This window comes from Fringilla coelebs (genome assembly GCF_963513975.1).
Source record: "Fringilla coelebs genome assembly, chromosome: 1".
NCBI lineage: Eukaryota > Metazoa > Chordata > Aves > Passeriformes > Fringillidae > Fringilla > Fringilla coelebs.
This window is the reverse complement of record NC_140028.1, coordinates 89,997,264-90,069,352: the sequence shown is the minus strand read 5'-3', so window position 1 is coordinate 90,069,352 and position 72,089 is coordinate 89,997,264. Positions and strand designations below refer to the sequence as shown.

General features: G+C 43.5%; 1 protein-coding gene across 1 annotated transcript; it reads left to right on the top strand.

Moving 5' to 3' along the window:
- Window positions 1-30,100: 30,100 nt before the first annotated feature.
- On the top strand, window positions 30,101-71,154 carry GMPR (guanosine monophosphate reductase). The gene is made up of 9 exons (XM_084220737.1): window positions 30,101-30,448; window positions 34,337-34,456; window positions 35,085-35,168; window positions 36,784-36,957; window positions 44,693-44,774; window positions 47,085-47,191; window positions 52,730-52,772; window positions 58,892-59,051; window positions 66,798-71,154. Exons 1-9 carry the CDS (start codon window positions 30,362-30,364, stop codon window positions 66,976-66,978), a joined length of 1,038 nt encoding a protein of 345 aa, XP_084076863.1. The 5' UTR covers window positions 30,101-30,361; the 3' UTR covers window positions 66,979-71,154.
- Window positions 71,155-72,089: the final 935 nt, after the last annotated feature.

Below are 72,089 nucleotides of genomic sequence, written 5' to 3'. Positions count from 1 at the left end.
CCTCCCTCTGTGACAAAGAAGTAAATGACAACAGTTGTTCTGTTCCCTGGGTGAAAAATGCCTCTGCTACAAAAGGAGGTAAAAGGCTTTCTGTTTAGGAAAGAGAGAGAGGGAGAGAAAAAAGATAAGTTTCTGTTTTTAAGAATAATGGACAGCCTCTTCTTGGAGAAGACTGGTAGGAATAAAAGGTGTGGAAAAACTTCTGAAAGGAAAAAAGAGACAGAAATGTGCTGCCACAATGGATGCTGTTAACCAAAAGACCATGATGTTGGGTAGGTTCTCAACTGTGCAAGTTCTGATATTTCCCCCTCAAATCCTGTTCCTACCTGAAGAGTTCCCCTCAAAATTAACTGCCATATTCTGCAAGCCAAGGTCACAGAATCCTATAATCATGTAATTGTTGGGTTGCAAGGGACCTTAAAAACCATCTAGTTCTGATCCCATCTGCCATGAGCAGGGATACCTTCCACTTGACCAGATTACTCAGAGCCCCATCCCACCTGGCCTTGAACATTTCCAGAGATGGGGCATCCACAGCTTCTCTGGGCACCCTGTTCCTGTGCCTCACCATCCTCACAGTAAGGAATTTCTTCAAAATATCTAATCCAAACCTGCCCTCTTTCCATTTATAGCCATTTCCCCTTGTCTTAACATCGAATTCCTTTCTTAAAAGTCCCTCTCCAGCTCTCTTGTAGGCTCCCTTTAGGCACTGTAAGGTGCTCCAAGGTGTCCCTGGAGCCTTCCCTTCTCCCATCCCAGCTCTCTCAGCCTGGGGGGCTGCATGGGAGAGGGGCTCCAACCCTCTCAGCATCTTTGTGCCCCCTTCATGGTCATTATTTCATGGACATGGATTGCAAACAATAGTTCCTGTCTCTGGCAGGGAGCTCTGGAGTGATGGAGAGGCAGAGTAACACCAGAAACCGAGCACAGTCTAGTGACTGTAAAATCAGCAGCACAGCTCTTGCTGAAAATCATGTCCTTGAGTGGGAGGGGAACATGTGACTGTGGGAAAAGAAACTAACAAGGCTAAGGAGCAAGTGACAAGAAGAAAAAGGGAAACTCCCCCAAAACTGAATACCTTGCAGTGGTTTCTAATAATAAATTGCACCATATTGTGTTTCTTTTCTCACTCTTGGCTATGCAAATGTTAAATTAACAATCCCAAGCTGCTAAACCCTTCTTTATGTAATAGCAGTCACGTAGAAACAATGTTGTTTTGGTGTAGATACAACCCTCATGGGTAATCCTCAACTGAGTGCTGTCTCCCTGGATTGCTTCTAAAAACTTGAGTCCTTTAGGATTGCACTGGGGCATGTTTGTCCTTGGAGCCTTTCCTTGCAAAGCCTGTTTGTGAAAAGGATACAGCATTGTTGTATGAAATATTCTGCAGCCTCACCACCACCTTACTGGATACCTACCAGTAAATATCATCCATGTGCAAGGTGATATTTCAGTCTCATAGGACTATTGCTGATTGCCCCACATGGTTGAAAACTCCCTTTTCTACATCCAGTGCATCCCTCTAAAAATACATTTATCTGAAGCTTAATTTCCATGGTGGTGGATATCTTTATGAAAGGATATTTTAATGAAAAATGTCTTAAAATGTAATGTTCTGGCTTCAGTCTGGTGTTCTTCCCTCCACAGCTATCAGCTCCTTTACTTGTAATCTTCTTGCTCTCCCTTCCTCCACAAAACACTTCCCTGCTTATCACTCCTGGCTCAGTCTTAGGTGTCTGAGTGTCCTTTCCTGCACTCTGTGTTTCTTGGATCCAAATTCCAGAAGCATGGCAGCTTCCTCAGCTCTGTATCACCTTCTGCCTGCATGCTGCTGTATTCTTTGCTACATAGCAGTTATTTCCCTCACTCTTAATTCAAGCCAAATCCCCAAATCCCTACAGTCACCTACTGCATTTTGGTTCTTCCTACAAATTGCCTGTCTCCTCTGATCTTTTGCCTTTTTTATAAAGGCCATCGATGCATTTTTTAAAACATGAGATGGCACAGTGTGGATACTTGGATCTCTGATGAACTGAATATCACAGAAGAAAAAGACAGCTGGCCTTCCAGATGTGTAGTCCAAAACTGGTGATGCAACTAATATCTTTCTGAAGAAAAAGCCAAACAGGTACCTAAAGTACCTAAAGTACCTGTAATCAGTTACTCTGGGATTTTCCCAGTGATGTTCTTGAATCTACAAAGGCTTTGAGAGGAAACCTCTAGCTAACTCATCCAAGATGAGAAAGAATTTACAGCAATGTTTCCTAAACAGTCTCCAATAAATCAGAGCTGCTAATTGTTTATTCCTCCTAAACCTTTGTTTCTTTCTGCTGTCAATGACTTAGCCTGCAGCAGACTCCAGTCTAGACTGTATTTTTCAGTTCTTATCCATCTGCCTAACAGTTTTTTGTGATATCTGTATTTCCTCTTAGTGATCTTCCTATAAGGTCTGAGAGTTTGGCCTAAATATAGGCCCAAGGCCAGTGTTTGAGCTCTCTAGACTTTGTTCAGGGTGTTTATCTGAAAGAGACATTGAAGTAAAACCAGATAAACTTACAGCTTGGGAGCTCAAAGTTGAGACTGTCACCTAGATCAGGATCTCAGCTGTGCAGAGACAAGAGCATGTTTCTTATTTTCACTAAATAGAGAGACATGTTTTTTTCCCCATGGCACTCATTCTTTCCCTCTGGTTTTTAATTTGAAGAATTAGGTAATTTCTAGCTTGGAATTTCTATCCTCTGGAAAAGGCTGTGCCCTCCTACAAAAGATAGGCCTTTCTGTTAAAAGAGAATGCTCATGGTGGGCGGGTTAACTGTGCTTCTTCCCTTGTGATCATTTCTCTGACAAGTGAACGTTTTCTCCAGAGCTGCTTAGGGCTAAGGGAGGTGAGTCATATATCTCATTTTACTGTAGGAGCCTTTACATGGACATTAATTAGCAGGAGATATCAGTTATTCTAGGAGCTTTGTTTCCCTTATCCCACCAAACCATACATTCCCATCAATGCTGCTATGACCAACAGGATTCCCGGTTCCTCCAAACTGATGCCAACCCAACTGGACTGTGTAAAGGGGCACATCTGAGGCCCTATTTCATGGTGACAGTGACATGAGAGGATCTTCATCTCAAACATTAAGGATTGATCCAGTTATATCTTTGTTTGGACATGGCCCCAGCTGGCATTTTCCTTGGCACAAACGCAGTGTAAGGCCAAACTGCCACAGGGAGTAGCGGACAGGGATGGAATGTGGCAGCCTCTGCTGCTCCACCTGGACTGTCAGGCTTCTTCAGCTGTGCAATGGGGTCAGAGAAATAAAAGGCTGGGGTATGTTTATAGAAACTAACCTCTCTGGTTGCTCATGGGCTCCATCTCTGGTTGCTAATGTAGCTGCTTGTTGGGTAAAGCTTCGGTGAGGATCATCATGTCCTGAAGAAAAAGTCCTCCTTTACCCCCTGGCAGGCTTGTGGTGGGAAAGGAGCACTGGGAAACGGCAGGGAAAGGATGTGAAGCCCTTTAGCCAGAGAAAGGCAAAAGCCCACAAGATATGAGTGCTCCAGGTCAGTGTGGGGAATGTGTTGTGGGAGATGTACTCGAAATCATGGTCCCAAAGCTCAGAAGAATGTTCCAGATGAAGAACACAGGGTCACCTTGCTGTCCCTTTGTTGATGGACTGATGAAAGTTGGGTTGAGGTGACTAGAGAGGCTGCATATGCACAGGTGCATGCATGTATCTCTGCTGATGTTGATGCTACGCCTTTGGTTTTATAACACTGTACACCTGCTCTGACAATAACACTGGAGTGATTCCATCAGGTCTCTTTCCTCTTAAAAGAAAACTATTTAAAAATCATAAAGTGTATTTGACATCCTTGATTGCATCCCAAATCACCAGTCTAGTGAACTAAAAGTCTGAACAGCAGCTCAAGGAAACCAAAGGAAATTCTGTATTACTTGAAGACAACTGCCCTGAAAATGGAACAGGCACCAAGGAATAAGTGAAATGGAAAGAATCTGATCCTCTTCATTAAACTGCTCACTCTTCAACAACAGATGGTGTGTTTGCAAGTGTTTGCTGTTAAGGAAGTCAGGGCCCTGGACCAAAGAGAAAATATAAGCCACATTTAAGTACTTGCATATGTTGACTTTTGGAATCATTTCCAGCCAGATATAATGTCAGACATCTATACACTGACCCCTCAGTTTTGTCTGCCTGTGCTTTCATTTGTCTGTCATTATGTTTGTCCTGTGACCCCACATGGCAGCAAAATGTTCAGTATTGTTTCACCATAAATAGCAAACAAGCTCAGACAACTACTTAGAGAAAGGAGAACTGCAGCCCATGGAAGGCTTTGTATAGCAGAAATGTTTTAATATAGGCAGGCGGCAACAATTATTATGTCTGCCTATAACACTATTCAAATAACTGTGCCAATTTGCATCACTTAGAATTGATTTTACTGTGTTGCCTGTCTGTTTCAGGCTGATGGGGTTTTTTTTTAAATCTCAACCAAAATTTTCTAAGAATGACACGAAGGAAAAATATGTTGTTTTGCAATCCTAAAAGATCTTGTTTACGCAAAACCCTTGTGTGTGTGCGATCCAAATCATATAGATGCATGTACTCACATATATCTTTGCATCTCTGCATATATATAAATATATATATATATATATATATATATATATAGCTGTATTTTATTCTGTTGTGGTTGTTTTTCTTTCTACCATGCCCCCCTCAAATGGCTCTGACTTGGAGAACATGCTAGCATCAGGGAGGGAGGAGAAAACTGGCTTGATGCTTAAAGCAGCAAGTCTCAGGGCTGGAAAGCTGGATTTGAATTCTGCTTTTTCATGGAGCTCCTACACCATGCCAGCTATATGATGTAGGATATTTTCCCCTGGTTGTTAAAACACATTTACAATGCAGATGGTTGTCCTGAACCTGCAGGGCAGCTTCTGTACTCTCCCATGAATACCTGCAGCAGGAGAGCCCTGTGCTGCCTGGCACTTCCATCTCACAGCACCCCTACAACTTCTTCTGACGCCAGACCCTACAGTGCAGACAGGCAGTGCCAAGGGGGAGAGAAATTGCCTTTTGTAACTGGATTTTCAACCAGAGCTGACCAAAGTCAGATTTCATCTGAAGCAGTGCTGTAAGCATTGGGCTGTTTGATTTAAGCATTTATGTCAAAATTAATTCCACACACACCCCTCCCGCCCCACATCCTCTCAGTACATTTTCTCTTATCTTTGCATTAGGCATTTCTTCCATATATTTTCTGCTGAGCACATCAGATTTTTCTGTCTATGCCACAATAGATTGAAATTAGTCTCGGATGCAAGGAAACATATTCCCCCTTCCACTCCATGCACATCTCATACACAAGCCCTCCCAAGAAATGAAGACAACGTGCACTATGCTTGTCCCTCTGATTCCCTCAGGTTCTGCCATGACCACAACAGCAGAGCCTGTAGCTCCTCTTCCAAGGTGAGCAGCGCAGCAGGTCAAAAGGTGTTGCTTCCCCAGAAGGATTTGGAGCTTTGCTTCATTGAGCTGAGCTCCCTCTGCAAAAGGCAGCCTGAAACCCACCACTGGTGTTAGAGGGGCTAATGGGCAAAATTGTCACTCCTGGTTACTTTAGCAAGGCTGTATTAGTACAATTTACTCCAGAGATTGGATAATATACCACCTGCTAGCCTCATCAAAACACTTTTTTTTTTCATTTCTTTTTTTTTTTTTTAATACTAGGTGAATCCCAAAGGCAATCCTGAAAGAATAAAAAAAATAAAAATCAGCCATGTACTGTCCTTACTGGAAGCAGTAAATTCATTTACATTAAAATACAGTATTAAATCTCATTCTTCTATTCCACTGTGAAGCAATGGGAGACTTATAAGCAGGATTTTTCTAAGATTTTTTGAAACAGCTTCACAGCCCTGTCACTGATACTGTCAAATTGGCATACTGTATACCTTGAAATGCTGTGCATTGCACAGTCATAAATCCCACATGGATTTATCCAGCAGGCTTAGTGTCATTAGCCCCTGTTACAGACAGGCTGCGGTGCTGAATGAGCGCATAACTTGACAGAGGTCATCCAAGGTAGCAAAGACCTCACAAGAGAGCACAGATTTCATAACAGCCTCTCATTTTCTGAGCGTTGCTGGGAAGGCAGCCTGGATGCGATGCACTCTCACGTATCATTTCCTTTTGCCTTCAACTGTTTCCATTGAGAATGCATCTGTGCATCATAAAAAAAAAAACCAAAAAAAACCCCCAAACATTTATCAGGCATTTTGTTGTCTGTTTTCTGACCCCAAAAAAGCTACCTGTCATTTTCCAGAGTCATTGCCAAATCTCAACATGGCTTTTATTTTAATATTCGTTGTAATTGTGTTAACATGTTTGCTGAGTGAGCACTCCTAGCCCGTGCTGACCGCTTGGAATTCAAAATTAGCACAGTAATTATATTTCACAGGCTACTGGTCCATGGGAAATTTCACCTCACTTGTGAATTTGCATGTTCTGAAATAGGTCAGAGAAGCAGATGGCTTTGAAAGAAGAAGCAAAATAAAAGGGACTGGGAGTCAAGACTCCTGTTTTGCTTATTAGATTAAGCCCTTTAAGACAGGGTGAGTGCTCACATCCAGTTAGGTGGTTCACTAGTGCTGAGTGAATCATCAAAAGTGTCTCTGGAATTTTCCTGGAGGGTATTTTCTGGGTAGCTTCCAGGAGTATTTATGCACAGTGCATCCGGAAGCACGGGCTTGTTATTCACTGCAGTTCCATCAGGGAGTTAGAAAAGAGCAGCAGTTGGATGAGCCTGACATCTAAGAGTCTAAGGGCAGAGGATAAACAGTTTTCCATTACCATGATTTTGAAGTTGTAATTAAATATAGGCATTGCCAACTTCAAGATCTGTTAGATAACTGAGCAAACATATCTCTGGGGAAGCAACCTTGGCCTGAGGTATTTTTCTCACTTCTGTGGACACAAGAAATATCAACATCCCTATTCAAGCCCTTCTTTGATTATAATTTCCATCCCAGTAATTAAAGGCAGTCTCAATAAACTCAAGTCCCTCAAGGAGTAGGAACAGAAGCCCACTCCGTCCCTCCAGTGTATCAGCACATTATGATATTTTCCCACATATCATGGCAGGGTGAAAAATAAATAAAAACACTGCAGAGACACACAACCTAATTCTGCAAGTGCTTTCATGCCATGTGTTGTCTGGGTTTGCCTCTTTCTGGGTTTCTGTTTTTTCTTTTATGTGCCTTCCTTCCTACTTGCCCACAAACACTTGATTTATTTCTCAGTTTAATAACATCAACAAAAAAGAACTGAATCATGTTAATGACCAGCTTTATTTTTGGAAGAAGCCAACAGTCATGTATAGCCAACATGCATATGGAGTCTCTTGCTCAGCAAAGAGGCAGCACCATCTGGAAACCTGTCATGCTGCCTCTGCACATTTCATCTCCACCATGAAATGTATCTGCAGAACCATCCCATGGCCACAGTTTATCTGCAGATACAACTGCACCACCAGTCATGGGTGCCTGAGGAGAACCACTGGGCTCCTGATGTGAAGATGCAAGTCCTTTCCACTTATGCTGAAGGAGAATTTCTGCTGGCTTCTGGCTGAACCCAGGCCATACTTATTAGGTGGCTGATCATGGATAGTACAGCATATCAAAATTAAGGATTTTAGTTTCTTATGTGATAAATTTACCTGGATATGCCAATATTGTAATATTCTCTTTTTTTTTTTTTTTCCTCAGAGTCTGCAGATTAAAAACAATACTCAAACTTTTCCTGATTGCTGTGCTCCTGCCTGGATGTGACACACAGAGCTCACATGAACCATGTGAGTTTAAAGACGTTCCTATGAAAAGCCTAACCCGAAAACTGAGTTTTGTTTATCAGTCAGAAAGCAATTAGTAATAACACCATTTTCTTCTCTTAGGAAATGAGACCCACTGTTTAAGTCAGCTACCTGAAACTGGTCTGAATGCAACACTTACAGATCTCTGCCCACCAGCAGCACCTCAGACAAACCTAAGCTCAGGCTAAAGGGCTCAGCCAAAAGGACTCAGTCAGCTTTCCATTACTTGGAGGAAGCTTATAAAGGAGAGGCAGAGCGATATTTACATGGACAAGGAGTGTTAGAATAAAGGGAAATGGTTTTAAATTTAAAGAGGAGAGATTTAGATTAGATGTTCGTAAGAAATTCTTTACTGTGAGGGTGGTGAGGCACTGGCACAGGTTGCCCAGAGAAGCTGTGGGTGCCCCAGCCCTGGAAGTGTTCAAGGCCAGGTTGGATGGGGCTCTGAGCAACCTGAGCTAGTGGGAGATGTCCCTGCCCATAACAGAGAGTTGGAACAAGATGGTTTTTAAGGTCCCTTCCAACCCAAGCCATTCTAGAATTCCATGATTCTGTGAAAAACCAGAGGCTTTTGTGTGGGCTGGTTTCTCTGCTCTAATTTTATGCTTAGCATTGCAAAAATCAAGAACTGATTATTTATTTATGACATTCAAATCAAGTGCACATTGAGATGGAAATGGAGGATTATTTTAATAAATATATCAATAATCCTTGTTAGTAGAAGCCTTGTGGCTTGCTTTGCCTGACAACGTGCTCACATTGTCTGTTTTCTTATTTTGTTATTTTGATTCCCATTTGATTTATATATAGAAAAAATAGTGTATAAATGTGCAAAGAGTGTATCCATGTCAAATAACTTAATCATGAGGTTGATATGAACTGCAGAACAATGGGATGCCTTGAGTAATTCATCTTATCATCAGCTTTGAAATATGGCTAAAAAAATCTTACAAAAATCAGAACAAAAATTATCTAGGAAAAATGTGACTTATTGCTGTCAGCAAAACCATGTAAAGGAAATTTAAAAGGACAGGAAAAAAGGAAGAAAAAAGTCAAAGATGTTTTATGTTGCATCTCAGGTTCTCCTGCCATTGTAATTGTTTTCAGTGGACTGTGACTACACTCTTCTTAAATATTTCACATTTTTTCATATAGCAGAAAGGCAAATAAGACCATAATAATTATTCATGCTGGATAATCATTTCACTATATTTAAGTATTGTAGCTAAATCAGATTGGAAAAAAATATAGCCATGTTTTTTGTCCTTTTCTTGGAGTCTCTTTTCAATGGACAGTATTTCAGCCCAGTGATCTTACCTACAGAACCAGCTTGCAGCAGAAAATCCATCACAGCCCCAGCATCCCAAGCCCTGATGGAGGGTTGTCATCTCATGAGAACGGAACAAGACCTGAGTGTCTGAAGTCATACTCACTTTCTTCTGGGAACAAAGAGAAGAGGCTTAAAATCAGACTACCCTGAAAGATACCTGGATGCTTTGACTGTATTAAAAAGTGAGCCCTTTTAAGACATTTCCTTAAGAAACCAACAACAAATGGAAGAAGAAAGACAATTTACAGAAATTTGCTATTTTAAGGATTTACACAATCTGGGCTGTTCTAAACCCATGGCAGGGCCTGCTGGTGTTGTCACCCAGACTTTTGCTACAGGTCCAGAGATCTGGCTCAAAATTCATGCCATCCCATATGGACTGGCTACAATCAGTTTCTTTAGGTGGTAAATCAGAAGCAGCTCGACATGATGCATCCTACCTCTAGCTGTCAGCTGCAGAAACCAGCTCACTGTGACCACTTGGCCTGATGTGTCACCAGTGTGCACAATGTGCCTTCTCAGTGTTGTCTGTGCCCAGAATAATGACAGGAAGACAGAATGAGGAGAAGCTGTGATGCATGAAGCATAGAGAAATCATACAGCATATAAAAGCTAAGATAGCAAATAAATCACCCAGTCTCCTACTGCAGAGTTAGAGAAACACTGAGGATCTGTAGCATACCCAGTACACTGAGGAGTGCTCCGGCCCCATAAAGTATTTAAGGAATGCAACATGGGCGACACAAACCAATAAATGCTTTTCCAAGAGAAACCCAATGCTTAACACAGGCAAAGTAAGAACAAATAGGATCTGCTTGCACTCAGCCTGTTCCTCAAAGTTGGAGCTACCCTTACCAAACAGTTTAGACTGCAAAGCAGGTAGGAGAAGAAGTGGCAAAATCATGGTTTATTGACAGATAAGAAGGCAGGGACACAGTCAGGCACCTTTGCTCCTGATAAGCATCAGAGTTCAAGTCACACTGACCTCTTAATTCCCCAGAATTCTGCACAAGCAAAGTTGGCATCGGTGCTCTGTGAAGGCAAGGCTGTGGCTGACCAGGTCTCTCTCTTCAGCAGCCTAATTTCCAGGGCCTCTAGCCCAGATTTTACAGGCCTCCCTGCATAGCACTAACAGTGCTAACTGCTAATTTATTTATAACCAATCCCTAATTTATTTTTGGCTCTCAAATGCCACAGAGAAAGAGGGAATCAGTCAGTCAGCAAGACTGACACACAGCAAGCATCTCCAGGGAAGAGAGTGATCTGTACCATTTCTATTGACTTCACTTGGCAGTCTAGGCTGCTTTTTCCCCTTCTGTCTTTTGCACAAGTTGCATCTAGAGCTTGAATTCATCTGGTTTAATGCAGGGTGCCATCTGATTACCCTCAGGCAAGTGGTTTGAAGCTCTCTGATGGACGGGTCGTAGGTCCAGAGCCTCACTGAGAGCTGGGGCATGTGTGATGCCAATCTGGAGCACAGCTTTTGGTGCAGTTTCTTTCAGAGCCTAGATCTATGTGCCAAGCAATTTTGTGGACCAGAAATGAGAATGAGCAGAGGGTTCATTTTGACACTATGTTACTCTACTAAATCAAAGTGCAACTGTAGATGCAGCCACAGATAAGGAATTTCACGGTACCTACTAACCATGAATATGACCACATTGTTCAACCTATTTGAAACAAGAGGAAATATAACACAAAAAAGGACTCTGATGAAGGCCTGTGCTCTTTGGAGGTGTCTTTATGTTCCCTAGATACAATCTGTGACATGGGTGATTTGGAAATATTGGGGAGAAGCCTGAAGGAATCAAATCTAGAAAAAATATGGCAATTACCCTAGTAGTAAAGCATTCAAGAATCTCTCCAGAGCCCTTTGTACTTAATGACTATTAATGGATTTTGTGAATTTCATAGTGTTTTAGTCTGCAGCCTGTTAGTGAGAAGCGCTTGCTCTAGAGGGACTTAGGGCTAGAATTAGAGACAAGTGAGCAGAATATTCCCTTCCTTTGCAAAACCCACCACAGCATCTTACAGTTACCTGTTCCCAAACAACGGAGGTATTTTCTCAGATAAGATGTGGACCAAAGAGGCACATCCACCCCCACCTTCTTAAAATAAAGCTATAGTCTGCTTCTCACATTAGTCCAGAAGAACAAGCAACTCACATACTTTCTTCTGTTTGGGAGGGTCCAGAATCCACAGGAGCTGAGGGGCTAAAAAAATGAAAAAGAGGTATTTTCTGTGATCACAGAATTTATACACTGAGGCTCTAAACTGATTCAAGAGACACTGTGCTCTCCAGTGGGCTGTCATTTCAAACAAGTTTTATTTAGCAGGTCTAGGTTATTATGAGTCATTTCACTCACTTCTTATTCCCTGAACCAAGTCTGAAAAGAAATATTTCTTCAGCTCTCCACTTCAAGATAAAACCCAGGAGTGCCTCAGAACTTTCCATCAATTTCTATCTGTATTTCTGAGCAGAGGTTTTTATGGAGAGGAGCAGGTCTATTGTCTTCTCCTGTTTACTTTTTTCTTTGTTCTCACTACAGCTGGTCATACTCTGAAATGGGTTGGGTTCAGCAGAAATCTTCCCAAAAATTCCAATCCTAAACACTTCCATGCATATTTAACCCAAAAATCCTCAAACCCCTGTTGAAAAGATGAAGAAGACAGAAACAAAAGAGTAGAAAAAAATTTTAGCTTTAGTAGGTGAACACAAAGTTTTCACTTGACAAATCATTTGGCCTTGAGATTGTTTACAACCTCTGTTGATAAAATTGAGAAAATCTATCAATAATCAGCTGCTTTCTCCAAACGGACCCTGCTGGTGTTTTAAAAATATTTGTTGGTTTAACAAGAAACTCTCTTTTAAATGACTGTTTTGTCTGAGTCTTTCATCACATTTTTACTTGTATTCCATTCCAGAATAGCAGTTGGGTGAGAAGGATATTTTGATTTTTTTCTTAGGTAGGCTTTTATTTATTTTATTCCCCATGGGAATTCAGAAATTTTTGAACATAAAAAGTTTGTGTTTCTGGAAACACCATTTGTCAAAACCAGTGTTTCTTCAGCTGGCTCTCTAAGTGTCCATGTGGTCGATCCCTCACCTGGCTGTTTCCCCATGCAGCCCTTTTTGAAAGAGGGGAAAGTGCCTATCTGGGAAACAGAGGAAGAGGGCAGGTAATGCACAAAGAGCTCTGAGATTCTGTTCAAGAATAAGAGAAAGCAGATAAAGTCTCAAAATCTCCATCTTTCTCACCACAGAGAAAATCTTGTTCCCTTCTGAGTTATTTATTAGAGATTCTCTGTACAAAGGCCCCCTAATGGCTAACTGACCTCTGCAAAAAAGCAATTTATCTTGCAGAAGGGTTTTATCTGTGTTGCTGTGTCAGCTTGGGGCTTCAGTCCTGCTAAGCCCAAGATCCCCGCTGCCCATGCTGCTTCACCTGCTGGCTTATTGCCTGCACCGAGACATGAGTGAGCCTGTGGCCTCTACAGGCAGGAGCACAGGTATCAAACACTCCTGCTCCTATATTACTGCAGAACACTATTATAATTAAAGTGTTTCCTCTGGATCTAAAAGCCAACAATACTGATCAGGAACTATTTGGGGTGAGAGGTCTGAATGAAGCAGGGGAGGCTACACTGGCACTCTGTGGGAGCTCTGCTGTGCTATGGCTGCTCATTGAAACAGATGAGAACACTCAAAGCTCACTCACTGCCTTTGATCTTTCATTGCAGGTAATTTATATGAGTGTTTCTGGCCTTTGTGTGCTCCTGAGCATGACACTGATGGGCAAAGGAGCTCAGAATTTAGGTTGTCTGTTTATGCCACTGAAGAATAGAAGCTCAGAAAAAGGCTCCAGGTAAAACCATGTATGTTCCAGCATGTGGAAATCAGGCAAGGATGAATGGCTGAACTCAATGACCTTTATAACTAATTTCCAGAGCTCAGCAGTTTCTGCTGAGTTTTGTTTAAAATAAACAGCGACAGGAAGGAGTTTGGGCAGGAGTGAGCCCTGGGTCAAGGCTGTAGTGAACGCCACACAAATCTTGTATCCTTGCACCAACCCTAGCCAGATCAGGTCCGGGTACTCATAGCTGGGTCCTGACTCTGTACCCTGAATTTCATCTCCATCCTTCCACAACAAATAAATATACTTTTGTAACATTCCAGAGCCCAAAATGCCCATTTTAAAGCCAAATTCCTGAGTGCTTACGTCCTTTTTCTTCAGAGGGCCTAACATTGCCTTCCCTTATGAAGGCAATTATGCTTAGCAAAATGAATATATAAAGCTGGTCCTGCTGTGGTTTATATCCACTGAGCAACTCTGCAGAGTTTTTACAGGCATGATGCTGAACTTGACAGTTCTGGCTTTGCCCTAATCTGTCCTTTTATTTCATGGCAATTCCTCCCCTCATCTTGCTTTTTTATTTCTTCAATTCTTTACTAGTTTCACCCCATGTGGACTAACAAGCTTTGAGGCAAATGCTGTCTCTTATTATATGTTTGTAAAATCAACCCCTCAGCTCAACTGCCATCTTTACAAACTATTACAGTACCAATAGTGAAAATGAGAGTAAAATTAGAAAATTAGAGTAAAAATTAGAACATTTGCACATCATGGAAACACCAGTGGTAAATCCACTTAATGAACTTTATTGCCTCCTGAAACCTACAGTTCTGTGTGCTTTGGTTGCATGGAGCTACCTTCACAAAGAGAGTTTTAATGTACCCATCCTAGCACAAACAGTTTTCTTCCAAACACAGCAGCCACCATCTCTTTTCCTGTCAGGATACACCCTACTGGTATCCAGCAACATCTCCTGAGTTGCACGTGACATCAGCTGCCGGGAACTAGCAAAATTGCATCGCCCTAATCCTCAAAGCTTGCTTGAACAGATTTGCTGGCACCATGCCTGTGCTAGAGGACAGGAACACTTAAAATCACAGAATTTTTTTGGCTCATTGAAGTCATTCTGTTGCCCTGTTTTTCCATTGCCATTCAGCCTGATTTGCAAGCAATTTTTCTCAATGGAGTACTTCACAGAGGTTGGGAGGATGCTGTGCTCAATACTGCATTCTAGCCATAAACCACATTGGTGTTGGTTTATTTTCTGGCACTGCCATCTTGTGAGTAGCGCTTACCTTCCCAGGTTTTGGCACAAAACTCTTCCTACTTAGTCATCAAATTCCCACTGAAACTTAACTTCATTCAGACAGATTCTTTTCTTCTTCTTTTTTTTTTTTTTTTTTTGTAGCTCACTTTCAGAATTTGTTTCTGCTTGTTAATGCAAGCCTCCGAGCATGCTGCTGCTGTGCATTTTTAAACACTTACCCAAATGTCATCTCTATTATTTCCAAACTCTCAGACTCTTTGGGGATAGCTTAGATGCAAATGAGCTGTCAAAGAAAGATTACTTGAACCAACATTCAGAATGACAAAAGGCTTACAGACTGCATGCACAGCACACGGCTTCCAGCTTCCCAGTCAGCCATTATTTGCCAAAATCAGGGGTTTATACACAGTCCAAAAAACCATTCAGCTTTGTTACAACAGGGCACAGTTATTTTCCATTGAAAAATTTAAACCTCTTAGATCTAGGAAAACTCTGATTTCCATAGCTTCTCAGATGTTACTCAGCTACTCACTCAACCCACACATTTTTTGTACCTAAAAATTCACTTTAGAGCCTGTCTGTCCTCCAATAGGTAGAGCTATTTCTCCCTGTCACACGCTTTTTTGGGGATGCTGCAGAGGTGGATAAAAAAAACCCAAAACCCACACTCATTTTACCCTGCACAGCAGCCTGAGAACCAGTCAGTGTTGCTCTGACAGAACAAACCAGGACCTCTCTTCCAAAATCAAGGCCCCCATCCATGGCTGCACATGTTGTGATTCTTGGGACTGTCCTGTGCAAGGCCAGGACTTTGGTAGTCTTTGTGGATCCCTTCCAACTCAGAACATTCAGTGATTCTGTGATCCAAGAGGCTTCATGAGGAGATGCAATGCTGTCACTGCGAGCAAAGGCATCATTTTGTGAAGCCCAGCTTTCTAACTGCAGATGGCACCCCTGATTCTGCTGAGGTGACACACATTTTGCTGAAGAGCTGATTTCTTCAGCAAGAAATAAGACAGCCCCAGAGACTGAGGGATTTAAACCAAATCCTGACCTGTTTTAACACTGTCTCAGTGTTACACACAGGAGATACACACACTCGTGCACTCATTAAAATGGGACAGCAAGCCAAATTCGCCTCTCATACAACTACTGACATCAACAGAAGGCCCAGTGTTTGAACAGCAGCTGTCACAATTTGTTCTCTGAATAATATTTAGCCAAGATTAAACCTAGATAGAGATAGCAGGTATTTTGCAGATATTCTGGTCTTACAATGAACATTGAGCAAGTCCTGGAAGTGCAGGGTTTGAGGGGTAAACAAGATATGCTTCATTCTGATTTCCTGTGTCCGCGGAGAACTCTTCCCTCCCACACTGGCAGTGGTTCAAATTATGCCTTTTTCAGTAAGATAGTAAAATACAGTTTTAAAAGGAAATACATACATTGCACTTTTCATCTCAAGAGCCTGGAAAGTGCAGCTGGGTGTTAATTAATCAGCACAACATCTCTGCAAGTTAAAGGGATATTTTTATCCCCTGTGTGGAAACTGAGGCACCAGGAAGCAGAGTATCCTACAAAGGGTCAAAAAGAAGTTCATCACTAGAGACAAGAATTTGCCTAATTGCTGATAACTCTGGGCTAAGAAATACTCTGTGTAATTGAAGTAGATGAGTTCTATGTTTTTCATGGTTTATTCCTGCTGAGATGCTCATTGCCCACAAACTGCTGAACCAAGACCGAATGCTATTCAGTATGTCATGCTCTGTTCGTCCTCAGCCCAAATCACTGCAGTCTGTAACCCTTGCCAGCACATTTTTTACCCTTATGGCATGAGAGTTTCATGTTGAAAGTAGCCAAGACCGTGGCCTACAGTATCTGCAGAGATAACACTGAAGAAAGGGTGTCAAATTTACATGCCACACACTGTTGTCTTGCTGGTAAGTATCCCCCTGGATAAAAGAGAATCATGTGTCAACCACTGATGCTGCTGCTCACAGCACATGAAAGAGTATTGTTTTCATATATATGTCACTATCTTTGAATGTGTGTAATGGGTGAACACTTACTATTTCCAAGACTATGGATTCCTTCACATGTTCACAATATAGAGCTAGACTAGAGTGTGTACCAGAATTGCCCCTCTGCCTGGCACGTTGCTCTGGAATCTGCCTCTCATTCTGAGCAGTGTCTTCCTACTGGTTCCTTGTGCCTTGACATCTACACGTCCTGAGTCAGACTGAAATTGCTTTATTCTCTTATTTCATTCTGCATTTGTTCAGTGGTATGCCAAGGATGGGATCCTTGGAACCAGAACCGTTGTTAGCCTTGGGACTGCATTTCCCTGACTACAACATGTGCTACAAAAGCCTCTCCTGGGTCAGAACCAGCTGGGGAAGGGGGAGCACAGAGTAGTTACAGTCCTCTCAACTTGCCTGGTTAAATTTTCTCCCTTAAGAATGATTCACGCTGACCTAGAAAATGTAACAGAAATGGATATGTCGGTTACCAGGTTACGGCTGTGCCTTGCAAAATCATGGCAAACTCTTTCCTAAGGGATGAACTTTCACTCTGTCCCCAAGTGATACTGTCCTCTGAAGCACTGGGGTAACTGCAGTTTAAGTGGATTTAGTCACAGCACAGTTGACACTGCCTATAGGGTAGAAAAGGTGTCTGTGGAAATAACAAGACCCTTCTGTATACAATGCAAGAAAGATTTCTGCAGGAGCTTAAGCTGCATATCTTCAGCTGAGCATTGGAGGAAAGTCACAGTGGGCTCACAGCACCCCCAGAAACTTCTCCAGCCACATCGCTAAATCTACAAATAAAATTTTTGCGTGTTGTGTTGAACAGAATAGCAGAATTTTATCTTTAAAGACAGAGGAAATGTAGTGGGCTCCACAGCAGTGACTATTACCAATTCTAGTATCTGCTTGTAACCAGTTTAGAAGGCTCTGCCTGTATTCCCAGACAACTCAAAAGAACAACTAGCAGGATTGTGAAGACTGCCCATTTGTTTATGAAGTAGTGACAAGACTGAGAATCAAAAGGGACATTACAAATCTATGCACTGCTGCTTTGTCCATTGCCAGGACACCTAACCTTTTGTCCTATATCTGTCTTTTTCTAAGGGTCTGTGTTATTCTGGTTCAAAAGCACTGCAGCATGGCAGAAATAGAATATTTGAAAACTAGCAAAATAAAGAGAGGGAAAAAATTTTGATCTCAAATAAATAGCACTAGAGCTGCAACACTGGATGTATTCTTCTTTCCATACTTGTATCAACTCTAAAGAGGGATTTTCTAACTAATCTGCATTTGTTACAGAACTTGGAGGATTTCTACCATTGTGCTACAGACCTAGGAAATCACGTGGCATAATTTAGCCTTCTCTCCCTACAGAGTATACCAGTTCTTTGTTATGATGGAGATAGGAAAGAAGGACAAAAAAGGCTGAACACCGGCCAGGAAGGGCTATATACCTTGGTGTTCCAAAGAATCATTTGTGGAATAGGTTTTTTTGCTTTTATTCAGTTAAATTTTGTTAGCAAAAAAATTGCTAGGTCTGCATGAGGTGGAGAAGCATCCAATTAAGTGACTCTAACCACATTATTAGTTGGACAAAGCAAACACTTTTCACCTGATATGGCATGTATCTCTCCAGAGTCTGGAGAGGTTAGGGGTCTGAGCTTTAAGGCTGTAACACTTCTGCTTTCAGGGCTGCTGAGTAGGAAAATGATAGAAATCATCTGTGTGTGGGAAACGTGGCAGCAAGACATTGTACATGTGAGCTCAAAATCTGGTTTTGCTTTTTGTTTTGTTTTGTTTCAGTCTGGGTTTTTTAGGGGGGAGGGGGTTTTGTGTGTTGTTTTGGTTTCTTTCTCAGATACGTCTAAAAATTTCATTTCACATCCTTAGATCCTATCTGAGGCATAAAGCACTGAAAACAATGCATAGATATAAAACCAAAATGTACTTCTCAAAACTGCTGGATATTTTTTCTCAGCACCGTTGTTTTGGTTATGACTCAGAAGTTCGACTTGTAAGGCAACTTGGCATTTTGTTCAGCAGAACACTTCTTATGCTTTGGACAATGCCTGTACAATTATTTGGGAGCTGATTCAGGTGGAGTGAGTACACTGAGTCCTGCAAACAGCGCTGCTGGCAGTGCCCCAGGTGTGTTCAAAGCACTCACACCATGGTTAAGAAGAGTTGAAACTGGAGTATTTGCAGGTGAACTGGCCTGTGGCATGCCTGGCCTTGCACATCCCAACCTGTGCACAGGTTACTCACAAGAACTTGGCCCTGCATGTATGACCACGCTGCTTCCTGGCAGACTGCATGCTTGCATGCAAACAGTAGAGATGAGTAGTGAATCCAGGCAAGGCCACAGCGTCACACTCACATTTCCCAGCAGAGCCTGCATTTTATGACTTGAAATGTTGTCCTTCACCAAGGAAAAAGGGGGTACTCATGCGCTGAGAGACATCTGAGGTAATTCTAGCACACCAACTCTGGGCTTTGCAGATGCTCAGCACATCTCAAAATCAGGCACTTTATTTTGACGCTTGTATACAACTGCCTTAGGGGTCTCATTTGAGAAATGCCATTTGCAAATTCAGTTCTAAATATTTTATCATGTCTATTTCCCTCAGAAGGAGCTGCAGAGATTAAACACAAAACGCTTGTAGAGTCCTCAGATAAGATGCACTACTGACACAGAACGTATTGTTAATCATGATTAATTATTATTATTCAGCTGCCTGACAGGCATCTGACTGACGGATACTCTCTAATCCCTATTCTCTCCCCAGATTTTGTTCCTAATTAGTGTCCTCTAGAACCTTGTAATCACATGCCACGCAAATGAACTGCATGTTATTCAGCCAAACAGATGACAGTGGATTGGGTGACTTCCTCTGTCGCCAGCAGGCTGGAAGAAAAGAAGCTCCGAGACGCCACACGGTGTAAATGTTTATTTTCCCCGTCGGGAAAAGGGAACGGCGGCCGCGGGCACAGGGCGGGGGTGCAGCGCCCTCTTCAGGCCGCGCCGGCACCGCCACCAGCCCGGGCACCGCATCCAGCCCGGGCACCGCATCCACCGCGCCGAACGGCGGGGCTCGGGGCTCCGGGAATACATCGCTTCCCTCTGTGCTGCTAACATTCTGTATTAATCGGGAAAACCCCCCAACAAACACCTCAAAAAACAAACCACACCCAAACATAATATGGAAGATGCGGCATCACCATTGTCCAGCTGGAATCCCTCGGAAATGGCCTTGAGTTGCGCCAGGGGAAGTTTAGGTAGGGTATTACCTAAAAGAAATTTCTTTGTGGAAAGGGTTGTCAAGAAACAGGCTGCCCAGTGAAATGGGTGAGACATCATCCCTGGAAGTATTTCAAGGACGTGTAGACGTGGCATCTGGGGACACGGCTTTGTGACAGGCTTAATGGTTGGTCTGAATGATCTTAAAGATCTTTTCCAATGTAAATGATGCCACGATTCTATGAAATACATTCAAGCACTGGCCACAAGGCAACGCCAACCACAAAGGCCAGCTCTCAGCTTTGCCCTGTAAAGGTGTCTGTCTGGTTTGGTGCTCCATGAGCCACAGGAGTCATCTGCCCCTGAGTAGGGGTCTGTGCACCCCTACCTCCCAAACTCTCTCAGCACATGCTAAACAAAGTTCCAGACCTACAGCCAGCCAGGCTGAAGGGCTCGCAGTGATTGCCAGCATGGCCAGCATGGTGCACAGACAGAGAGTATATACTGTGGATACCCAGAAAGGCTGGGTTTAATAATTTGGTCTAGCTGCAGAAATTAGCAAGAATTGAAGAGACGTTTGCAAGTAAGAGGAGACAAAATTCTAGACAAGCTATAATTGGCAAAACTAAATGAGAACAAGAAGTGAGCTAAGATCTCCTTCACCTGATTAAATGATGCCTGGAAATGTTTCAACGACACAGTAGGAATTTTTAAGTACCAGCCATATATACTTGTCAAGATTGCTTCATGACAAAAAACAATGCCAAGATTTCTGATCTGCCTGCCACTGAAATAAAATTTGACTCATTCAAAGGCACTCAATAAATTATAAATATAAGGTCTCTATCCTTCAGAAGAGCTACACCAGCTGAGGTTTAGCCTGTATTTCTCAGGAGTTCCAATCTATCCTTTGAATATCTATCAGCTCCTAAAAATTTCCTCAGTCTGTAGGCTTGGTGTTTGTGATGTAGAGCTTTCTAAAATATGTACTCTGTGTACGTCCTTCTCTTTCTTTAAATGTACACCCACGTTACATTCCAGCATCAGAGGCATAGATGCAATGCTCTACCAGAAGCATAGCCAAGCTAGACAAAGCTTTGCACATATTTTCCCTCCAGACAAGCCCACCACTACAAATCCTGTTACAGGCCACTGCTGGGCAGAGAAGACAGTGGCAAGCCCCCTCCTGGAAGGGGCTGTTGTATGGGATTGCTCACTGGAAGCCAGGGGCAGCTGAGTGTGATCTGGCCTTTTTCCTGCCTTCCACTGCACTCCTCATGGCAGCAAGGGCACAGTGTCCTTCTCCAGCATGGTAGGCAGTCTCTGTCACCCCTTCAAAAATCCAGGTACGAATCCCACCGTCCCTCCAGTACCCTTCTCTTCTGCCATTCAACTCCCACATTTATCTGATCAATTGGTTTGATGCATTTATTTTCTTTAAACCACACATGAGCCACAACATTTAAACCTAGGGTTGGCTATTTTTCATAGTCTAGAATGGCATGGGAGACGAACTTGCTGTGGCCTTTATAGCGCTGTCTTTCAAGAGGGAATTAACGTTGTACCCTGCTTCCTTCTTCCACCTCACAGCTGCGGTAGCTCCGCCCAGCCAAGATTCAGAAACAGACTTATTACATAAGAAAACTTTAAACTTATTAAATAAGAAAATGATCAACATTTTATCACCTTTTCTCCAGACTTCCTGCTAGTAGGCAACAAAAAAGACTCAGTGCTTTGGAGGTGAGTGGAGATCTTAACATTGCATGAGCAGAAATTTGCTTTCATAAAGACACTTGATGGCCCAATAATTGATACAGTCTCTTAATACATACACTCACTTCATGGCAATTATATCTGTAGTCTAAGCATTTCTGGACTTTTTGCCAGGAAAGAATTGGGAAATTAATGAAGGCAAATTAATTATTTGTCCCTGTGGTTTCTGATGTAAGAATACAGCTGTTCTTTATCAGCATAATTCATTTTTAATGTCTCCCAAAGCTCAGCTCAGCTATATGCCTATGTTCTTCATATGCCAAGCTTCTGCTCTGATTAAATATCAAATGGTTTTTAAATATCAAAATGGTTCTGTATTTCCAAGCTCCGTTATGAACTGTGGGGAAAGAAAAACAAGGATTTCTTTGATCATACACACATGAGTTTTATATGATGACACCACCACTGGCTCCTATGGATGTAGTCCCAATTTACACTTAGGGAAGTGAGGGAAGCTAGATTGTGTGCCATGATATATACCAGCCTGCTACACTGCAGCCCAAATGGTGGTTTGGGAAAGTAATAAGAAGTAAAGAGAGATGTCTTTCTACTAAATTGGACACAGTGATTCAAGTGAATAATTTTCAAAGATCAGAAATCTGAACATTTATAGACATTTATTCATTCCTATATTTTCCCTCACATGACAGCATAGCCCCACATACCTTAACAAACTCCACAAGACTTGTTTGCCTGACCTGAAAGGGACACTGCAGGTCATCAATTTTCTTGACAAGCTCTTGCTCTGGTGAGCAATACATTACCTACTGCCTGACAGCAGGGTGTCAGCAGGAAAAGTAGCCTGCAGTAGCCTGCAGATGAATGCAAGGGGGTTCAGGAACATGAGAGTAAATTAATTGAGCTAAAATAATGAGGAATGAAAAGGAGGGAGTGTGAGGAAGTGCCCTTCCATGTTCTGCTTTCACCACCAGAGCTCTCAAGGGCCAATTGTGCAGCCTTGGGTGGTGTCAGGGCAGCGCCAGAGAAGGAGCAGGGAGTGGCAATGTGGGCACAGCTGGGAGCGGCCGCCGGCTCAGCTCTATTTACCCAGGGACTGCTGCAGCTCTAAAACACCGGGGTGAAGCGAGGGGAGGGCAGGGAAGGCAAGGGGCTGCTGGCCCTGTAGTTTAACAAGGCTAATTATTCCCTTTCCCACAGAGCTGGGCAGAAGGGCTCGGAAAAGCAGCAGTGTTCTGTTTCTCTCTGAGAAGAGAATGAGGTGCTGCTTAGGTAGCTTGGAGGGGTTGATTATTGCTTTCCTCACAGTGATCTGCCTAAAGAGGATAGAGCCTTTGCCATCTAAATACAGGGGATGGGTGGATGGGAAAGAAGGGAGGGAGTCCAAAGAACTATCCCTGTCTTGGTCCTATTTTTCATGATACAGGATCAGCACAGACTTAGCAATCTACTGGAGGTGAACTGACATGGGAATGAGATCTGGAGGATTAGACCAAAGCAAGGAAGCTCTAGAGGAATTGTAAGAGAAGCTACCGAGGACGATAAGAAGAGGTATTTGGTAGTAGGAGAGTCAACTGTGTGCCTGGAGAATAGCCATCCTTTTGTAAGGATGGAGCTAACAGAAGTGATTATGACTGTGCCTGAAGCAAATGTTCATGGTATTACTGAGATGCTTGACAATTTAGTCAGGGGAGCTCAAGATGAAAGGAAAAGTTATTAGTACTGTGTGCGCTGCAGAAAAAAAGGGAATGAACAGTATCTGATATTTGTATCACACCTTTCATCCTGAAGGACCTTGAAGCACTCCACAAACCACACATGGAAGTGACTTCTGCCTCTGCTGAATATGGACGATGGGGTAAAACATGTCAACTCCTTTAACATCAGAAACCAGTACTGCTACACAGCAGCTTAGGAAAAAAGAGAGAGGTAGGCACAAATCAAAATGCAAAATAATAATTTTCTAGGTAAAGATGTGGAAGAACAGGCTAAAAGCAAGCAGTATTTTCAAAAGTCTTCATTATACAAATGAATAATGAGTCTAATTGGGATCCATGCATACTGCCTCTGGGTGTTGCATATCCAGCACCAAATAATGTTCTTGCTCCACAGATTTCCCAGCAGAGGCACTACATATGAGACTAAAATCCAAGCAGGTAAGGGATCTTCAGTTTAGCCCCTTGTTCTACTGCCGAAACAAAATCACTTCAATTCCTTCCAATTTTATTGATAGGATGCATATATCTATTTACCGCTACTAAGGTTATTTCATTTGGATAATAATTTTTTAAACACATGTATTTCCAGGAAGGTGAAAACAACTAAAAAAGGTCTGCTTTCTTCCTAAAATGAGGAGGGCAGTTCATGAGATTTGATTGATCAGTACCACATCATATTTTTCCTATTTGATTACTTAAAGAACATGGGTATCCAAACCATGTTCGATTTAAGCTAACAGCAGCTACAGATGTGCAGCTACTGTTGCCTCATATGCTAATAATATTCATTTTTTAAACAGCCTTGCAAAACTAGAGCATATTTTACAAGCTCAGGCATTAAATTTTCCCCTCCCGTTTTATCATAATGATATATGAGAATATTTAGCAGGGTTTTATTTGCTGTGGGAAAGGGAAGCAGCATTTTCTAGGTCATTTTAAGAATATCTTTAACTCTAGCCAGTGAGGAATCATGGGTAAAAAAGGCATAGTGGTGACAACCGAGTTGATGTTAATCATAATCCATATGTAGGTGTCTTTATGAAAAAAATGTGTGACAGCTGATAAATGCAACAGCTTTTATCTACATCCTATTAAATGCCTAAACTGCAAAAAAGGACCAAGCCAATCTTGTTTTCTACATCCCCATGATAAGATCCAAATTAACACAAGGTTTGCAGAGGCAAAGCTCCCCAGCCCAGGAGTACAAGGTATTTAGAGTTGTGTGACATGTCATTTTACACACAAAAGGCATAAAACTCTCATACTAACTAAGATGAAAAAAGAAAAATTACAGGTTTATGTATTAATTGCAATGATTAAAGGAAGTGCTAGAAACAGTTAAAACATTTTGTATCATGAGCGTGTTTTTTTCCTGCCTGTAGATGGTGCAGTAGGGCAGCAAAGTTGTTTAGTTTTTCCAAAGATTAAATTGGATTTGAAAGCTATTCATTACCAGATGTTCACAGTTCAGAAGCATTTCTCCAGCTTAAAATTTGTAGCAACATTTCCACCCAACATAAAAATGTCAAGGAAAGCCCTGAAGAGGAAGAAAATCCTGTTTGGTTATATAATGGGTGGGGGCTTTTAAAATTAATGTTGTGCTTTTAATTTATTTCATACAGCAATGACAGTGTGGTTATTCAAACAGACTTTGGGCACCAAGCCAAAAAACCACACAACTGCCAGGATCAGAACAGACAATGTCCCGACCCTTCTCCATAAGCAGGAAATGGACTTTTTGAAACTTAGTCTGATTTATGCTCAAGAGACTGAGCAAATCAATGGTGTTAAGTGCAAAGGAAGTAGATATTATTTTCTTTTCTGTGTTAAGCACCCTGGTCCTGAGTAACACAAACTTGGGGATAAGCCTACAACAGCACTAATTCCATGTGCAACAGATTTCTATGAAGAAAGCAGCACATTGATAGAGGTATTACATTAAAAATAAAGAGGCAAACAGCAATATTAGTATTTGCACTGCCTCAGCGGTGCTGTGACTGCTCTGCTGCATACTGTAAAATCAGCTGCTGGTGAGAGAAACATTTATGCAAAATTTCCTCTTCTTGAATTCGGTAGTTTCCTCTATTTACATGAGCAGGTAGAATTGACAATGGATTCTTGGGAGTTTCTGGGCTACAAGTAATGGATGAAGTTCAGGTGCAAGCTTGTTTCCAAGCTGGAGTGCAAACACTGACAGAAGGAGAGGGTATGGCCAGCCCCAGCTAAGTCTGGCTTGTAGCACAGTGAAATTCTTATGTGCTGTATGACAGTAGGTGATTTGCTAGCAAAAAAAAAATCATCACCTGGTATACAGGCAACACCAGAAGTTTATTTTTGCCGAGTTCTTCAATGCTCTAATCCTTCTGCAAGTATGCATTCTTGCTTTTGTTTACTTATTTGTAAATGCAATTATTTACTAAGGCAGTTTTGCTACCTCACTGGGGTTGCTGTTTGGTCTAGTGTATTTTGGAAAAGCCTGGTAAATCAGCCTATGTCCAGCCAAGACAAAAGACCTTCACCTCCTCAATCTGAGGTGGTGAAGCCAAGTAGCCAGGCTGTATGACGACTTTAAAGAAAAACAGATGCGAAAACATGGGCTCTACAATGCAACAGTCCACACTCTTTATTTATAATCACACTCCCCTGAACAACTTAGACAGCTACAACTCCTCCAGGTAGTCTGAGTTCAGGGAATGGCATCAAACTGTTTCCAATATGCAGTTTGAATGAGATCCCTTGAAGCTCACATATGGCATCTAAATGGCTTAGTGTGAGCCACACTCTGTCTCTTGCCTTGCAGGGACAGATTGGTGTGGTCCACTTTACTTATCAGCACAGACAGACTCTTTCTAAGCATATTTCATAAGCCAAGGAAGGTCGGAGTGGCATTAATTATAGATTGCTGTGATTACTTACAATTAACATTTGAAACCTGCTGAAATCAAAAGGGAATGGATACTGTCACTTACTCCTAAGTAAACTGTACCTTGAATGAGAAGTTGTCCTACTGACTTCAGTATGGGCCTAGGATTTAGCTGATGATTAGCAACTAAGATTATTTTTCCCTCTAAGACCTTTGAATTTAAATGAAAATACTTATGGCATACAAGTTTCTTTGTAACAAGTGATCTCCATGCATGTAGTTGAAGTCTGCTTGGCACACTTACGAAAGGCAGAGGTGTCAGCCCCACTCCTCCCATTTCTGGTGGCTATCAAGGTCAGCAAGAACCTTAACATAGATGCTGTAATAATACTGATAGTTCAGAGAAACACCCTTATCTCCCCTACAAAAGGAAATCTGTTTGCATTTGCAGGGTTTGCTGAGTAATGTTTCTTGGTCCATCCACTGGGAAATGCTATTCAGCACAGACAAGGCCCGAACTCAAACAGAAAAATAAAAGGGATTTACATTTCTCATAAGAAAAATAAGGTTCTTTCCTCAAATGTACTTTTTCTCCTTAAGAGTGAAAGATCTTCATCACACATGTCCTGCAGCATGTTGTTCTTTCCAGATATGGGATTTTGCTGGGAAGTTGTGACACACAGTTTGTGGGAGCACTTGCCAGCTGAGCAATGCTTTCACTAGTGCTCACCACACTCCTTAAACAGGCACGCTAATTATGTTACAGGCTGTCTCTATGGAGCTACATGAGACTATAGTATTTTCCTAGGAATCACAGCAAGGAAGTCAGCATGTGCCTTCAGTTGTGTTAGCTGTATATCTGCTGTGACCACAATTTCTCTTGACAAATAATGACAACATCATTAAGCATTCACCCTAGAGGTGTTTCAGGTGCTCATGAGTGCTCATGCTTTCAGGTTGTCACTGAATGCTTCTTTCAGTACCAAGGAGTTACTGAGGAAGTGTTCTTATTTAAATAAGAAAAATACAAGGCATTGATAAAAAGACGTGTTTTTAATGCCGTATACAATTAACCTGGTGCACCACAAATAGCTGGCCTCCAGTTCTACTTAAGGTCACCAATCACAGGCCTTTGAGCCCAAAGTTCAGTCAGTTTTCAATCCACTTCAATGTCCTCTTAGCTAGTCCACACCTCATCAGTTTGCCTCAAAAATGTTACTTGAAATATGTCAAAAGCCTAAGTAAAAATAAACAAGATCCACTGCTTTTTTCTCATCCACTCCAACAAGTAATTTCATCTTAGAAAGTGAGCTGAGCATGATTTTATTATCATAAATTTATGCCAACTAGCTTTAGTCTTTCTTGTCCTCCATTCATTTGAAAATGACTTCCAGAATTATTTGCTCTACCACCTTCTCAGGAACTGAAGTGAAGCTGACTAGCCTAGATCTTCCTTCCTTCTCACTCTTCTCAAAGACAGGACTGATATTTGCTTTTTCTAGTCCTCAGGACTTGCGTTCCCAATCTGATCCTGCTCTTATGAGGGTGTCTTCACTACTCCTGATTTTCTGATGAGTCTCAGGGACCTGGGAATCCTGAGATAAATCTTACCAGGGAAGACCAAAATGGAGATGCCAATGCATACCTCAGCCTCTTCCCCGTCCTTTGTTACCCGGTCGGATTTGTGAAGTAATTTATACTATTACGTACAGCAGTATTTACAATAGCAGGAGGAAAACCACAAGCTCAACAATCTTAGCTGATAAGAGGCTTTAGACACAGTAGTAACTATTCGCATTATAATGATCACTTTTTCCTCTTCTCAAAAACACCAAGTTTAGAAAACTTTTAGAAGACCTACAAATCTACACTGGCATTGATCTTTGCAGCTGCAGTGGCTGAGCAGTTCCCTTCTGAGTGCATTGTTCCATCTGCTTATAAATATAACTATAAAACAATGAAGTAGAGAAAAAAAGAACTCTGAAGGACAGTAACAAATCATTTACATCTCCTAAATTTGAAATCAGTGATGGCTCATTTGCACTTGAAGACTAAACTGTATCCAGCCTGGATGAACAGCTTTTTTTTTTCCATAGCAGAAAGAGATAATATGGGATCAATTATGGCAGGTGTATGGCAGTAATATAAAGAGGAATAACAAAGATACATAAGAGGTGATATTCATTTCTGGCTATGATATTTATGTGATTATTGATCATGTCCCCTCTAGTGTCCATACTTCAGAAAAGACAATGAAAAAACAGAAGTAGTTCAACAAGAAAACATTATTTTGTTTACAGAAAATATATATTGAAGTAAGAAACTAGAGAATTTCAAACTTGGTAAACTTTAAAGAACATTCAAGCTCATCTGAGACACCTGACTAGTCTGTTGGTATGTGTACATGGGGAATTAATGAATATTAGCAGATACTGTGATCTGCAGGAAAATAGCACTGTGAGCTCTGTGAGTGGAGACTAAAATACTAGAAATTGTAAACAGCATGAGACATGCATTTTCTGTGGCTTACACATATCACTGCTAGCCCCCATCTCCTACTCTTCAAAACAGTGCTGACCTTTTGAATTCACAGAGCAGTGCAATGGCTTCTTTCTTTCTTCTCAGCATCACATGGCTGCCATGAGGGCAAATGGAAGACCTGATGCCAGGCACAGACAGATTGCATTTGTTTTTTTTCCATTCTCAGTCCTCTGCTACAGATATGCCACTTCCACAGACCCATTCTCATCAGTACTCTTACTACTTAACAGTAAATAGTGGCACAAATGTCTCTTTGAAAAATATGTTTTAGTTATTCCTTTATATTGTGGAGAAAACAAATGAATGACCTCTGTTATGCAGATCAAACAAACTATAGAGTCATTTTTCCTGAATATGTCCATGGGAAATATCCACAACAGCAAGGCTCTCTTGGAACATCATCTGGAGTTCCAAAGTCCCAGATTCAAGGCTTCTCCACCAGGACAATCAAAACTGCAAACACCCAAATGCTCTGCCTGCTGTATAAAGCCCTGAACTCCTGCTTGGTCATACTGGATCATCTGGGACACTCAGGCAAAGAGGTGTAAAAGAGCTCTGTGGGAGGCAGGGTGTTGACTAGAAGTATGCAATTTTCAGATAAAGGAGAGAGTGCTACCTCCTCCTGCAATGTGTCTGAGTAAGTGTCCCAGGCTTCAGTTGCCAGTCACTAAAAATGCTTAGCTCATGTGTCTTCCAAAGTCCAAAACTTACAACCCATTGACTTCATAATTAAATAGACTTTAGGGCTTAAGACTCCCGTGGAAGTCATTTCCTGTGGTATTTGGTTACCCTGCATTGATCCCTCTGGCAGCAGATGTAGATGGACTCAGTTTGTGCAATCCTGCGGCTCTGAGTGGTTTTTGACTTGTGTGTTAAACTGTACTAGCACCATTGAAATTGGAGGAAATAGTCGCAGATCAGGCTGCTGTACGCTGCGGGGGAAAAAACCAAAACCCAAAAAGCCCAAACAACACCCCCCCCAAAAAAAAAAAAAAAACAAAAAAACCACCAAAAACAAAACCAAAAAAACCCCAACCAAAGACAAAAACTCCCTGTTGCTTCTCTAAGTGCAGTGAAGTAGGAAATTCCTGAGGCAGCTGCAGGTGCTGGTGCTCTGACCACTCTCCTATGACCAACCAGCTGCACATTTCTCAACGTCTCTAACGCCAAAACCCCACTCTGGCTCTCTGCGGGGCTCTGCAGTGCCATGGGGAGCCCAGCTCCGCCTCAGGGTTACCGGGTGCCGGGCAGGGACGGGGCCGGGTTTGGGCTCGCAGCGGAGCACCCCGGGAAGCGGGATTCCCACGGCAGCCCAGCTATACCAAGTGCTGTCTGTTTTATTTGGCTGGAGGGACAGCATTTTGGGCCGCGCTGCAGCAGCCCTAACAGCGTTGGGGAACGCCGCAAACCCCGCTCGGGGCGGTGGAAGGTAGAGGGAGGCAGGCCAAGATGTCCGCTCAGCCCCGCAGCGGCCGCCCGGCACGGCCGGGCTCCCGCACCCGGTGCCAGCGGCGGCGGGGCCCGCTCAGTCACATGGAGGCGCCATTTCCTCTGCCCTTGCTTTGCCCTTAAAGCCGCCGCGGTGCCGCCGGCGCCTCGCCCCGCACGGGGCGGTTGCGGACGGGCGACGCGTCCCCGTCTGCCCCCACCGCACACTGCCCGGCGGAGAGGCGGGGGTGGCTACGGCAGGGGACGGGGTAGGGGCTCAGCTAAAAACAGCCCTCGCCTAATAAAGCGATGGGGCCCGGTGCCCGCGCCCTATAAATACGCTCGGTGCGCGGCCGGCGGGCTTTGGCCGGCGCGGCTCGGCTCTGCAGGCGGGGCGGTGCAGTCAGCACAGCAGGGCCGCCACTGCCGCCGCCTCCGCTGCCAGGACAGCCCCGGCCCCCGCACTCCAGCGAGATGCCCCGGGTAGACGCAGACCTCAAACTGGACTTTAAAGATGTCCTGGTCAGACCTAAAAGGAGCAGCCTCAAAAGCAGAGCAGAGGTGGGGGCATCCAAACCCAGCATGCTTTTCCTACCCCTTCTCAACGCTTAACTTCCTTAATCCGCCTTCCCCCCCCCGCTTTATTTTTATTCCCAGGTCTAGCCAGCAATGCCCTCCCCCGATCGAGACGCCCTTTGCGTGTCGGGGGGATGCCGCTGCTCCCGGGAGGGGAGGACGGGGCCGGGTTTGCGAAGTCCGCGGCGTGTCTCCCCCACGGCCCCAGGGGAGCCGGGGGTGGCCGGTACCGCGCTGGCCTCCCTCGCTCCTCAAGCTGAAATATAAGGGGGTAGTGGGGAATTGCTTGCTCTTAACAGGTGCCTCTGCGATGCTGAGCGGGGCCTGACCTCCGCTGTCGGAGGGGGCGGTGGCGGCGAACCAGCAGCGCTGCGGGACAGGGGTGTCCGGTTACCCGCCCCGCAGCCTGGGCCGGCAGAAGCCGGTGGTGACACCTGACAGACAGCATTCCCCTCAGCCTCGGGGGCTGTGGGCGGTGCTGGTACCGAGGAACTGATGTGCTCTTTAAAAAAAAATTGTAATAAAAACCCGCGAAGATGCTGGGGAGTGCTTCTCAGAGCGTAGGGTACCCCGTCATAGGGCGTACTGAGGGAAGTCACATCAAACCTGGGGCACTGGGTGCATTTCACCCTCTCTTGGGCTTCACCCCCGTGTGACCTGCGTGTGTAGAGCCCTGGAGTCCCCTGGGGCTCCGTGTGCTTGCTGGCCACTGTTAGCCGGAGCAGTTCTGTGGTTCTCTCTCATCAGCCATCGGGAAAGACCCCGGGAAATCAATCCCATAAGGATCGATTGCATCCACAAAAAAAGATGGCTGCCTCAGGATCGAAGGTGCCTTCTCGTTTACCTCACATAACCCCAAGGTTAACAAAGGATTTAGTTTGACTAAAAAAGGAATTATGTTGTGTTGGAGGATGAAAAGAGGATTAAGATTTTCTCCAGGGGACATGGAGGTGTAAGAGAGAGAGACTGAGGTAGAAAGGGAAAGTGAAACAGGGAGGCTGTGTTTACTATAGGCCTATGACCAGGGATTTTGAGGGCAGCAGCTAAGCAAAACCTCTTTGCCATCATTAGTGTGAGAGACCCCCTCAGCAGAAAGTTGATCTCTGGCAAGTAATTTTTAATTTATGATGAACAGTGTCCCAGCCGAGTAACTCCTCATCGTGTGCAATTACTGCACATAAAGCCTCTGGGCACTTTGGAGCCATTTGCTTGGAGACCTACAGATCTCTCCTTAAAATTCACTGTGCCGGCCTGGCAAACAGGTGGAGCTGTGCTCCACCGAGTGAGTGGCAGGCACATGGCTCCTTCAAGTGCAGTGTTTTGTATATTTAGCAGGGTGCAGGCTGTGGAAAGAAGGGCTGCTGGGAAGGGAAAACGATAGGAGGAATATGAGCTGATATGGCAGGGTTGTAACGGGTGGCTCTGATGAACTGTTAAAACATTGCAGATGAGAAAAAGTGCGTGTCATGAGGGGTTCAGTGAAAACCGATGAAGGTTAAGAAATTGGACACCATCACTGAGGCTGTGGCAACAGGGATAAACAGAGCCTGCGAGAGCCAGATCTGAAATGGACAGCCCCAGTCTGCTTCAAAACAAGAATATAAATAAATAGTTCTGGCAGAGGAACAGAGGCAGCATACTACCGTGCCTGCTACCCAGCAAGCTGCTGCTTTGAAGCTTATATCAGGAAGCGTTTGCTTCTCTGGTGTGAATGCTTCGTTTTGCGCAAGGATAGCTTTTTATGCAGTGACTAGAGTTAAGTCAGCTTCCTAGAGAGACAGTTTGGGATGTTTGCAGATCTTCCTGTAGGTTTGCTATGTTGGTACTTGTTTCTGATTCCTTGCACCGTCTTAATTTTCCATGGTTGCTTTCTCTTTTCGAAAAGATATCAGAAAATATGATGCTTGAATTCGAATTGGTCAGAGCAAGGGTGGGAGTGGGAGCAGCATTTTCTGTCTGTGGGGTCTTGGTACTCACATAGCCTATTCTTGCATTGGCTGGCCTTGCTCATGCACTCTGTCCATTGCAAGTTCAACAGACAAGTTTCCTGTAGGAAGTTGTTAATTTAAATTTTTAAAATTTAATTAAGTCCACAAGAGCAGCACAGTTTGCTAAAATAGGTAGAGAAAATGGCAACCAGCATGATCAACAGTGTTGACTGATTGCCACATGAGGAAAAACCTAAACATACCAGGATAATTCAGTATGGAGAAGAAGCAGCTGTGGAGGACATACTAAAAGTCCATCAAGTGAGGAGTGGAATGAAAAAGGTGAAACTGAGTAGTTGCTGTTGTTTGTCTCTCATAAAACAAGAAAAAGCACTGAATGTATTTACCAGGCAAAGGTTGTGGTTTTTATGCAATGTATTTGTCTTAGGGGTTATTGGAGTGGCTTAAAGGTGTGAAGGACTAAAAAAATTACAAGGCAAGTTCTTGTTTTGTCCTGTGTCTATTTTGCTGTATTTTGGTGTCTTTTCTGAAACGCAACTCTTCTCCTTTCTGATGTTCCTTTGAAAGAGATGTTTTTCCTTTGTAAAACCACAGGGCAATGGTTCTGATGCTGGCATCTGTGTGCAATTGGTTGTGGGATACTTATGTGTCCTCCTGCCCTTGGTTCTAGTTAATACATTGTGATAAGAGGGAGTAAAGTAAATTAAATTTTCATACTTGTTTCATACCCAACTTCATACTATTTTCTAATGTTAGCTGCAGCTAAAGAATGTTTTGTCATCCATGATGACTGGAGAATTAGACCTCTGATAGTAAATATGAGAAAGGGGAGTCTCCATTAAGATAGATGGTTCACTAGTGACTCTTCACTTACAAGCTTATAGGAGAACCTGATTCAGAGTTTATCACTAAGGCACCAAGTTCTTTCTCTTACACGAATCAGTAATAAATCCCTCACAATATTAATCAGAATCTAGCCTGCAATTTGGAAGTGCTCAAAATGTTTTAATTGAATAGGAAAAAATCCTGTATTGTTTTCTGTTGCTTTCTTTCTTGTGATGGATTTCAGTTTAGTTCAGGTCTCCAAATGTTACTGGGTTAAAGTTGCAGGGAGGATTAGTGAAAACTGAAAGAGCCTTCATTTTCACTACAGACTAAACTAATATCTTAGAGTCATACATTTTTTTTTTCCCTTTTGAGCATTTTCCCATAGGTAGGAAGGTCTTAGGTAAGCCAGTGGGAGCTGATCTAATTTGATAATACCCCCTGCAGATGTAAGGGAAAAAATGCCTGATGTTACTGTGATCATTTGAAGGTGCTGAAGAAGAAATATCTTTGAAGGTGAAGGTGGATACAGTTTTAAAACATTAACTTAGAAACTTGCAGCTTCTTGGTTTTAGCAAGGCAAGGTATGATTGTTGATATTGTATGGCAAGATTGCTGGTAACTGTGACCAAAAGAGCACACTTTACTATATGGTCATTTACCTTAAAGACTGGGACAAAGTCCTCTATGCCCTGGAGACAGGGAGTTGTAATTTTGACTTCTTTGGAGTTCAACTTAAGTTTCTCAGGCAGCATACAAACAGCTGAGATTACTTCTGTATACAGTAACCCAAAGTCCTCGTTGTCCTTTCTTTCCAAGCCCTTCTGCCTTTTTCCTTTTCATTTTTTAATTTTATTTTGATTCTTAAGTAAGAGTTCTATTTAATGCCAAAAACATTGTTTTAAATTTTTTTCTTGTTTGGAAGGCAGAATTGTAAAAAATAAAAATAAAAAAATGATGTAATAGTGGAACAAAAGGAGCAGGAAATGTGAGGAAAATGGAGAAGCTGTGTCTAAACGTGCTGTATCTGAAATCTGTGGCAAAACTCGTGTAAGATTACAATCAGTTACGTAAAAGAATGCATGTCTGTTCACTGCAGGTTGACCTCACGCGCACCTTCACCTTCCGTAACTCCAAGCAGACATACACAGGCATTCCCATTATCGTGGCAAACATGGACACTGTGGGGACATTTGAAATGGCTGTGGTTATGGCAAAAGTAAGTCTCAACTCTCATTTCTGCAACAGTTGGAACTGCTGGGTGTCAGTGAGCAGCCTTTGTTGATTTTTTTAAGCTAGATTTGTTGGAGAACAGGGGAATGTGAGTTTAAAACTCCAAAATTAAAAAATATCAGGTGTGCTTTTACAGCAACACAGTTACCACAAACAGGGCTCCTGATGTAAGGAAATTTCTGTGGAGATGCTTCCATACTGGGAAGCTTCCATCTTGGGTGTAGCTCAGCTTCAGGTGGAGCTTCTAGAGCTTAGGTTTTGAGGTCCTTTTGTGCTCCATGCCAGAAAAAAAAATTAGCTGACAAGTTTTGAAAGTGTGGGTTATGGAATAGAGCTGCAGCACTTTGTAAGTTAATATGCCTCTGTCACATTCAAAATACTGGAGTAGCTAAATGAAACTTATCATAAACCTTGTCCTGAAAGGTTGGCTAAGTATGCCTAGTTGCTTTTGAAGAGCTATTTGTAGTTGCCTGGTGTGTTACTCACTGTTACTGTATCTTCCAAGGAAGATGAGCCTATACTTAAAAAGGGGGTTTTCTAATGCCTTATTTTGCAGCTGAGGGAAAAATTACTAACTCAGACATTAATATCAGTTCTCTTGGGTTTTTTGCTAGCATGCAATGTTCACTGCAATTCACAAGCATTATTCTCTGGAAGAATGGAAACTGTTCGCTGCCAATCACCCAGAATGCCTTGAGGTACATTTTTCTACTGTAAATTATTATGGTTTATTGCTTTGTTCTGAACTCACATACACTGGAGTCTCTAGGGAATGCCGTTGTCAAGTGAGGTTTTGGGGAATGAAGATATTTGCTGTTTTTAAATTCATCAAGGGAAGTGGCTTGTCCTGATTTAAAAGAATGGCTACGTGAGTCCATTATGAAGGTGATTATATTAAGATGCTGAAAAGCAAAGTTTGTATATGCCTGGAATGGAAACAGAGAAGTATCCTGAAGGAGGAAATACTTAGGAGTAGGTATGAGTGCTGTGCTTCTGTTGCTGTTGCGAGCTGTGGTAGTTCACCGATGTGAATTATTTTAAATAACCCAACCACACGCTAGCCCTGCACACCAGGGCCAGACAAAGTCTTTGCCATCAGGTGTGCAAATGGATCTGGAGTCTACAGGCTGGAGGGGCAGAGGTGCTGGGCCCAGGCAGGGATGAGCATTGAAAGTTGTCAGAGCTTGTGTGTCCTCCACTTACCTTCTTGCACCAGAGCTCACTTTGTGCTATTCCTGGCTGTGCTATCCCACTTGTTCACAGGGTCCTAGCCTGAGCCATTATGTTTGATAAATTAAAACATTGACTTAATTTGTGTCTTCATTTGTGTCACATTCAGACTTCTTCTGTTCTTCTGACAGGCCCCTGTACCAGTAGAGGCGCTGTAAGTGTGCCTGGCCATCTCCCCTTCCTGCTCAAAGTTCAGTGCAGTTTTTGATCTTTTTCTATATAGAAAATAATACCCCATTGCTGTATTGTATCTTTACCTGGGGCACATTTCAGAATTATAAAGGCTATTGATTACAGAGTTGTCTGAAAGTGAGCCCTAGCACTTTGGCTAGTCAGGATTACTTACATAGGGTAGAAAGTGATCCCAGGAATGTCCTGTGTCTGAACACTTCCAAACTTAACTTATTTGTGGTACATAATGACTGGAATAGGATCTCCTGTTCCTGTAGTGATTAAATACTGACTTGCACAGTGACCTTGGATTTCTGCAGAGTTTTTGTAGGCCAACAGCTGTGGAAACTATTTTTCTTTTGGAAAGAACTCATTGGAAGACAAAGGAAGACGCAATCTGCTTGTTTTCAATGGTAGCTGACCTTGCTTAAGAAAGGGGATTAGACTACAAAATCTCCAGAGGACTTTTCCCAGCAAAATTATTCTGTGATTCTGTAGATCACAGGAGTGCTTGGTAAACTAAAAAGACCCAGATTTTACTCTCTGACAGTGCCCCAAATTTTGTCTAACTTCCGGGAAAGGTACCAAGTTAGGGCTTCATCTGTGTTCATGTTAATAGGAGTATGTATGAACCTTGATTGATCTCAGATGATTATTTGTGCCTGGATTCATATCCACTTGTGAATGAATGCTAGAAAGCTAATTTCCCTCTCTTTTATATCATTTAAACTAGACAGAAATAGCTCACTGATTTTCCCAGGAAAGTATTTATTTCATACTACATAGTGTGATTTTTCACTAGTTACCAGCACAAGTCCTGCCAAGTTTATGCAGGAAAAGACATACAAATTGTGCGTGTTTATTTCAGTTTTTGCAACCTACTACTCTGTTTTGTTGTCTCTGTTATTTTAGCATGTAGCAGCAAGCTCAGGTAGTGGACAAGAAGATTTGAAAAAGTTAACAAGTATTTTAGAGGCCATTCCAGCTATCAAATTCATCTGCCTGGATGTGGCAAACGGCTATTCAGAGCATTTTGTGGAGTTTGTGAAGTCCGTCCGTGGCCTGTTCCCACATCACACCATCATGGTAAGTGTGTAGAAAGGCTGGAGGGTGGGGAGGTGTGTGTGTGTGAATTCTGTCCAGGAACAGGACACAGAGTTTGACTGGTAGGCATCAGAAGCTAGAAAAGGGAGGGACGCAAGGAAGGGTGTTTAATAACAGTTTGGTGTTGTCCATCCATTGCTAATGCTTTCTGTGGGAATGTTTAGTGTGTGATCTGATACAGCTGTCTGAATAAGTTGGCATGGAGGACTGGGTGGATCCAGTTCTTTTCCTGCTCATGTCCTCCTTCACACACTAGGTGAGATCTCTAATCATTGAGTGTATTAATTTTGGTGATTCCAAGCAGTGGTATGCTATGGGAATGTGACAACATTTCTGGCCAGCTGGGGCCTATGATTGTTAGATCACTATAAAGACAGATCAATGCAGACTGATCCTTGCCCCTGATAAGAATGAAAGGGATGTTGGGCAGTTGTGAACAGCATTATCAGGGAGCAAAATGGTCAGTGCTGGGGCTTTTCATGGTCCTTTCTGTGATGTTACTATCCCATCTCAGAGTGCTAATTCATGCTTCCTTGAGCCCTTTTGCACCAAAAATAAGGTGTTTACATGGAAATGAAACTCCAAGCAGAAGAGTACTACTGCTGTTTTCCCAGGGCTCTTGAAGAAATGCATCTCAATTGTTTCCATGAGATTAGCAGAAATCCTCAAACAAGCAGCAGATTGGTAGTGAGGTTACCAACCTTTCTTCAAGTCAGCGCAGCAAAAAAATCATGTTTAGGTATCACTTGCCTGCTTTCCCATGCCACAGATAAAGTTTCACGCGTGTAAAGTAAATGTGAAGTAAGAATGTTCCTAAATCTGCGTTCTCCCTTGGTTCAATACAAAATAGCATGTTCAAGCAGCTCAGAAGAGGATGCATTCCTTTCTCCCATGTCAGAGGAAGGCAGTGTTTTTGCTTTGGAATGATGGAAAACTGAAATGAGCTGGAATGCTTTTTGGATTCTGGGTTAGCATAGGCTGATGAATAGGCACTCTTCAACAGCTGCCAGGAGGGAGCCATTTTGGTATGATCGTATTTCCTATGGCTTGTAGAGAGATATTTTGGAACTATGAAATGATAAATGTGGGCCTTCTGAGCTTTCTGCTTCATGTTCACTGCGGTGAGGGAAGAAGCTGTTTCCTTGCTTTGGATCTGAAGTGATGTCCCTAGTGACATGATTGCTCCAGTGTCTTTGAAGAGTTGTGGGAGGGAGCTTAAAGCACATAGTTAAAGCCGAAGATTATCTCTGTCAGGAGTGGAAAGAAAATTGTGTGTCATGCCCTCCTCCACCTCCCCACTGATTGCTGACTTTGCTGACTGAGGAGGGAACTCAACCAAGATGAATTCCCCAGAAGGCAGAGAAGGTCAATGTCAAAGTCAGATATCAAGACCAGATTTTAGTCCAGGGTGCTTAGGCCACCTTCCACATCTGTTCAGCTGCTTTCCTAGTATCTCTGCTTTTGTGGCTAAGGTTATTGTTACTTCAGGTCTTATTGTCCTGACAGCACCACCTGCTTGAGCACATTTACAGCCCTGACCTCTTCAGTTGCCTTCTCTGATTGTAGCTCCTTTATCTGAACGTGGCTTAATATGGCTTATGTTTTTTTTATCTCTGCACAGCAATAATTTCCACTCCTAAAAGCATGCTAACAAACTTGGAGTGTTCAAAAACCTTCAGTTTTCCAAAGCCTCCAGAGTCTGTTTAGTCGCTGAAGGTCTCTGATTCAACTAGACACCCACCTATACCCTGTTTCCAAATTAATTCACGTTCTATGTCAAAATGGCCTTTTGAAGCTGTTCCTGGCTGAAATGCAGGAGCTGGTCTAGGCTCCTTTTAATGGTAATCTGGAAGACATGTCCTGCTGCTACCTGTTTGTTCTGACTGCTTTGGTGTGTCTGTGCTATGCCTGCAGTATGTTCTCTGCTGTTGGGACTTTCAAACAAAAGGGCTAGCAGTTAAATAGGAGGTATAAAAATAAAGAAGCTTTCTCATAGCTGAAAGTGATCTCCAGGACCTTGTTTGCTTTCCTCAGCATGACTATTCATTCCACAGTCAGCTGCATTGCAATACATAACAGTAACCCAACCCTGGATCTCAGGGAATGTGTGTTCCCAGGGGCCCCATAATGGGTTCAGCTCTGAGGCTGAAAGGGGATGTGCAAAGCAACTGTGGTTAATGTAGTACTCTCTGTGGCCAATACTCCTCTGCAGACCAAGGATGTCTCTTGTAATACAACGTTTCAAATCCATGTTTCTGTCTTTTTAAATACTTACTTTCATAATCACATGACCTTATTTTCTTCTGCTTGGTTCTGACACAAGGTTTTTTCACTACTGCATTTTGTATTAATTTGCAAAGATCAGTTTCTCCATGGAACACAAAGGGTAGAGAAGACAAACAGGGACACAAAGGTACAACATGACTTGTCTTAAATCAGTCATCAGGTTGGGAATGGGGGAAGAAGGAATATTTAAGTCTTCTGAGTGTCCCACAGGTGCCTCCAGAACAGGAAGATCCTGAGGAAGATCATCCCTAGGGGGGGTTTTGCTGTTGCACAGCGTTATGTGCATCAATTATGCTTGCTTGCTCAAGTCTAAAGAAAACCTTTAGTCAGCATTCATGATGGAGGATCAGAGCCTTTACATTACAGGTTGCATAGTCCTTATTTATTAGTTTAATTGTAAACTTTAGGTATATTCTATCATCCTGAAAGTCTGTTTACAAACTAAGTTATCTTTGCCTGCAAGCTTTGCCAGGTTTTTATCCTGATTTTTTCTTTTCATGCTATTCCTCTGCTCCTTGCAGAAGAGCAACCCTGAGGAGAGCAGGGAGTGTGGTAGGAAGAAGACTGAGGCAGGAGCACACTTGGAGATACAGTAGCACCCGCAAGATGTGGGCCAGAGAAGGAGACAAGTGGAGTTGCAAAGTAGAAGCAGAGGGAAACAACAGGAGCCAGAAATTGTTGCTCCTTCTTGGAGTCAGTAGCAGAACTTTTCTGGGCCTTGGAGGCAGGATTCAGTAAGAGAAAGCCATGCAGAGTACTCCCAGTTCATCCCTGGAACACACATCAGAGTAAAATGGCTTGTCTACCAGGGCTGGCATCTGAGAACAGGGGCCAGGCAGGATCCCAAGATAGGAGAGAGTGATGCTGCTGAGCCTGCCTCAGGTCAGGCACAGTACTGAGTGCAAGCACCCACTGAGTGTGGCTCAGCTTTGCAAAGGGCATCTCCATCTCATGGTTAAGCACCCTTACTTTCATGGGTGGGAAGAGTCCTTTGGCCGTCTTCCTGATAATGTGGAGGCACAGACTGTGCTTTCCTCTAGGATACAAAAAGAAAGTTTGAGAACTGTTGTCATAGACACTTCTCCCCAGCTAGATCCATTGCCATTTGCCAGCAGCTTTCAATCAGTGCAGCAGTGTTCCTGTCTTAGGCAGTATGAGTTGATATTTATAGCAGGCTTTCATGAAGCGCAGTATCAAATGCCTGACTGAAATTCAGAGGCACTGCCCTATGTGTTCACTAATTTTGTGTCTCTGTCAGAGAAGCTGTAGTCTTTATAATCCTGTTAGGTAAAATCTTGATCTCATTAAAGTTAGTAGGGAAATTCCCTTTGACTTTTTTGAGGCCAGGGTTTTCTTCAGGACTGACCCACAGTTCAGTCATCCTGGATAGTGCTGGAATGACCCAGGGTTGTGTTCATTTGAACCTCATACTGAGTGATGGTACATCACAATACTTGCACCAATTGCTTTGTTCCCTGACTACTTGTGTAAACACACGACAAAGTGTATTGTCTGTAGTGACTTCACAGTGCACATTCCAACTGTGTTCTATTCTTTTAAGCTAATTTTAAGACAGTTTAATTTCTGTAGTCTCAGTCTTTCTATATTGATATTTTCAGATTTTTTTTTTTTAAGTTGGAGTATTCTGGCTTTACCATACTAGCGGGGACTTCAAAAGCCCTTTTGTCTCAATTCAGCTGTCATACTGGTATCAGTGATAAGGCAAGCATTGGTTTCAGTAAAGCAGAGTTCAGCTGGATGTGAGTAAACCCATTTCTCTTCAGCTGTCATACTGGGGTCTCTTCACATACAGCTAACTGTGCCTCTCTTCTCATAGTGGTTTTTTTTTGTGCTCTCTGAGGTCTGCAAAAGGTACCTAAAAGAAGCGAGCCTCTCATTGGCAGGTTGAAGTCTGCTATGTAGAGTTCCACGTCTTCCTTGAAAATTTGTTAAGGATCTGCAGATTCAGAAGGGCAGAAATCAGTGATGTGTGTACAGGCATTCCAGGAAAAAAATGTATGCTGGGGACATAAGTGCTTTTCCCTGCTAGGATGAGCATTTTGAACCAACATATGCAGTTCTAACATTTTCTAGCAGTAACTTAACAGTAAACGTCTGGTTAACATTTCTGAAGAGACAGTTTGACAACCCTCTATGCTCTGCTAATAAGAAGACACTGCTGTTTAAGTTAAATACATATTTTATCCCAAATCTCATGCAACTACTGACTTGAATATCTGCTCCTTCCTACTTATGAATCTTTTGAATGTGTTCCAGTGTTTCACCAAGTGGTACTGTAGTGTGTGTCATACAGCACAGGTGGTCATCTGCCTTCCAGAGGTAAACTGTTCCCTTCATGTCCTCAGTGGCACACTCTCCATCACCCCACCTTGGAATGTACAGCACTTAGTATAACAAATTACCACTGAGCAGAAGGGAAGCAGCTCTTAGCTGAAACACTGTACCTATTATATATTCTTAATTTCCTGATTGTTCTATTTTATTTTATTTTTAATCAATACCATGCTCTTTTGAGCAGAGTTAAGTGGTCCTGTATCATAGACCACAAATTGCTGTTTGATATTGTCATTGTTTTTATAAGTGCTTCAGGTGGTGGCTTGTCAGCTGTTTCAAGCTAATAAAAGAAGGAAGCAAAATTCAGTAAAAATAAATAAAATGTGAAATAGGAGTCAGAAATCAGTAAGTGGAGAACAGGCTATGCCTAGTATTCCCTGGGTACCCTTCTGCTGACTTCAGCAGTAGTTACATTTGAATGAAAACTGTACTAAGTAAGGACTTTAGAATTTGCCTCCTCTTCTGCCCATATCAGTACTGCTACAAACACTTGCTAAGTCCTGCAGTATCATTATGTAAGAGGTTTTCTGAACATCTCTAGATCTAAATTCAGATCTCTAGAAATGAATAGCATGTCCTTAGTACAAGCGCAAAATAGGTTATGTGGAAAAATGGAGGTTTGTCTTGTGCAGTTTTCCTGGTTAGGAATGTTCTGTAGACATGAGGCAAGCCACAGAGCTGAGATACAAACCAAACTTGGTTTGTAATTGTCCAAAAATACTGCAGGAGCTAGCAAATGTTGGAGCAGGACCCCTCTCATTGCCTGTCAAAGGTCTTGGGAGTGTGGGGAGGTTCCTGCTGACAGAAGGTGAAACAGGGTTATTCCAGTTTGCAAGAGGGGAATGAGGGAAGACCTGGGAAACTAAACACAAAGCCATGGGGCATTGGCCACATCTGTAGGAAGCCTGTTCCTGAGTTTTTTCACCCTCTCACTAAAGAACTGATTATTCATGTCAGGTCTGAACCTTCCTGAGGGACACAGTTTTGAGCCATTCATATGCGTTCTGTCACTGGATCTCAGGGAGAATTCAGGACCTCCCTCTCCACCTGCCCTCCTCAGGAAGCTGTAGTGAGCAATGAGGTGGCCGCCTTCTCTCCAAGCTAGATGAACCCAGTGCCTTGGCCACTCCCCACAGCACCTGCCTTTCAGTTGCATCACCAGCTTTCCTACCTTCTTCTGCCACATTCGAAGACCTTCACATCCTTTTCAAATTGTGGGCTGCAATTTATAGGATTGCATTCCTGTACAATGTTCCCTCAGAGTATGGGAATGCAGTTAGTGCAGCTGTAGTGAGTCAGTTCAGTGTGTGCTATGTCAGCATTCATTTGCTTTGTGCAGCCCTTTGCAGAGAGGAAAGCGTGGTCTGAAAATGCACTGGCTAACAGTTTGTTTTCAAATGTAACTCAAAGCATAGGTTTTAGCTCATAAATCTCTTTTGAATAGGATTCAAATGTCATTTGAAATCCTTGCTCTTTGAAGACTGTCTTTTCCCTGAAAATCATCTGGACAGAGGACACTTCTGGCAAGGGAATTAATCTCTAGCCTCACTCTGACTGCAGATCCATCAGATGCACAGTTTGACAAATGCAAGGGCCTGTCTTGTCGCACTGAGCTTGCATCAATATGTTTCTTTAACTGAATAGAAATAGACTGGCAGCTCTCTGCACTTACTGCACCAGTTTTGCAAGCCAATTACCAAGTGTGTGCTAGAAGGTTGTTTTGTAGTTTCTTTTATTAAAAGTATCAGTAATTTGATTACACTGGCATTCTCTGCAATCATAGCATCCATGAACCAGGAAAATCTTTATCTCATGGTTACTGCAGGCCACATACCCAGCCGAGGCTCTGGCAGAAGAGGGCCCCCACCTCAATAAACCACATGTGAAAAATGTTACACTAGGAATAGGTAGCACAATATCAGGGGAAGTTCTACAAGTTTCTGCTACAATTTGGAGTAGATAAATGTTCCTGGAGACATGAGTACATCACAAGGTAACTGTGAGCCACCAGTGTGACACAGGCAAATGCATTCTTCTGTGTCAGGCAAGATATTTCCATAGAAAAGGCAAGTGTTGTGCAAAGCCTTGGTGAGAACTCACCTGTACCACTGTGGATAGTTCTCATTCCTCAGGTTCAAGAAAGATCTGTCTGGTATGACTTCAGAGAGGTCTGGTATAAAGCAAACACAGATTAAGCAATTGATTAGGGATGTGGAGAGCCAATAGAAGTTTTCTAGAAGAAGGAAGACAAAGACTGAGAGAGCTGTCTTCATTTTCAGCAAAGATAACGATGTAGGCAAAAGGAGGAAAAGAGCTATTGAAGTGCAAGAAAAAATACGGTAAAGAACATAAACCAATTCAGAATTTCTTTCAAAGAAGATGTTACCCTAAACAGAATGCTCTCTGTATCTCTGCAAAGGTCATGCAGAGGGAACCAAACCCCTGTTTTTAACCAGTGACATCACCACAACCAAATGTATGTATATGGTGTGAATGCTCAGATTTATATTGTCTGTATGTATATACCAATTTTGGCACCAATGCACAAAATTAGAAGAATAGTACCTTACTTTCAGTGGGCAAAATACTGAATCCTAAAGGAAAAATGCGTTTTCCAGTATTTTAAACAAGATCTGAACTTCTTCCTGCAAAGCGAGTTAGGCGAAAGGCATGGAGGTCTCTAGGCTGTTCTGGAGAGAAAGGTAGGGCAGGAGAGGTGGAGGAGTTCACTGTATATAAGAAAGAAGAATAGCCCCTGTGGTTACAGATGATGTGGTTGAGAGCCTCTGGGTGAGGATTAGGGGGGATGGATGACAAAGCAGATCTCCTGCTTGTAATGCTAAGGATCAGGGTTTACTGGACTACTTGTTAAATTCATTTGACTTGAGAATTTACCTGTATGACTGGTTTAGTCTTGGTGGCATGTCCAAGGAACAGTATGGTGAACTCTATTCTTCCATACTCTGCATAGTTCAACTTCTAAAAGCTCTGGATCAAACTTTACATTATCATTTTTAGTCTTTACTGCAGTAGTCTTGAAATCTCCTGTACCTGTAACACTGTTCTTTCTTTCTAGGCAGGCAATGTGGTGACAGGAGAGATGGTAGAAGAACTTATTATTTCTGGAGCAGATATTATTAAAGTGGGTATTGGACCAGGTAAGTCAAATAAGGGTGGCTTTCAGTACCATTGGTAGAGGATAGAGAAATTGTCCAGATGGAACAAGTATATATTGCTGTTTCCTTGCCTGTTAGAATGCCAAGACCCACTCAGGTCAATAAAGTACCAGTGAACTTGCACACGGTGTGTTTAAGAAATTTACATACTGGGTGCCAGTGTTTCATACTGAACAGTGTTGCATATTGCACCTTCAGTCTGTGAAGATAGTTGTTACTGGAAGCACTGGCTGTCTGAGTTCCTGACATTATCACTGATAACATGTGTTGTGTCTGGGAACTCTTTTTCTAGCCTGCAGAAAAGAGGATGAGTCATCCGAGCTAAAGCTCAAAGGGTGGTGTGTCCAGGTGTCCACCTCTATCAAGGAAAGATGGGTTTCTGAGTAGCTTTATGATTTGTGTTCTGTGAAGCTGAGGGTATCCCTGTAAATGTCTTCAAAGATGAAATGGCGTCAATTGTGAAATATGGATAACTTTGCCTCTACCTGTTATTATTGCCTGGGAGTTAAAATTTACATTAATGTACTTACATGCTATCTATCACTCTAACATTTCCATGGATAAACAAGAGAACCCTGACTTTCTTACAGTGTTTTCCCTATCTTCCCTTCCCTAATGTTGTCTGGCATACATTGCCATAATCTTTCTTCGTTTTTTTTTTTTTCCCTTCCTTGTGCCTTCCTTCACATGTTCCTTCTTTTGCTATTTTCTTCTTAGACTGCAGCTGGAGTCACCATATGTGGGCTAGATTTTAAAGTGGCTAACACAAATGCCACTGACAGTGTAGCTGTGATCAGCCAGTGTAGTGCAGGCAGATTGTTTACTCTGCAGGGCCAGATAGTTATGGTCCATGAATGGATAACTGGAGCAGAGAAAATGATGTAATAAACATTGCAGTTGTTCCCAGGAAGATATCAAGCAATAAATACTGCAAAATACATGAAGAATCTACAACAGTGATTTCATGGTATAATTGTCATAGGCAAATTCAGATTTAAAAGAAGAATAATTATAGTGTGTAGCCTCAAACATGGAAATGCGGGTAAATGCTGTACAGTCCTCCCTGGAGATCTTCCTGAACAGATCTGTACAAGTTGACCATGCAAACCCACAAGTAATAAATGTTTCTCCCTCAGGTCTTGAGGCTCTTTTCCAGATGATGATCCATCTTGTTATTATAAAGCATTGCATACACTATGCAGTCCAAGCCCTGTGGAAATTATCTTTTTTCCCTATTTAATTAAAACTAACTTTCTTACTATTTTGCAAGATTTCTTCTCAGTGTTTTCACTTTGTCAGTTCTTTGAAGGATCTTTGGTAACTTTTGCTTTACTGGTAGCTTGAATATACCTGGATATCAGCTGAGTGAAGGGATTCAGATTTCACTGCATTTCTGTTTAGAATCTGTTTTGAAATTCTCGTTATCATGCAGACCTTTTAGGTCTGTATCCTAAATTATAGAACCTAGACTAGCAAAAAGTAGTCCTCCTTTTGACTCTTAATTTGAGGGAACAAAATAGAGAAGGTATTCCAAAAGGTCTATAGCCATGTTGCTATGTTGAACTGTAAGTAAATTGGTTTATATGTACATATATAAAATATATATAGATAGATATATACAAATATATACATACCTTTATTTTTATCTATATGTACATGCATGCGCAATGTATGGGTATAAATAATAGAGTTCAATGAGTAGATGTAGTTCCTATTTTTCCCTTGTTGTTGTACTGTACGGCTTTCAGATGATTACTTATCTTACTTTTTAAATGCTATGTGCTGATTTTTTTATATTACCCAAAACTGCCATCTGCCAAATATTCCTGCCTGCAGTATTAAACAAAAGATGGGAAAATTGTTACCAAAAAAAATTCACAGATTTTACCTTATAATTACTTCTTTAAACATGCAGAAAAGAGATAGAAATAGGTAATAAATGCTACTGCTGTGTCTCACAGGTTGTGATTCTGGTCCTTTTGCCACTTCCCTTCAAGCACCTCAGTGAGATTTACTTTCTTGTGATGCAGTAATTCCCTCACTGAGAAGCTGGGATGGGAACTAAACTGGGACTAGCCCTGGAGAAGAAAGGGGGGACATTAGTCTCCTCAGCCACAGCTCCCATGAAGCATTTTGGAACTCAAAATCCTATGTGTTCCTTTTACCTGTGAGAAGCCAGCATTGGCAATAAAGACTTCTTGGGAGAAAAATAATGCTGATAGAAACACATTTTTTCTGTATCATTTCTGTCATCCTGATGGGCTGCGTTATTCCTCTTGTTCTCTTGTCTAGGTTCTGTGTGTACCACTCGGATTAAGACAGGGGTGGGATATCCACAGCTAAGTGCTGTTATTGAGTGTGCAGACTCAGCACATGGCTTGAAAGGACATATCATCTCTGTAAGTAACTATCATCCACTCTCAGATTCTCACTGTGCAAATCGTTGTGGAACAGGAGAATCAAACAGTCTAGTACCCTGCATGTTAAAGCCTGTCCTTCTGTAATCCCCAGTTGGATCCAGTATTAGTTCCTGGGACAGTTAGCAGAGATCCAGGTGGAAAGAAACCAGCTCTCTAACATTAAAAACATGTGGGCACCTCACTCCTGTTTTGCCTTTGAAAATCTGCTTCTTCCTTTGTGGAGTAAGCTGTTATGTAAACAGAATAGGAAGCTTGATAGTGTTTTCACTATTGAAGCAAACTGTAATTCCTATGAAAGACTTCTGAAAAAGGGGTGGAATGTAAACATGACTTTCCTCAGAGTGTGACTGAGGGGCAGGCAGGCATAGAAGGGAGTACAAGGTTAAATGATGTGAGCCCATCTGTGCCCTGGTTGGATTGATTCAGAGAGCATCCACACAAAGCTCTCTGTGCAGGGGCAGGAGCGTTTGAGGTGGCTGTTTTGAGCACAGCTGACACGTGAGCCACTTATGTTCTCACTAAACTCGGGGGAAATAACAAGCCTGTAGAGGAAAAAGAGCATATGTCTGTATTGCCTGCTAATGGCAGTTTCTGCTCTTGTCAGCAAGACCAGATTCACCTCACAGAGAGAAAGTAAATTGATAAGCATGGCCCCAGACTGAGCTGGAGTGCAGTCTGCAGCACCCAAAGGTCCTGTGTGCTTGGGCACACACAGGCAGTCGGTGTGTCCTGGCCATGTCAGGCTGGCACAGCCTCTTCAGGCTGCCTGTGAGGCAGCTGCTCATGGGGAGGGCACAGGGGCTCACCTGTGTGCTGTACTCACAGCCAGCAGCCTCCCTCTGCCCCTCTAGGAGAGACCATACACTGGATTTTAGTTCTACTGCCAGGTGAGATCACTGGAAGGCCCTGGTTTCTTCGACCCAGTTGGGACTAGTATCCATGGGAGGAAGGAATGTTTTGTGTCATTGTTGAGGAGGGAGGTGAGAGGAAAACAAACTGATTGAGGGTGGGCAAAGGGTTTGACTGGATCTCTTGGAGTATAATGGAGCAGGAGCATGTGTTACAGTCAGATCTCTCTTGCTCTTTATTGTTAAGGAATATGCAGTCCCTCCTCTCTGTGGCTCCTCTATATGAATTTTATAGAAAAAAAGAGAAGCAGTCTGTGATTTCTATGACTTGGGCAGTATTGCAAATGTTTCTGTCTATAACAGGCAGTAGAATTTGTGCAATAGAGCATGAATGCCTCACTCATTACTGTGAAGGCTGCATAAGTATAGGTGTCATCCTGGTGATCAGAGACCCATCCTAGTTTCGCAATAAGCATTTTCTGCTAGCAGCCCTCAGAAGAATGCTGTTATCCTGATTTTACAAGAAAACAGAGTCTGTATTCAGACTGTTGAAAAGTTTGATGGTTCTGTACTGTATCTCCTTTCCTGCTTTGGGAACGGATCAGTTCTTGACTTGCTCAGGTTTCAATGGTCCCGGCACCTATCAGCCCCCTGTGGGGGAATGCAGGAGGGAAATTTGATGCCTGTCCGCTACCAACATCTGGGCCAAGAGAAACACCTTCAGCTGCAGGTCACATCACTTCAGCTCAACTCTGTCACCTAATATAAGAAGAGTAAAGCAAGGGTAAGGATATTATGCCTGAATTCTGGAGCATTCAGATGGATATTGGTGTATTTATTAGGAAAAGAAAAGGTTGGACTAGCATGGTTGTTGCCAGAGCTCTGGCAAGAATATCATGGAAGAGAGGTATCCTCATGACAGAAAAACACCATATGGCAGCAGTTCTAAGTATAGAATTGGGTCTGGTGGCAACAAGTATACATGGCATCCCTCAAAATGTCTCACTGCTGTCTTTCTGCAGATTGAAGAAGGGGCACAGTCTACCTGAGCCAAAAAAAATCCCTACAGGCAGAGTATTACCACAGCTATCTATGTCAATTCCCCAGGAGAAAATGTGTCCAGCAGTTTTTATGTTGATATGAAAATAGCGGGAAGGATGTGAAAAGATTCAGAGCCTAACAGCTAGGTTCATGTAGATTGTAGCTAATGGTGTGATATTGGTTAGTCCCTTGGGGTACTTTCTTGTATCCACTTCTGTCTTGTCGAGTACCTTCATCAAATTAACTCCTTGTTCTTGTTATGTTGGTACAATTTGCATATGAAGGAAAAGAAGTCTTGCTCTCAGAATGAGGAAGTGATGGTGCTGAGCACAGTATAGGCACTGCAGAGAGCACAGCACGACTGAATCCTGATGTTCAGGAGCTGTGCTAGGATGGGAGCACAAACTGGGATTTTAAATGTTCCTATTACTGAAGTTATCACGTATGATTTTTGGAACTGATTCGTTGACAAGGAAAGTGACAATTTTCAGGCAAACATGATAGTCCAAGTGAACACCTGGTGTCTGTCTAGTCATTTACACAGAGAAGTAGGAGGTAAAATTGCACTAGCTACTTTCTTCATGCTAAATTATCTGTAAGACTAAAAGCTCACCTCAGAAATGAATCTTTCATGACTCACTGAAAGCAGAGAGTAAACCCTCCATGAGATACAGGCAGGGTTTCTGTCCCATGCTGTTTGTCTGGGAGCCAGTAGTGTCAGTTTTCATTCTTGCTAATCCATTGGCCTTGAGAAAGTGCTGCAGTGAGTTACAGTGGAGGGGGTCTGCTGGAGATGTTTCTTCTAGGTCAGAGAACTCCTCTGCTGGACAGAGGCAGTCACATATTCTAGTAAGCCAGCAATGTGGGGAATGGAAAGCAGCCCTGCATGTGTCCTCTCTCATGTGGCTGTCATTTGACAGAGATCCCCTGTTTCCCCTTCTCCCTGCCTGGGTGATAGGTCACCAGCATTCAGTGAAAAGAATGACTAAGGGCTTCTTCACCCAGCTACTGCCATACTGTCCCTTTTTCCACACAGAGCACTTTTCACACAGAAACACACCCGGTATATGTAGTTCAGAATAAAGTACCATATGTATTGTTTTTACTGCTGTATATGCCACATACATTATATATCTTCTGCATAATAAATAGCTATCTATTTGCTGATACCAGCAAATAGATGGCTACAGTGCTTTGTAGAAAGCACTGGTTATGCAGTTTATTAAAAAGGTTGCTTGAAACATAAATCACAGTTATAAACTCATTATAAATTGCATCTAATGCTAAATGTTCAACCAGTGTATACTGGTTTTCCATACTGTATTTTTTTTTCTTACTTGAGCTAAATTGTGTTGCTGTAAAATTGCTGTAAAATGGCTTATCTATCTGGAGAAGAAGACTGGGGACAAAAACAGTACTTCAGCCCCATTAAGGAATTCTGTTGGGAAAGCTGCTTTCCCCTGTCCTTCTTCCTAGCATCCAGTTGGCTCAGAATCGTCTTGTCTAGAGGTTCCGTGACCATAACCCTTTCCAGTGGTCTTACTTTGGTGTTATGCCTGTTCTCCTGAATTCAGAGGCAGATTTTTACAGTTAAGTTCTGAGGTAGAAGCTGAGCCTGCAGCAAACTCTATAACTGAAGCCCAGCCATCTACAAGTTATTTTGAACCCAGACCTAGGGCCATGTTGGAACAAGCTGAATTTCAAGGGTTAGCTTCCAAGGCAGTGCAGCAGCAGAACAGTCTTTGTAGAAAGAGTGCCTGTTTTTTGACAAGGAATGAAATGCTTTACTGCATATAGCTTTATTATATAGCTTCTTCTGACATAACTGCTTAGTATGCTCCCTTTTTGTTTCCCTTTCTGTGAATCACTAAATTTACCTGCTTATCTGAAGTAACTGAAGACATCTACAGATAAAGAAGGATTGTGAATCATCACTGTCAGTTCCTTTTATCTTAAATGGTAACCCATGAGCTTTTATGTCTCTTAAGCTGCTCAGCATTTTGTAATTTGGTAACATTCAAAGTGATATTTTTTGAAACTGGTGATTAATGGTTACACAGTAAGGCCCCCCCATCCTCATGGCACCTTTGAAAGCATAAAATCTTCATCACTGCCACTACTGGGTTTGTTATAAAAGTCAGATACTGAGCCACCCAAAAACAACTGACTGCAGCCCACCTACCAGAGAGCATTCAAAGCCACTGTCTCTCAGATAGTAAAAGTCCTAAAATTTTCCTTTGAAGATTATTAGACTCTTCTTTCTACCGTGGCTCTTCCTCCCCTGACACATACACACAACTCACACCCTCCTCCAGGCTATGACAGACTTGTTAAAGGGAAAGAATTGCACAAGCAGAGCCATTAAAAGGAGAGAGAGATTCAGCTGTCAGCCCAGCACTCATTCCTGGAGCTGACAGGAAGGGTGTCTAAGCTCAACAAAAAGCATAATGTGCTAGAGGTTATCAGCAAATGGAATAAAAGCCTTTAAAGTTCTACCAGGCACTGTTTGCAGTGGGGTGCCCTTTGAAAAGCCACTCACTTTTGGATCCACCTGCTCAGTTTGTGTCTGAATCCTTTTCTGGGCACACAGTTTCTAACCCACAGCCCCCGCTGGCAGCTGCCCATCAAAGGCAGCTCTAATATGGCTGATGGAGGGGGTGTCTGGCTGTGCTCGGCTGCAGGTCATGCACAGCCACGCATTTCTGCCAACAGGGAGGTGAAACAGCATGAGGGAACTGGCCAGTCTGGGGGTAGCTTCAAAAGCAGGAAAGATGTTGGCAGTCTGCAGTGGATCCAGATCATCAAAGGAATGGGGAGCTCTCCTGGTACAATGACTGTGTAGACTAAAGGATCTTTCATCTGGTGCTCAGACCTTTACAAATCCTAAAGAACCATAGCACATGATGAGCTCTGCTGTGTGCCATTCCTTTTTTACAGCTCTATCACACATACACAACCTCCCTCCCCTCAGCTGAACCCCCTTCATCAGCCACTGAATTGCATTGAAACTGAAATGTGTAAGTCTAAAATGCTAAAGGTCCAGAGTGCTGTTGCTTGCTTACCAAGACCATAGCAAACAGTAACGAGTAGGATGAGGGGCTCATTTTCACCTACCAAAAGTTGTATTAACTAGGTTTGTTAGAGATTAGCAGATAAAAATCCAACATAACTGATGGTATATTCCCTCTTCCCTCCCACTGTGACCTTATAATATATTGTAAACTGCTGAGAAATTGGTTTTAAATGTCTTTGGTGGTTTAAGGTAGAGGCTTGTGGTACCTCTGCATCACACTGCCTTACATTAAAGTGGCAGGGGATGATTCAGATCATCAGAGGAGGTTTTGTTTTCTGGTTTCTCGGATTTGGAAACTTGCAGTCAGGAATTTGCGTTGCTGCTGTTACCAGTGGTATTATCAGTAGACTATACAGTAGAGTAGGTGAGCCTTGAGGAGGTAAGCAGTGGAAAGGATTATTTGGATTCTGTGAAAACGTAGCCAAGATGATACATCCCAAGTGCACGGTCAGCTGTCTCGACATGCTGTTCCTGAGCAGGGGCCACAGTGCTGCAGTGCTCACTGGGTCCCTGAGTGACCTCACTGCCACTCACCGTCGTCTTTTCTTTGTGCAGGATGGAGGATGCAACTGTCCAGGAGATGTCGCCAAAGCATTTGGTAAGAGCTGTGTGTTGTGATACCCCCAAGTGTCTCCAGCGCCCCTGGCAGCAGGGATGCAGGAATCGGTGTGACCCTGAATGTGTAATCAATTAGCAGGAGGTTAAGTTAGTTCCTGCAGCTGACTCCAGTGAAATTAGTGCACCAGGCATGAATTTTCTCTTTGGAACAGACAGTCCAAATTCTGCAGTGCAAAACATAGAGTGGTCAAAGTGATATTTACAAATTATCTGCCAGGTGTGTATGGGATACACCTGCTGTGAGAGTATGAAGAAAACTGATAAGAGTTTCTTCTGAGTAGGTTTCAGAGATACCTGTAACATTGCTAGATCTGGCTGATTTGAGCCCTGAGTGGAAGAGCTGGTGGAATGCATGTTGGACAGAAGAGCAAAACAAAAAGGCAGGCCAGATCCCTGGAGATGTTCTTGGGATCAACTGTCCACTTGAAGAGATGAAATTTTATTTATACTGTATCCCCTAGAGCTAGGCAGCTGTCTGAAACATCTAAGTTAATTATTAACAGAGTCTGCTTTCATGTAAGTAAGTTCAGTGAATTGCAGCAGCTCTTGGTGATAGAATAGAGGATTTATTCTGTGAGTATGGTCTGTTGGGCATGAGAGTTATGTTGGTATGGGGGGGGGGGGCGGGTCAAAATCATGATTGTCACTTAGCCATAACCTTTTTACAGCAGCATATGGGACGCAGGCACTAAATGCATCCTGAGATGACAAGACATTTAAAGGTACTCTCCCACCTCCCAAAAGGCCAGACTCTTTGGAGGTGTCAAGTAGGGTAATGCCTGGAATACAGTGGGACAGCAGAGTCTCTCACTGGGATTTTAGGGTGGTATGAAAACAAGACGTAGTGCGTTATGATACAAAATGTCTGCTTTGCAGGAAGCTTTGCAAGTATGGAAAGTAGAGGCAGGCCTAAACTCAGATTACAGACTTGCCAAGAAAAACTCTAGGCCTGGAACTCAACTCCTGTAAAGGTTGAAACCAAAATCTGTCTTCTGAATTTGCAGACAGCTCCTGTTTTGAGACAGGTCAGAAAGACTCAGAGAATTCTAAGGACAGCTGTGGAGTGATTGCTACCAGCAAGGAATGTGCTTGGTCATAGCATTTCATATAACCCTTGTGCTACCCAGTGGTGATGTGATGCACATGCTTTAAGTTGGGTGATTCCAACATAGCTGAACAAAAGCATCCACCCTCTTAGACAAGATGGTGTTAAAAAAATGCCCAACCTCTCCTCAGCCCTCACTCTGACATGGTGCCTGCAGTGAGGTCTTTATTCTGCCTTTCTCTGGCTTCACAGCTTACCAAGTTCTTACTGGTGGTGTGGTCCTTGGGAGCTTGTGAGCTGAAACTGTGATTTCACTGTATTCCCAGCTGTCTGCACAGAAACCTGGCCTGTGGAAAAGATCTTTCTTCAACAGGAACATTTCCAGAAGCTAGAACAACAGGAAGCAACTTCACAGTGTTTCAAATGTTTTTCTTTGTAGTGTTATTACAAGTCTGAAAGATCCCTGTAGTCTCTTTGGACTAACTGAACCTGGTCCTGCTTGAAACCTGCGAAGAGACAGTTTCTGGCTTTGCTGTTCATCAAGAGGTGCTGGGATTCCCAGTGGTACGTGTCTGAAGGCTGCCACAGGATTATCCCTGGAACAGAGGAGCATCAGAAAGTTGACATTTTCCAGGCAGTAGTTGTACTCTTGATAGTAACTCAGACAGATCAGTGTGACTGTGTGTCACAGCTACAGAGCACGGAATGATGGAGATGACCCTGAGGCAATAAACTTACTGTATCTGGTTATGTACACTTGATGTAGACACACTGTGGACATCTGACAAGCTTGACCCAGATGTGCCTTTGTCAAAGGTATGTGGCAAAATAAGCTTTGAGATAACATTATTACTTCAGTGTTTATTGAATGCTACTGAAGTGATTGGCTATATGAACCTCGTAGAGTGTAGCCACCATGCCCAACATTTACAAGTCAAAGCCTTGATACTGAATTGTCTGGCACAGACCTCTGTGCTTGAGTTACATGAATGTATTGGATGGCAAAGACCAGGTGATAAAACACCTAGACCTACAATTTCATCTAGGGATGAAGGCCTGAACAAAGCATGGACAATAGACAAGAAGAGGACTTTGCTTAAAGTAATTGTGTTGTCTCTGTGGATCACTGTAAAATCTTCATGGGATAGGATGATTCCCCAAAAAGCAGTGACAAGAGCATCTATTTGAATTATGGGAAGTATGAGGGAGTCCCAAATGTGAAGACAAGCACTGGAAAATGGTTAAAGGTATGACTGGAGGAGCCAAGTTCATGGAAACAGAAGGAGTAGTTTGGATTAAGTGAGAGAATTGTGAAGAACCAAGAAATAGATGTTGAGAAGCTTTAAGGTGCACCTGTGACTTGGTGTCAGGACTCAGAGGCAGATTGGGCATTTTGACAGAGGGGAAACACGGTAGACGCCTATTTAAAAATGCAAGGAACAGGGAAGCACCGAAGATGAGGAACAGAAATGCTGGGAGAAACATACTTTGGGAGACACTGCTGGAGTTCTGGAGCTGCTGGATGGGAACCTGGTATGCATTGGGTAAACTGAATAAAAAAGATGTAGGTTGATAGGAAAGGAAAGAGCTGTTTTGATGCAGGAATGAGAGAAAGCATGAAAGAAATTTATGCTGGGCTCTCAGATGGTTCATACAACTGAACCCTTGGAAAGGCTGATAACATGAGCACATTTCTCAGAATGCTCCAGGGAGGCACTACTGTCTTCTTTTTTAATGATGGAAAGTCAAAGCACAGAAATACTAAGTTCAATTGCCTGAGGTCACATATATTTTTCTGACACAGCCAAGAAAGAATGTGCCTTTTGAATCCTATGCCAGCATCTTTAACACATTACTGCTGTTCCTTACAGCAGTGGTGAGAAGAGATGCAGGAGCAGGGAAGGAAAAGGAAGGAAAAATCATAAGGAAAAGTCAACTGGGGACATACGCTAGTTTCAGATTATACTAGATCACACTGGTTTTTTCTCCTGTTTTCAACAGCTGTGTGTGTACCTACTGCTGCAAAGGCTTCCTGGCTCAGCTGGAGCACAGGTGAATGTTAATTCCAGGGTAAGCTCTGGTCCAGGCAAACTTAGGCTGCATCTGCCTGGAGGGCTGCCCAGCTCACAAATCGAGGCTGACTCCAGCTGAATTTGTACAGAGCCAATCTGGTTATCAGTGACTTGTATAATCAGGCATACAAAAGACATCTGAGGGACTCTATCCAGATCCAGCAGAACTGTGTGAGTGCTGCAAGCTCAGGCTGGCGTCAGCACTGCTATTCTGTAATGGCTTGAAAGAGAAAGCACTGTGAGATGTGAATGAGCAAAATCAGCCCAGATACAGCATAGGCCTCAAGGGGAAAGTCAGTGCACGAAAGTGCCATTGTGTAAAACCAGGACAAGTCTGGCCAGCTCTGACTGAGCTGCTGGGATGCTTGTGTGCAACATACCCCATCGCATCCTGTGATACTAGGGGGTTGTTACCAGGTGTTTCCAGTCCTCTGCAACCTAAAATAATGGCGTGCTGTCAGTCTGTACTTGAAAACAAAAGACTGCAGATGTATGTTGCCGACATCACCAGGTGCTTCTGGTGGTTATACAAGAAAAACATGTGTAAGTTAAAGACCGTGCTAAAAACTACAACCTCCTGGTCGGATATTAACTGATGGAAACATAATGGAACAGACTTGAAATTTTCAGATATGTTTGCAACACTGAAGCACAGTGGAAGGTTCTGGAGAACATTGGAGAAGTATATTTAATATGGGCTTGTCATTTCTGGAGCAGCAGGGCTGCAAGCATGTGTCATTTCAATGTTTAGACGTGCTGCATCTGCTGTAACATAGCTCCTCTCTTCTGGAATAGCTTGATGAATTATGTTGTAATTTGCAAAAGTTACTCAAGTTGGATGAGTTTCAATCTTGTAATTCAAACATATTTGCTTCCCTCCCAAAAATAGGCAGCCAAAAGGAAAATAATAAATAGATACAGAAGTGCATAGGAACCAAAATTCTATGACTTTGAAGTGTAGTTTTCATGTGCCTTTTGCATTATTAATTTGAAGGCTGTAAGACCCACAACTAAAAATGGCACTAGAATTGGGGATCAGGAGATACTGTTGACACAGCAGAATCCAGAATGTCTTTTGGCAGGCTTTTGACTTGTTAAAACGCCCTCTTTGCAGCCTTGACCTCAAATCTGTCCCTCCTTCCTCATGTTTTCTTCCACCCATGAAGAAGACATTAGCTAGGTTTTCAAGGGTATTTGTTTTTTGCAAAGATGGAGTAAGGTTGTGCTAGGTAGCACAGGAATTTGCCACCAGTAATTAAAAGATGAGTATTCCCTTTGTTTTTGGCAGGTTAATAGTAGTAGCAGACATGAATCAAACCAAGATTTTAAAACTCAGCCGTCTGAAACAAGAAAGCTCAGGAGAAATCTGCCAGGCAGCTGACATAATAGGATACCTGAATGGGTGCCTGGCTATAAATATTGCTTGCGATGTGCTTTGCATAAGCTTCATTTTTAGTATCCCTTTAGCATGGACACACTGTTCCTTTGAAGGAGGCACCAGGCAAAGGGAGGTGAGGTCAGCAGAGCAGCTGGGTGCTCTGCCCCCAGGCACTGCTGCCAGCTCTGCTCTTTGGCAAAGGGGTGGAGGGAGGAGCTGGCACACTTCACTCTTGTCATGTGTTCTAAGATAAAATATTCTCAACTTTAGGTTTGGTAGAAGCTGAGCAGATGTGATAGGGATTTCACTTACTTTTCAGATTTCAAGGTCTGCTGCTATTGTTTGGTTAGTGACAGAGATCAGAACAAATCCTAATGCCAGACTTACCTAGTCTGGGATCTCCCCAGAGTTCAGATTTGTTCTTAGGAGGATGGGTGTAGTTCAAGCTCATCTGCTTTCTGTGAAGTGTGGTTTATAGCTCAGTTCTTCTGCCAGTTCTGGGAAGAAGCCGAGCAGAGGGGAGGCCTGTTCTGGCACATACACATTGAAGAAGCAGAGATTATGAACAGGAAAATGCTTTGTTTCAGGGTCACCACAGGCTTATAAAAGACTAAAAGCCAAACTTTTCCAAGCAAGACTAGATATGCCAAAATATCACAGGAGGAGCTGCTGGTGGAATAGTTCCAGCCCAGATGGAAATATTGGAGATCACAGTAGAAAATTAAGAATTATTCCAAAAACCTTCTTCCTGATCTTACTCCCAGCAGAGCAAATTTCATGATTTTCAAAGCCAGAGGAGATAGACAGATGAACAGTCATGATTGAGAATTCAGTGTTGCTGTTCAGTATCTGGAACATATTTAGGAGTTGGTATGGGTTAGACTTCCTTTGTGGTGTGTGCTGAGAACCATAGAACTCAGGAGTGATCGTCCTTGGACCAGGATTTTTAAACAGGAACCAAATGCAGACTCATCCAGATCTCTTTGACTAGGAGTCATCCAGAATAACACTGAACACAGACGGGTGATGGACTTGAAAAGTCATAATTTCAGTTAAAAATCTGAATCAATTGTTATATGTCATTGCTGGGAGGATTACATTACATCCATGAGTCTGCTTTCCTTCAGGGTCCATGCCCACTTTCCACTTGTGGCCTAGAAAGCTCTTGAAGTAGGAACCATCCACTTCTGTGTACAGCATTGAGCTGTACAGAGTTAACAGGTCCCAGCCCTGTGTTTAGGACTGCTGATTGCTGCAATCACAGTTAATAAGGAATTGTGCTCAGATACTATTATGAAGTGTAGGGTTGAAACTGAATTTGAAAGTAAAAGGCTGTGGGATAGAGTAGAATAATCTATATCTTTGTCATTGTAACAGAAAAGGTTTTTTTTTTTTTTTCCATTTAAAGTACCAGAGAAATACAATTCAGCCTGTGTCAGTTCTAAAGTTAAGCTTTTTGTCCAAGTTTGCTGTGACTATTACAGGAGGGGACTCCGTATCAGACTATTAAATGCTGGCTATTGTTTCCAGAGATCACTGTGTTCTTGCTTTGGCTTTCCCCTTCTCCTTTCCCTGCTTTTTACGTGTCCTTTTGCTGATCACAGGAGCTGGTGCTGACTTCGTCATGATTGGAGGAATGTTTGCAGGCCATGACCAGAGTGCTGGAGAAATTATAGAAAGGAATGGCAAGAAGGTGAAACTATTCTATGGAATGAGCTCTGAAACAGCCATGAAGAAGCATGCAGGAGGGGTTGCTGAATACAGGTATGAATTCCACACAGGAGCAATTGCAGTGAGCCCTCCATCCAGGAACTTTTGGAGCAGAGCTGGGTAGAAGGAAACAGGCCTGTGCTGCTACTCAATATGCTGCTGCTATTGAAGCAGCTGTTGCCTACACTTAGGACAGCAGATCTGAGGGAGGGATGATGTCCAGAGGGAGACAGGGAGAAAGAGCTGGGGTTGGCTGGCTGAGAGCAGTGATGTTCACTCATTTGCAGCTGATATGGTGTGCTGTCACTGCTGCACCAGTTGTGTGGTCTGGGAAGTCATTAGGCACTCTTCTGACTTACTGCTTCTTCAGGATATGTATGAACTACACATGGAACATGACATACCAGGCTGCAGTTTCTGTCCCTCTGCTTGTCCACAGTGGGTGTAGGAATTCCCAGCTAGCCCACGTGCTCCCTTCTGCTTGCAGAAAGGGGGTGCTGGTGAGCTGGCGAAGCTCAACTGGAGTTTTCCCAGTACAGAGATGAGGGCCCAGGATTTCCAAAGCGCTCAGTCACCAGCAGCAGCTCTGGGACAGTCTTCATAGGCAGCAGAAGCCTGCTGTACAGTTTTCCCAGCCCTCTTTGGTAACAGAGCGCCAGAGTAACCTCAAATAATGCAGAATGCAGAAGCTTCATTTTTGAGTTAACTCCTCAGGGGAGAGGAAAGGAAGACAGATTTTGCAAAGAAATCTGTTGTCCATTGCTGTTTTACTCTGGAAAGTGCTGACAATGTTGATTTCTTGGAAAAGCAGATGATATCAGAAAACCTCTGTGTCTTTTCTCTTATGAGTGGCAGTCTTAGTCACTACCCTTGGACAACATGGTTCTTACATACTTTATTAGAGAATGACTCCTGTCTTACAGTAAACACTGGTTTATTGAGGGGTCCCTTTTGAGTCTTCTCTGCTGGCATAGATTCAGGCTCTGGTCCCATTTGGTAAACTGCTGTTTGCAGGAGTCTCAATACACCTGCAGTTCCAGCCAGACACGCAGGATTGATGGGTTTTGTTGGCTTCATCTGCTACAACCACTCCAGAATACTGGTTTTTCCCAATGTGCCCAGCTGCTACTATGGGTAAGAGTTGCAGATCTGTGAAGGTGACAGCACAGAATGTAAAGCAGAATGGGATCCACAAAATGAAATGGAATTCATGCTTTCACACAGAGATAAGCTGATAGATAGCAATCCCAGATGTCATGCTAGATAGAAGGATCTTTGATCCCACCTCCTGTTCTCCACCCCAGCATTGACTCCTGTGGTGGTTTTTCTCTGCACCATAAAATTGTGTATTTGTTCACATAGTACTTAGTGGAGTGCAAAGTAGTAAAACTTAGCCTCCATCAGAGCATTTACAACCATCTCCTTTGGCCTAGTTCGTGTCATTACAGAATTATTTGGGTTGGAAGGGACCTTTAAGGCTCATCTAGTCCAACATTCCCATAATGAACAGGGTCATCTTCAACTAGATGAGTTTGCTCAGAGCCCTGTCCAGCTTGGCCTAGAGTGTTTCCAGGCATAGGGCATCCACCAGGTCTCTGGGCAACCCGTTCAGTATTTTTGCTTTCAAACACAACTGTTTTTTTGCAGAAGAAAGAGCTGCACAAGATGCCATCTGCATCTGAGACAAGCTGAAATGATGCACCAGATAGATGTGGTTGCATATCTCTGAGCTTTGATTCACTTTTATTTCATATGTCACCGCCCAGAAGCAGTGGACAGTCTGGGGGCTCTTTTTTCTTTTTTTGTTCCCCAGCAAGTCTGCTTGTCATCAAAGCCTCTGAACAAATGGTCTGAGTGGACAGCACTAAGAAGTGTCTCATAATATAAAAGTGGCAGCTGCCAATTGCACGGTGGTGCTGGCACCCTTTACCTGTATGATCTTTTCCTGTCCTGTGCTACCCTGAGCTTGAGTCAGCTGGAGTGTGGGAAAGGCCTGATGCTGCTCAGGCATGTGGTTATTGGCATCTCCCTGAGAGCCATCTCACTGAGCAGCCCAAGCATGCTGTGTGGATCTCAGTGCAGCGCAGTCTTTAGGGCCTGGCCTCCACAGAGCTGGTGAAAGATGTCGGAAGAGTTTGAGGAAGCTGGCTGTACCAGGAGGACAAAGGACCAAGGCAGCTTTTAAATTCTATTCTACCTAATTAGGTGTGTGTGATCTGGCAACAAAATTTATTGCCAGCGGGAGAACTAATTGACACTGGTCCCTCTTAAAAATTACTATAAAGTGCAAGTCTTATAGGAGCAAAGTTATCCAGAAAGGTGCTGTATTTTGCTCAGTCTAGACAGACCTTTTGAAGTAATTTTGGGCAATGCTATACAAATTTGCCTTGATCCATAGCTGTATTTTGATTTGCATCCTTGATTTGAGAATTCCCTGGGGTCCAGGTTCTGAAACTTTCTCAGCAGCAAGGGAGCAGGAGCACAATCTGAAATTTTTAGTCTCTGTTGAAATACTGCATTTCTGTGCCACTAATAGGTAGCATAGGGGGAGTCTCCCAGTCTACTGCTAGATACAACAGTTTCAAACACTAAATCTGTGAGCCTTGGCTCTTAACTAGGGAAGTGCTGATACTCATCTTCACTCTACTGCCATGACCCTGACCTGGCTACCTGTACCAGCCTTGGGCTCGGTCTTCCTTGGCCTGTCCCAGCATGAGTGTCACTGTGGTTTAAAAATAGCAGCTGCTAAATCCAGCATTGTAAATGTGCTATGCATTGAAGGAGGATTTGAAACAGCATAAGGTTTTCTTTGAATCACTCTTATAGTAAAAGTTACAGGAAGTTTAATCACTTCCTAGTTTAGCTGATGGCAAGCTAGAACCAAAGGGTTCTTAGTCAGCATTTTAAAGGCTGGATACCCCAAACTTGACCCAAAAAGGTCAAGTCAGTGGGGCTCCTTTATATGCATTTAAAAAGCCCAGCTGTAAGTCTGTATTGGTGACCCAAATAAGCTGTTTTGTCTTTAAAAGAGCCTGAACACTCACAGTGTGTTATTGGAGCAGTGGGGAGCTCAGTGTGTTCAGTCCCCTGCAGAATCAGACTGCTTGTCATTTAACTTCATCTTCTCAAAATTACACGTGTTGGCTAGAGAACCTGAGCCTGCAGCAATTACATTAAAACTGACAGATAAGGTGAGATGGCTGTGGCAGGGAATAAAGTCATGAGAGTAATTGTTTTTGTAATGAATATGTCAAGCTGATCCCATTTAATCTGTGTACTCACTTTCATTAATCTTATGTCATTTATATATTGGCTTATTTTTACATTTTCACCTCCTTCCATGAGGAATATGGATCAGAGCTGGGGATTTCTGAAAGGCAATTTTTATGTTTCTTTTGTGGGAGAAGAGAAATAAGGCAAGCAGGGACTTAGGATGCATGCAGTATTATTCAGTTCTAGCTAATTTGTTTTTGCTAACCTTTTTGAAATTTCATGGGTTTTGTGTGAATGCTGCAGTTCTGTTGTGGCTACTCAGCAATTCACAGCTGCTACTAAGCTGGGTTTCAGCACCTAATATTAACTGCAGGGTGAAATTTTGGCCACAGAGACAGAATAGCACCAACTGCCGGCTGCTGCTTACCATCTTGTGTATCCCAAAGACAGTCTGGAAGACTTGCCCCCAGTTCCTCCATTTCTTATATGCCCCACTCAAAAGATTGCTTCATGCCAGGGCAACCTGACACTTTTATTCTGACCCACATTTTGCTGGGCTGACAGAGCACCATCATATGTGTTTCATCCCATGCAGCCTGCCAGGATTCTCACCCACCACACACATGCAACAACCTTCAGCTGGCCAGCAGGAGCACCACAGACCAGGCCCTGTGCAAAAAGTCTGAAGCAAATAGTTTTCTCTTTCTGTTCAGTGGCTGGCAAGAGTCAGAGTTACTGCTGAGAGCATCTGAGCACACCTTTCCCAGCCGCTGGGAGCCTCAATTGCTCTGTCATCACCTTCTTTTCTGAGAAGGGGTTACTTTTGGGTCATAACTCCAGGAGAGATGTCAGAGCAGCAAAACCCTCAGCGGTTCCTGCTGACTTGCTTATGCAGCTCTCTGCCAAGTGTGCCAGCTTTTGTGACAGCCCGTGTAATTCGTTGTCATGGTTTATCCCAGCAGGCAGCTAAACACCACACAGGCACTTGCTCACTCCACCCCCCAGTGGGATGGGAGACAGAATTGGGGAAAACCAGCAAAATTCATGGGTTGAGATAAAGACAGTTTAGTAGGACAGAAAGGGAAAGGATAATAACAACAGCACTAATAATATACAAAACAAGTTATACACAATTTTTCACCACTCACCAAGCAATGCCCGGCCAGTTTCTGGGCAGTTGCCCCAGCCAGCTTTCCCCCCTAGTTTATATACTGAGCCTGTTGCCATATGGTATGGAGTGTCCTTTTGGCCAGTTTGGGTCAGCTGTCCTGGCTGTGTCCTATCCCAGCTTCTTGTGCCCCCCAGCCTACTTGCTGGTGGGGTGGTGTGAGGAACAGGAAAGTCCTTGACTTGCAGTAACCACAGCTTGGCAATAACAAAAACACTGGTGTGTTGGTAACACTGATGGCTGTCCATAGGACACAGTTCCTTTACAGCTGTCCCTGTTCTAGCATGAGTCACACAGGGACTACACTCCCTTTGGGAGTGCACACTTTTGGCATGGACCACCTCCTTTCAAGGGTGCCTCTAGCTGCGTGTCTCCTCACGTGTGTCCAGGTGTGTCTCCTCTCCCAGTGGCCGTTGCTGTTTCATGAATACACTTTAGGAGAGGTGTCATGTGCTCCTCTGACTTGCTGAAAGTTTGGTGGCTCACACCATTTTTGGAGCCAGGTGGAACATCTCTGGAATGATGCAGGTCGTGGCCTTAGCCCACACAGGTCACACTGGCCCCCCCTGTCACCTAAACCCTACGGTGTTTGCCCAGCACAGCACCCATGTGGGTGCTGGTGGAAGTCAGCTGGGTGCTCATCACGTTGGGCACTCATGAATGTACTAACAGGGTGTTTGGACATAAATAATTTGGGCATGCATGCATGAACTGATTGGATGCTTATGCAGAAATTACTGGCTATTCATGCATGAATTAATTGGGCACTTGTGCATGCATGAAGTAATCTGGCACTCACACAGGAACACAGCAAGCCCAGCAATTTATGGCCTGTACGTCACTCCTTGGGAAAGCACGTACTGGGGAGCCCTTGGAAGGTTAATCCAATATGAACTCTTTCGACATCATCACAGTCTTAACATACATAAGTTAAAAACTCCATTTTTCCTCCCTGTGGAAGGAAAAATGGAGTTTTTCCAGGGAGTTTTTCCCCACCAGGGATTAATACTGTAGCAGTTGGTTTACTAAATGTCTCTCCTCCATCCTGAGCACTGTGTTGAAGGGGTTAACATTTGGTTATATACCCATATGGATACAGATCCCGCCCCTGGGCCAGACTACAGCAATTAATAGTGCATCAGTGTGTGGATACACGTAGTGAAATTCCACTCACGCTTCCCTGGGAGCCAGATGACTCCTCAGCTCACTCTGAGCAACATGTTATCTCTTAAAAACCCCTTTCCTCTGGGGACAAGACTATTGGGGTTAATGTTAGCACAGCTTGAGTATATTCATCAGAAACTTCATCCCTTTATCCCTGTGGACAAGGCTGTGGAGCTAATCTCACACTTCTCTTCTGGTGTGGTTTCCCTAGTATGGTGTCTACAGGTTACTCCTTGATCAACAGGACATCCCACCAGCTGACACTGGAAGAGCAATAGCAAGTGTTTAGCTGTCAGAGCTTTGGGGCTCTGTCATTAGGTGTTCACCACTTTTGTAGATCTTGGTCTCCAAAGGCTGAAGTGGCAAACCAGAAGCTTCAGCTTCCTAACACCATTGTAGCCACTGTAGGGACATCTCCCAGGGCAGTGGCTGTAACCATCACCCCTTTCTGTATTTTTTCACTGAAAAAAGGACCACCAAGCGCTCATGCTTGTAGGAGCAATGTGGAACTTATGACCCACATGATGCTTAAGCATGAATTAGCAGGGGATTTACATTTACTGATGGCACATTCATGCATCAGGTAATTGACCTCTCATGCATGAACTGAATGGGTGGCCATGCACGAATGCTGTAAACCCTGCAGCCCAGAACAGCTGCAGAGCTCGTCAGGTGGCAGAACGTAGTAGAATTTGCACTGATTTCTGCAAATCCCAGACATGGCACTGTCTCTCAAAATCTTGCAGGAAGCTCCCTGGAGCCTGAGCTCAACCTCCCAAATTTGACTGGAAGAGATGGGCATGGCCAAAAGCCAGGAACAGTAGCATGAGTGTCGTTTCATGGGTCCAGCCTTTTCCTTCTGGTGCTGGAGCTGAAAATAAAAGCCTGGGAACACCCAGCAGCCCAGGCCATGCAACAGACCCCTAAGCCCTGTGCAGTCTGCAAGATGCCAATGGCACATCCGTCTTCCACTGGCCATCCACTGCAGTGCTTATTTAAGAGTTTCAAGAAAGAGTCAATTACTCATCAGATGTAGGGAGATTAATCATGGCTCCTTACTCACATAGCATATCAACATTTCGCCTTTCTTGTCTCCCTAGGGCTGTGACCTCACATTTAAACTAACAGGATGAAATATAGCCAGGCTCACACTGAAGTACCTCCACATAGCAGCTGTTGCTGTTGTTAATGATTCACAAATGGAGCCTACAAGCAGGCATACCCTTTCTTGTATACTATCCCCTGGAAACTTTTTTTTAAGGAAAAAGCAAATAAAGCCACGTTTAGAATGACAGACTGCTGCCATGATTTCTGCCTCCATTTTGTAGGGCAGAAGAAAAGCATCTCCTCTTCCCTCCCACATCTGTCTTGGACCCTCCCTTTTCAAGGCTTGCCTTCCCAGAAGAGCCCGTGTGCTAGGCAGAACAAGCTTATTCTAAAGTGTAGTGGGATCAGCTGCTAGATCAGCTGATTAAGGGTCTCTGCTACAGGAGGGATTGCTGAACATAGGGCTGGAGAAAGCTGGAGGAGGAGCGTAAGTTATTTGCCTGGATTCTTCCATCATGTAACTCTTCAGAGGTGCTTTTTGGGAACACTGTAGTCTGTGCTGGCATGCACCAGCACTTGACAGTATTCACAGCACTGGTATTTTTCTGGCCTTTTTGCCTGGCACTGAATTGTGCTAGATAACCTTTTAGCTTCAAGGGACAGCTGTGCAGCAGGTTTCTGTAACAGGTTTCCCACTCTCTCTCTGTGAGCTCTGGAAAATCACACTGATAGAAGACAGCCAGAGCACTTCCATCTGTGTCTGATCAGAAACGCGGGACAGAGCCCAGGGGCCGTGAAGCCTCTGTAGAGCTGTGCTGGGTGGTGCCTACTGAGAACCAGCTCCAACATTTCTCTGCTTGTGTCTGGCCATTCCTTACACTTTAAAGCTTGCAGCTCTCACAGTCAAATTTACTTTTCAATAAAGCTGGAAGTTCCACTTGCTTGTAGGCAGATGGTAGAGGGGAGGAAGGGGCAGATCTGTAAATAAACTTATGGGATATTGGAGCATCTACAAGATCTGTCTGCTTCTACTTCTCAGTGTTGGTGGTGAGTGGAGCTGAGGCATTTCAGTGCTTGAGAGCACCAAGCAGCAAGCAGTAAAGCTGGGGGCACGTTTGTAAACTGTAGCCTGCAAAGTTCCACAATTCTCCATTAAAGACATTCATGTTTTATATCCATCTGAATGCAGTGACTGATTTCTTCTCCAGGGCTTCAGAGGGCAAGACTGTGGAGGTACCATACAAAGGGGATGTGGAACACACCATCCTGGACATCCTCGGGGGGCTGCGCTCCACCTGCACCTACGTGGGAGCTGCCAGACTCAAGGAACTGAGCAAGAGAACGACGTTTATCCGGGTCACCCAGCAGCACAACCAGGTCTTCTCCTAGCCTAGGCCTGGGGGGCTGGAGAGAGGGGTGGGGAAGAAGAGCAGGAAGGGCTGCTCTCTTCCTTTGCTTTCTCCTCCATGTTGTGTTAGTGGCAAACTTCCCTCTCTCTCCGAACGGCAGTGTCATAGCCATTGGCTATGGCTGGGATTTGGAAGGGGAAGGTCATGCTATTAACACAATGCCATTGATTCAAAATGCAATTGCCTCATCTTTTATCGTTGTGCCTATTTTACTTTTTGATCATTTCTTCACCTGTTTTTTCCCCTGCTGATAAATAGCTGCTGAAACCTCAGTTAACAAGGAATTGGCTTGTACAGACATGGCTGTTAACGCCTGCACACATTCACACATTCCCTTTTCTAAGACTGACCTGTCAGCTACCACCACTTTCTGGTAGTGCACCTTTCAGAAATTGCAGGCTGGGAGAGAAAAAGATGCAAGGAATTGCATGGAGAAAAAACCCCTCAAATTCTCTTCATCTTTTTTCTGGCTAAAGAACGGATGTTATGGCACAGCTGCCAGAGGTGGATGGTAGATGAGGCCTGGCTGCTGGTGATATGTGATGCTAAAAATGCCACATCTCTGTCACTTTCAGTTCACAGGGCTGATGTTGCTGTTCTTACTTAAACCTCCCTATTCAATTCAACTTGCCCCTTTAGAGAAGCGGGCACTGAATGTAGCAAAACCGTGCTGGCCCCCCTGCCCCCATCTGAGGAGATCATTCAGGTGACCCCTTTTCAGAGCTTGCCTGCTTTATCATAAGTGCAGTTATTGAATGACCTGGGTTCCTGCTTTTACCTGCTCTCCGGGAACAGGTTTTTAAGACATTGAAACTCAGCAACTGTAAGCCTGACAAGGGGGGGAATGATTTTTGTAGCCCTCCCTTGTTCCCTTGCCTGCTCACATCCATTTAGCAAAGATGTAAAAATGCTGTGCAGTGCATCGTCTGTGGCCAGGTGGAGGAGGCCAGAGGGATCAAATTGCCTTCTGGTTATGTGGTACCATTCCTTTGCAGTCCTTGACATGATGTAAAGCAAGAGAGAGCTTTTGGCAGAACAGCCTGGTTGATTGCAAGACACTGTCAGGCTGAGATGGAGTTAAAGCATTTGCTCTGAAGGCAGCAGTGAATGTTTGAGACTCTGGGTAACACCTCAGTAAAGTGTAATGGCCTGATAGTTAATTGATAAATCACAATGAAAATTTCTTTGGAAATACACATTGCATCCACATGAATACTACAGTAGCTCGATATGATAAATGATGTAAAAGTGAGCACCAATTAATTAATAATGCTTGGCCACTTACTTTAGACTGCTGCTGAGATCATAATGCAGCTGATGTTACTTCAGTACTTCAGAGTCTTACTTTCCCCTCCTGTAGACATCTGTGGAAAGAGGCAGGCTTCCTTTGAAAAGCAAAAAAGTGATCTGTAGGAAAAGGAATGGCAAAGAGAAACTCTAGAATTAAACTCACGTGCTGGACTCAAAAAGCCAATCACAAGGACTGGTACAGTTAACCATGCTGAGAAGCAAATCCAGGCCACAAGCCCTGGTGATTTTTTCAGTGTGTTGTGCGCATTGGAAATTGCCTGGTATTTTAAATGTCTTCCATTTAACATGTAGGATGTACTTCTTAATGTGGGATGACCTCTTCCTCTGCTTTAGAAGAGAAAGAGGGCCTTGATGTGAGCACAGGTTATGCTTGTGCTGGCTGCAAGGACCATTTGTCTTGCCCACATATCATAAAGGAATGTGAATGCAGAAGAGAAGCAGGCCCTGTAAATCCAGGCCCTGATCTCTGTTCCCTCCAGCCTGGAAGCATCATGTTAAGAGAATGCCAGGCTTCTCCACCACAGAAAGGCACCATGGGCCACCTATTGCTCTTAGCTGCACTAGGCTCAGAGCAGGGGCAGTGTGACCTCTCTGCATCAGTACAGCTGTGGGACAGCACTGTTCCTCTATTTATGTGATGTAGAGGGGAAGCAAATGGACACCTCTGTCAGGGGTGGGGTTGGACCACCACGACCCAGGCCTGACCACAGGTGGATCTCCACACTGGTGCCTTCACATGTGGGACGTGCAGCACTCTGCTGGTCTCATGCCCACTCTCACTAGTGCTTTTCTACTTTTTTTAGCTACATTTCTAAGTGGAATTTAAGAAATACATATGCATATAAGAAAATATATATTTGTAAACATTTTTTTAAAAGATCATGCCCACACCAAACCAAGCAGCTTCATTATGGACTCAGTTTCTTTTCCAAAGGGCAGGTGCTGGGGGCAAGGGGAGGCTGCCTCTCTGCAAGTGTGGCAAATGGGGCCTCTCTTCCACCTCCTTTCCTCCCACTCCTGCACATACCTCTGATCAGTGACTAATAGGAGAGGGACAAGCTATTCTTAAGCTGTCCCCAGAATTCTTCAGTCTGTGAATGACATTTGATGCCATGAATGGTGACTGATAAAGTTTTGATGTTAGGTATTTGGTTTTCTGAATAGCAGGTCTTACTACTGTTTTGATAAACAGCGTGTTTTCTTTCATTTTCTCCTCTCCAAAAGTGAGCCAGGAGAGAGAAATGAGATGCAGAAAGGCTGAACCGGTGGCATGTTTGCATCTCACCCAGTTATATGTGAATTTTGTTCAGGAATAACCCTTAGCTATGTCAGTGCTCACCACTGGCACTGTGTATGTGCAGCTGAGACAGGCTGGAAAATACAAAAAGAAAAAAAAAAAAGGCACTTGAGTCCCCTTTAACACCTATTTCTGTGCTGCAGTTGTTGCCCTGATCTTCATTTAGCTCCAGGTCCTGTACCCTGCTCAAGCCTGCTGCCACTCCCACAAGGAACTGAGGCAGAGGGAGCCAGGAACATACTTGTCTGGCAGGATGGTCCAAGTCAAGACCACAACGACTGACAAATGCCATGTGCCATTTGTAGATCTACCTCACCTGCACATCTAACTGGGTTCTTTGTTACTTGGTGTCCTTTTGTGGGAAATGAAATTTTTTAAGTGCTTAATATTGCTTAATGTTGAGTCATTCTGCATAACCAGGTCTCCTTTAACCCTACACTCCAACCCCATCCTGTCCAGAGGAATGCTGTGAGTGTGACAGCCTGTACTGTAGGCCAGAGGCATGCCTGCTTCCCCCAGCCAGGCAATTGTTGAGCTCCCAAGAGCAGTGTTGAGGTTCCCACTGGCTCCACAGGGGTGCAGTTTAACATACCAAAGACTTACAAGTGGGGATGCTGAAAAGGACAATATTATGTCATTAAGCAATCCCTGCTGAGCATGTCTGCCTGTAGCTTCTTGAAACATAAGGGCACCTCTAACATCCCTGGCCCTCCCAGTGCTGCTCTTGCTGCAGCACCTTTTGCAGGGTAGGCTCCTGCCTACAGAGCCTGGTTACCAGAACTCTCCTTGGGAGGGAAAGGCTCGGCACAGGAGCAGCCTTGCTCATTCCCCAGTGACTGTGTGGCGGCTGCAAGGAGTGCACTGTGCAAGTGGACACCTCCTTGTAGCTGTGAGCAGTTGCTAAAGGGGTGGGCTTGAGCCAGCATCCTGACAGATGCAAAATGAGCCACAAAGGCCTCCATTCTCTGGGAGAAACACATTCCCTTCTGCTCATTGGAGCAGCCAGTCCCCGTTGGCCATGGGGCAGGGGCTTTGGCTGTGCTTTGGTGCCACTTTCTTCTCTCTTAGGGCATGGTGGGGTTTGAATGTAGGATGGGGACACCCTGTAAATACGGAGAGTTATAAGGCAGGATCATAAGAAGCCTCTGTTTGCCTTTGGGGGAGCTTTTCCCATATAAAATGTGCCTCTCTCTTCTTTCAGCTAGTCAACAGCAGGGGTAGAAAGGATGGGGATAAGGAAGAAATGTGGCAGCTGTTGGCCAAGCCCCACTGTGTTGGTACAGGTGCTTTCAGTCAAGGACATGATGAGAGTTTGAAGCTTTTCTGAACCAAGCACTCCCTACTTTATACCTGTTGAACTCCACTCTTGTGACAGACTTGTTGCTGCAGCTTTCTGCCGCTGTATGTACAGTGTCTATCCATCACCATCTCATATCCCCCACCAGGGGATGGTGCTGTTTAGTTGCTATTACCAGTTTTACACCAAAAATTCTCTTTTGGAGCCAGGAGGGCTTTTGCAGCCAGTGCCAGATTTGGCCTTGTGTAGAAGAGGGGTGGGGTGGGGGGGTGGTGGGGGGAAAGGCCAGGGCTCAAGAACAGCAGTTTTCCCTCTGCAACAGCCAAGGCCAGCAGGTGGGAGAGGGCCAGCCCTTCCCTGTGGGCTGGGAGCTGCCAGGGGCAGCAGGGTTGAAGCGTGTCTTGAGTAGATGCTGGCACAGCTCTGCACTCAGGACAGACCACCCCCTTAAATGCAGCCTTAGCTTCATTTGTGGTCACCTAGATGCTTAAGTGAGCCCTCCCCAACATTTATTTGACCCAGTGTTTGCTGGCTAAAGTTTTCATACATAAATCAGTTTGGAGTCCAGAACTCCCTGGCATTGCCTGTGATAATTGTGAAGCGCTTCTGTGTCATTGGCCAAAAAGCTGCTGGGCTTTCAGTGTTTTGCTGCCCTGCTCAGCCCTGCTGAGATGGTGATGAGAGCGCTGCCCCCCTTCCCTCTGCTGTGGCATCCCCCGTGTGTGCTGCCCAATCATCCCAACTGCTCCCAGGTTTTTGTTATGCAATAAAGAGCTTCACCCTGACGGGCTGCAGAGCATTTTATGGCCACGGGGGTGGGAGGGTACAGGCCGCCTTTGGGCACCATCAAAAATAAAAGCCAATGCTCTCAAATGCATTGCCAGGATGGGGCTGGGGGGGAGGACTGGGCAGGGAATTAAATTGGGCAAATTAAGTCCCTAGGAAAGCTCTCTCCCCTTCAGTCATAAAAGACAAAAACACGCATTTGCAATTGGCACTGTTATTTTATTAGTACGAGTATACTGAAACAATAAACTTGTACTGGTATACAGACAATTTCTTTAAAACAATTTTGTTCAAATTTTGAATCAAACATTGTTTTATTATAATAATGAAATAATTTCTACCTAGAAAACCTGCAAGCACCATCAAAGAAAGGGACCATAAAATTCAATAAACAGACGCG

Bases quoted from the DNA above. Each gene is read 5' to 3' on its own strand.
- GMPR (XM_084220737.1), top strand. From the start codon at position 30,362: ATGCCCCGGGTAGACGCAGACCTCAAACTGGACTTTAAAGATGTCCTG. The intron at 52,773-58,891 runs GTAAGAGCTGTG...TGCTGATCACAG, and splicing joins AGATGTCGCCAAAGCATTTG to GAGCTGGTGCTGACTTCGTC. The intron at 59,052-66,797 runs GTATGAATTCCA...TTTCTTCTCCAG, and splicing joins GGAGGGGTTGCTGAATACAG to GGCTTCAGAGGGCAAGACTG.